This window comes from Macaca thibetana, chromosome 17, assembly GCF_024542745.1.
Source record: "Macaca thibetana thibetana isolate TM-01 chromosome 17, ASM2454274v1, whole genome shotgun sequence".
NCBI classification, from domain to species: Eukaryota; Metazoa; Chordata; class Mammalia; order Primates; family Cercopithecidae; genus Macaca; species Macaca thibetana.
The window spans coordinates 33,215,234-33,287,322 of record NC_065594.1 but is presented as its reverse complement, the minus strand read 5'-3'; the positions used below and the strand labels follow the sequence as shown (position 1 = coordinate 33,287,322).

At 35.9% G+C, this 72,089-nt stretch overlaps 1 long non-coding RNA gene across 3 annotated transcripts; it reads left to right on the top strand.

Annotated features, from left to right (window-relative positions):
• Window positions 1-16,217: 16,217 nt before the first annotated feature.
• Window positions 16,218-57,928, top strand: LOC126940191 (uncharacterized). 3 transcript variants are annotated; one of them, XR_007720656.1, is made up of 8 exons: window positions 16,218-16,350; window positions 24,709-24,867; window positions 29,931-30,042; window positions 30,945-31,063; window positions 37,343-37,523; window positions 43,898-44,008; window positions 51,452-51,544; window positions 57,634-57,928. It is a non-coding gene; the product is annotated as an uncharacterized LOC126940191 (long non-coding RNA). The 3 variants fall into 3 exon arrangements; XR_007720658.1 differs by lacking the exons at window positions 51,452-51,544; window positions 57,634-57,928 and adding an exon at window positions 44,160-44,250; XR_007720657.1 differs by lacking the exons at window positions 30,945-31,063; window positions 37,343-37,523.
• Window positions 57,929-72,089: the final 14,161 nt, after the last annotated feature.

Sequence of the window (72,089 nt, the reverse complement as noted above, 5' to 3'; positions counted from 1 at the left end):
TTCACAATATTGAAGACTATGTCTTAAAACAGAGTTTCAATACACATAATATTTGATTATGGCTTACTGTGTCAGTATTCCTGTAAATTCTTTCCCTTTCCTTTCTCTCTCTCTCTCTCTCTCTCTCACACACACACACACACATTTAATCCTCATACAAGAAATTGTAAGATAGTTATTATCATCACTATCTTCATTTTTAAATCACAAAGTTGAGTCACAGATACTTAGGAAAATTGCCTAAGCTCATAGAATATAGTATAGCATAGCATAGCTAGGATTTAAAGACAAGCAGTCTGGCTCCAAAGTAAAATGAATCCTCATGATTAATAAAACACTATTTTGCCTTCTGAATAAACATTTAAATTTTGAAGAAATTGAAAATTAATTGAGTTCCAACACGTTTGTTAACAAGGTGGTAAAAGTGAGTAAAATTATTTTAGTTTAACATCACATGTAACTCTAAGGAGACTGACTTTATTAACTCCCATTTAAATTCACACTAAATGCAAAAGACAATTGGTGTTCTTGCCCAGTGTTGCCTCTCTGGTTCTAGGCATGTGAAACAAAATTAAAGACTTGACTGCAAAGGAAAAACAACAAATTACAGATCTATTGTTGTTGTAACACTTGTTCTATCCCTAATTTTAGGGGTGAAATATAATAACATTCTTTAATAAGGTGGTATGTCTTTCAAAAATATTTGTTTTCCAAAGAGTAGCTCTCTTCGTAAGTGTTTTTCAACAGAATTTGCTTTTCACTGAAAGCTGCAAAGGAATGCATTAAAACCACATTTGATGCTCCAGTAAAATGCTATTTTTTTTTAACCCATTGTCTACATTTAGAGGTTGTTTGAAACTGAACCACATGATGAATCAAACCTTATAGTACTGAATACAGAAAGAGAGATTAATATAATATCTTCTATTTTCTCTATTCTTTTCTATTCCAGTGCTTATACTCTGTCTGGCCATATTTGTGAATACAATTGAAGGACATTCTGTATACAATTTTCACATGATTAGGTTTAAAAAGATTTCATGATATGATAGGTTTTGAAAAGTCTTCTTTCTTGATTGTCTACATTATTCCTTCTAGGCTTATTCATGACATTTTTGGTATTATTATTTTGTCTCTAATATGTATCTGCTTAAAAAATTTTAAAGCGTGAGTCTTCTCAAATTGTATATTAAATGAATGAAATCACACAGTGGGAAATACAGTCAGGTGCCAAATAAGAATGTTTTGGTCGACAATGGAATGTTTTGGTCAACAACAGACCGCATATACAAAGTGAGGTTGTTAAGATCGTAACACTATGCTTTTACTGTATCTTCTATGTTTAGATTTGTTTAGCTATACAAACACCATGTGTTATAATAGCCTACAGTATTCAGTACAGTAACATGCTCAAAGGTTTATAGTCTAGGAGCAATAAGCTATACCACGTAGTCTACCCCATGTCTATACCATATACCTAGCTATACCTTCTAGGTATGTAGAAGGCTATACCATCTAGGTTTGTTTAAGTACACACTATGATGTTTTCACAATGAAATTGCCTAACAACACATTTCTCAGAACGTATCCCTGTTGTTAATCAATGAATGACTGTAATTAAAGAAAAAACAACACTTTAGGAAAAACAAGACACATCAGAGAATACAATTAATTAACTCTTTCATGCCATTAGCTACCTTGACATTGTTGAAGTGTTTCAAATAAGATAATCATCTACTCATTTTTGCTTTAGGCACTAGAAAACCAGACAAGCCTTAGTAATTGAAAGGAAAACAAATAGAGGAAAATGAAGTATATTAGTAAAAAATAATGGAATGTGTTAAAAATTAGGGAGAAAACTTTTTTAGTACACCCCCCACCACACACACAAACAAATTTAAAGCGGCAGTTTAGAATTACATTTGGGTCAGGCGCGGTGGCTCACACCTGTAATCCCAGGACTTTGGGAGGTTGAGGCAGGCAGGTGGATCACTTGAGGTCAGGAGTTCAAGACCAGTCTGGTCAACTTGGCAAAACTCTGTCTCTACTAAAAATACAAAAATTCACCGGGCATGGTGGAGCATGCCTGTAATCCCAGCTACTCGGGAAGCTGAGGCAGGAGAATCACTTGAACCTGGGAGGCGGAGGTTGCAGTGAACTGAGATCATGTTACTGCACTCCAGCTTGGGTAACAGAGCCAGACTCCACCTTTAAAAAAAAAAAAGAGGAATTACATTTGACGTTCCTTTTATTTCAGAAGATGCTGTTATATGCTATATTGTTTAGTTGTCTATATGCAAAAATCTGTTTATATGCCTTTTTTTTTTTTGGACAGAGTTTCACTCTTGTTGCCCACTTTGGAGTGCAATGGCGCAATCTTGGCTCACTGCAACCTCCGCCTTCCAGGTTCAAGTGATTCTCCCGCCTCAGCCTCCAGAGTAGTTGAGATTACAGGCATGTGCCACCATGCCCGGCTAATTTTCTTTTCTTTTCTTTTCTTTTCTTTTTTTTCTTTTTTTTCTTTTCTTTTCTTTTTTTTTTCTGTATTTTTAGTAGAGACGGGGTTTCTCCATATTGGTCAGGCTGGTCTCGAACTCCAGACCTGAGGGCATTCACCTACCTCGGCCTCCCAAAGTGATGGGATTACGGGTGTGAATCACTGCGCCTGGCTAGATGCCTTTTAAATACATGTTTGCTATGCCCACTGTTTTGAATTTTGATGCTTTATAAATATAAGTAATGTCTCCCTCAACACTTTTAAAGCTTTCTAAGGGAAGGCAGACTATTCTGTGCCTCTACAATTGTTCCCAGTACACTACCCTATGCTTTGCATAATGAGAAACTTAATCTTTGAGTGAGGAGCAGTTGTTTATTTACTTGCTTAATCTTATCCACTGAATTTATTTGACCTTTTATAGACTCAAAATCTCATAATTGGCCTAGCCCTTTTATGTTTTATTAAATTTCAATTATTAATACACAGTTTCATAAATGGAGGGTTAAAAAACCTTCTTGTTAAACTAGCATAATGCATGAACACTTCCGTCCTCCCATTACATGTTCTCAGGCATCTAGAGAAACACTTCTCATCTAAGCTTCTCTAGCAATGCTTAAGTCCAAAACTAGGAAGATATGCTTATCCAGACTGTAACACTCTTTAACCCTCCATGGATTTATTTCAAGACAGTAGAATTTTTACTGCTGTGGACAAAAAGACACCCATCTTAGTTTAAAATAATTTCTCATTTAGCTTTCTTAAGAGAAAACCTTTAGACAAATTAAATTCAGCAGAGTATATTTGAGCAAAGAACAATTCATGAATCAAGCAGCATCCTGACCCAGGACAGCTCCACCCAGCAAGAGTGGGCAGATAGTATTAATAAGAAATAGGAAATGATATACAGAAGCAATATGATTGATTACAGCTCAGCGTTTGCCTTTTATGAGCGTAGTCTGATCAATTGGCAACTTATGATTGGCTGAAGTCTGACTCCTGTGATCAGCTGTAACTTCACTGTTTACAAACTAACTTTTAGTTAGGTTTCAGTTTGTTTATATACAAAGTTACCTTGAAGTATGCTATGTAGGAGTTCAAAGAATAAAGGCAGCAGTAGGCTGCATTTAATGTAATTTAGTAGTGTGAAGAATATGTTTATGTTACTAATTGGCAAAATAATATTTATCAAAACTTACATCATTTTACTTTTAAAACTTTTAGTTGACAAATTGTATATATTTAAAATAAAAAATTATGTTACATTTTTTATTTTTCTGAAGTTTTTAATTTTTAATTTTTATGGGGATACAGTAGAAGTTTATATTTATGAGGCACATAAGATATTTTGACACAGGCATAGAATGTGCAATAATCATATCAGGATAATTAGGGTATCCAACACCTCAAGTATTATCTTTCCTTTGTATTACAAACAATCCAGTTATACTATTAGTTATTTAAAAATGGACAATAAATTATTGTTCACTGTACTCACTCTGTTTTGCTATCAAGAACTAGATCTTATTCTTTTTTACAGTCTATTTTTGTACACATTAATCATTCCATCTCTGTCCTCCATCCCCCCACTCCTGTTGGCCACCCTTCCCAGGATCTGATAGCCATTCTTCTACTCTGTCTCAATGAGTTTGTTTCAATTTTTAGCTCCCACAAATAAGTGAGAAAAGGCAAAATTTGTCTTTCTGTGACTGACTTATTTCACGTAACATAATGACTTCCATCTCCATCCATGCTGTTGCAAATGACAGGATCTCATTCTTTATTTATGGCTAAATAGTGCTTTACTGTGCATATGTACCACATTTTCTTTATCCATTCATCTGTTGATAGACACGGGTTGCTTCCAAGTCTTAATTATTGTGAATAGTGCTGCAATAAACATGGGAGCGTATATGTATTTTCAATATATTTTCTTTCCTGTGAGTACATATCTAGCAGTGGGATTGCGGGATCATATGGTTGCTCTATTTTTAGTTTTTTAAGGAATCTTCAAACTGTTCCCCATAGTGGTTGTACTAATTTACACTCCCACCAATAGTTTCTGAGGGTTCTCCACATCTTCACTAACATTCCTTATTGCCTGTCTTTGGACAAAAGCCATTTTTGCTAGGGTGAGATGATATCTCATTATATATTTGATTTGCATTTCTCTGATGATCAGTAACATTGAGCATGTTTCTGTATACCTGGTTTCCATTTCAATATTTTTTTGAGAAATGTTCATAAAGATCTTTTACCTATTTTTAATTAGATTATTTTTTTTTTCCTGATAGAGTTGTTTGAGCTCCTTATACATTCTGTTTATAATCCCTTGTAAGATGGAGAGTTTGTAAATATTTTCTCTGATTCATAGGGTTATCTCTTCATTTGGTTGTTTCCTTTGCTGTGCATAAGTTTTTAATTTAATGTGACTCTTTTGTCCATTCTTGTTTGGTTGCCTGTGTTTGCGGGATATTACTCAAGAAACCTTTGCTTAGTTTAGTGTACTGGAGATTTTCCCCAATATTTTCTTTCCGTAGTTTTATAATTTGAGGTCCTATATTTAAGTCTTTATCCATTTTGATTTGATTTTTGTATATGGCAACAGATCGGGGTCTAGTTTCATTTTTCTGCGTATGGATATCCAGATATCCCAGCACCATCAATTGAAGACACTATCTTTTCCCTATGTATGTTCTTGACACTTTTGTCAAAAAATGTGTTCACTGTAGATGTATGGAGTTAGTTTCTGGTTCTTCTGTTCTGTTCTATTGGTCAGTGTGTCTATTTTTTTATGCCAGTATGATGCTGTTTTGGTTACTATAGCTGTGTAGTATAATTTGAAGTCAAGTAATGTGATTCTTCCAGTTTTGTTCTTTATGCTATTTATAGCTTTGACTATTGTGGGTCTATTGTGGTTTAATATAAATTTTACTATTTTTTTTCTATCACTCTGAATAATGTCATTGGTATGTTGATACAAATTGCATTGAATATGTAGATTGTACGGGCATTTTAACAATATTAATTCTTCTAAACAATGAACATGAAATATCTTTCAAATTTTTTGTGTCCTCTTCAGCTTTTTAAATCAATGTTTTATAGTTTTTATTGTAGATATCTTTCACTTATTTGAATAAATTAATCCCTAGGTATTTTATTTTATTTTCAGCTATTCAAAGGGGATTACTTTCTTGATTTCTTTTTCAGATTGTTTGCTGTTGGCATGTAGAAATGCTACTGACCTTTGAATGTTGATTTTGTATGCTGCAACTTTACTGAACTTGCTTATCAGTTTTAATAGTATTTTGGTGAAGTCTTTAGGTTTGTCCAAACATAAGAGTGCTTCGCCTACAAACAAGGGTAATTTGACTTCTTCCTTTCCTTGGATGCCCGTTATTTCTTTCTCTTTTCTGATTGATCTAGCTAGGATTTCTGGTACTATATTGAATAACAGTGGTGAAAGTGGGTACCCTTGACAAATTTCAGATATTAAAGGAAAGACTTTCAGTCTTTTTTCTTTCAGTATGACACTAACTGTGAGTCTGTCATATATTGCTTTTATTGTATTGAGATATGTTCCTTCTGTACACAGCTATTTGAGGATTTCTATAATGAAGAGATGTTGAATTTTCTCAAATATTTTTTAAGCATCAATTGAAAGGATTATATGGCTTTTATCCTGCATTCTGTTGATATGATGTATCACACTGATGGGTTTGTATATGCTGAACCATCCTTGCATCCCTGAGATAAATACCACTTGGTCATGATGAATGATCTTTTTTTTTTTTTTTTTTTTTTTTTTTTTTTTTTTTTTTTTTGAGACGGAGTCTTGCTCAGTCGCCCAGGGTGGAGTGCAGTGGCGTGATCTTGGCTCACTGCAAGCTCCGCCTCCTGGGTTCACGCCATTCTCCTGACTCAGCCTCCTGAGGAGCCGGGACTACAGGCGCCCGCCAGTACGCCCGGCTAGTTTTTTTGTATTTTTAATAGAGACGGGGTTTCACCGTGTTAGCCAGGATGGTCTCGTTCTCCTGACCTCGTGATCCGCCCGTCTCGGCCTCCCAAAGTGCTGGGAACACAGGCGTGAGCCACCGCGCCCGGCCGATGAATGACTTTTTAATGTGATATTGAATTCAGTTTGCTAATATTTTGTTGAGGATTTTTCATCCATATTCATCAGGGATATTGATTGGCCTGTAGTTTTATTTTATTTTTTTTGATGTGTCTTTGTATAGTTTTGGCATCAGGGTAATACTATCCTTGTAGAATGAGTTTGGAAGTATTCTCTCCTCCTCTATTTTTCAGAATAGTTTGAGTAAGATTGGTATTAGTTCTTTAAATCTTAGGTAAAATTCTGCAGTAAAGCCATTGTGTCCCAGACTTTTCTTTGCTGCGAGGCTTTTTATTCCAACATAAATCTTGTTACTTGTTATTGGTCTGTTCAGGTTTTGGATTTCTTCAAGGCTTAATCTGGGTAGGTTGTGCCTATAAATTTATTCGTTTCACTCAGTTTTTCCAATTTATTGGCATAGAGTTGCTCCTAGTAGCCTCTAACGATCCTTTGAATTTCTGTGGTATCAGTTGTAATGTCTCCTTTTTAATCTCAGATATTTTAAATTTTGAGTCTTCTCCCTTTTTTCTTTTAGTTAGTCTGGCTAAAGTTTTGTTGATTTTATCTTTTCAAAAAACAAACTTTTCATTTTAATAATTTTTTTGTAATTTTTCTGTATTTCAATTCCATTTATTTCTTCTCTGATCTTTATTATTTCTTTTCTTCTAATAATTTTGGATTTGATTTGCTCTTGCATTTCTAATTCTGGAAGATGCTTCTTAGGTTGTTTATTTGTTTGAAGGTTTTCCTCTTTTTTGATGTATATCCTTATAGCTATAAACTGTTGTCTTAGTATTGCTTTTGTTGTATCCCATAGGTTTTGGCATGTTGTGTTTCCGTTATCATTTATTTCAAAAACATTCCAATTTCATTCTTAATTTATTCATCGATTCACTGGTAATTCTGTAGCATATTGTTTAATTTCTATGTATTCATATAGTTTCCAAAATCCCTCTTCTTATTGATTTCTAGTTTTATTCCATTGTAGTCAGAGAAGATACTTGATATAAGTTCATTTAAAAAAAAAAAAATTTAAAGACTTGTTTTGTGGTCTAACATATATGGTTTATCCTTGGGAATGATCCATGTGCTAAGGAGATGAATGTGTATTCTGTGCCCATCAGATGAAATGTTCTGTAAATATCTATTAGGTCCATTTGATCTATAGTGTGGATTAAGTCTGATTTTTCTTTGTTGGTATTCTGTCTGATTGCCCAATGCTGAAAGCAGGGTGTTGAAGTCTCCAGCTAAACTTATTTTTCTCTTATTCTCTAATAATGTTTGCTTTCTACATCTGGGTGCCTGTTTTTTTGGTGCATATATTTTTACAATTGTTATATCCTCCTGCTGATTTGACCTCTTTATCATTATATAATGGCATTTTTTACTCTTTTTATTGTTTTTCTTTTAAAATATGTTGTTTCTGAAATAAGCATAGCAACTCCTGGACTTTTTTCCCTTTATTTTCAGTCTATGTGTTTGTTTACAGGTGAAGTGTGTTTCTTGTAGGGAACAGATTTTTTTTTTTTTTTTTTTGTAATGTAAACCATTCAGCCACTCTGTTTTTTGATTGAAGAGTTCTGTCCATTTACATTCAATGTTATTACTGATAAAAAAAAAAAAAAAAAAAAAAAAAACCCAGCTTCCTCCTGTCATTTTGTGGCTTTCCACTTATTTTGTGGTCTTTTCTTCCTTTTTTCTTTCTTTCCTATCTTATTTTTAGTGAAGGTGATTTATTCTGATGGCATGATTTATTTCCTTGCTTTTTATTTTAGGTATATCTGTTTTTTTTTTTTTTTTTTTTTTTTTTTTTTTTTCCTGATTTGAGATTACCAAGAGGATTGCAAATAATCTTTCTTTTTCTGGTACATATTTTTTTATTATTATTATACTTTAAATTCTGGGATATATGTGAAAACTGTTCAGGTTTGTTACATAGGTATACAGGTGCCATGGTGGCTTGCTGCCCCATCAATCTGTCATCTACATTAGGTATTTCTCCTAATTCTATCCCTGCCCTTTCCCCTACGCCCAACACACCCCGGTGTGTGATGTTCCCATCCCTGTGTCCATGTGTTCTCATTGTTTAACTCTCACTTATGAGCGAGAACATGCAGTGTTTGGTTTTTTGTTCCAGGGTTAGTTGGCTGAAGATGATGGTTTCCAGCTTTGATCCATGTCCCTGCAAAGGACATGAACTCATTCTTTTTATAACTGTGTAATATTCCATGGTATATATGTGCCACATTTTCTTCATGCATTCTTTCATTGATGGGGAATTGGGTTGGTTCAAAGTCTTTGCTATTGTAAATAGTGCTGCAATAAACATATATAGGCATGTGTCTTTATAACAGAATGACTTTTAACCCTTTGGGTATATACCCAGTAATGGGATTGCTGGGTCAAATGGTATTTCTGGTTCTAGATCCTTGAGGAATCACCACACTGTCTTCCACAGTGGTTGAACTAATTTATACTCCCACCGACAGAGTAAAAGTGTACCTATTTCTCCATATCCTCTCCAGCACCTGTTGTTTCCTAACTTTTTAATGATCTCCAATCATTTTTATCTGGCATGAGATGGTATCTCATTGTGGTTTTGATTTGCATTTCTGTAATGATCAATGATGATGAGCTTTTTTCATAAGTTTGTTAGCCATATAAATGTCTTCTTTTGAGAAGCCTCTGTTCATATCCTTCATCCACTTTTTGATGGGGTTGTTTGTTTTTGTCTTGTAAATTTGTTTAAGTTCCTTATAGATTCTGGATATTAGCCCTTTGTTATATGGATAGATTGCAGAAGTTTTCCTCCATTCTGTAGGTTGCCTGTACACTCTGATGATAGTTTCTTTTGCTGAGCAGAAGCTCTTTAGTTTAACTAGATCCCATTTGTCAATTTTGGTCTTTGTTGCAGTGGCTTTTCGAGTTTGAGTCATGAAGTATTTCCTCATGCCTATGTTTTGAATGCTATTGCCTAGATTTTCTTTTTTTTTTTTTTTTTTTTTTTTTTTTTTTTTTTTTTTTTTTTTTTTGAGACGGAGTCTCACGCTGTTGCCCAGGCTGGAGTGCAGTGGCGCGATCTCGACTCACTGCAAGCTCCGCCTCCTGGGTTCACGCCATTCTCCTGCCTCAGCCTCCTGAGTAGCTAGGACTACAGGCGCCCGCCACCACGCCCGGCTAATTTTTTTTTTGTATTTTTAGTAGAGACGGGGTTTCACTGTGGTCTCGATCTCCTGACCTTGTGATCCGCCCGCCTCGGCCTCCCAAAGTGCTGGGATTACAGGCTTGAGCCACCGCGCCCGGCCGATTTTCTTCTAGAGTTATTATGGTTTTATGTTTTACATTTAAGACTTTAATCCATCTTGAGTTAATTTTTGAATAAGGTGTAAGGAAGGGGTCCAGTTCCAGTTTTCTGCATATGGCTAGACAGTTTTCCCAACACTATTTATTAAATAGTGAATACTTTCCCCATTGCTTGTTTTTGTTAGGTTTGTCAAAAATGAGATTGTTGTAGATGTGTGGCCTTATTTCTGAGACTTCTCTTCTGTTCCATTGGTTTATATATCTGTTTTGGTACCAGTACCATGCTGTTTTGGTTACTGTAGCCTTGTAGTATAGTTTGAAGTCAGGTAGCATGATACCTCCAGCTTTGTTCTTTTTGCATAAGATTGTCTTGGCTATACAGGCTCTTTTTTTGTTCCATATGAAATTTAATGTAGTTTTTTCTAATTATCTGAAGAAAGTCAATGGTAGTTTGATGGGAATAGCATTGAATCTGTAAATTACTTTGGGCATTATGGCCATTATCACGATATTGTTTCTTCCTATCCATTAGTATGGAATGTTTTTTTTCATTTGTTTGTGTCCTCTCTTATTTTCTTGAGCCGTGGTTTGTAGTTCTCCTTGAAGAGTTCCTTCATGTCCCTAGTAAGTTGTATTTCTAGGTATTTTATTCTCTTTGTAGCAATTGTGAATGGGAGTTCATTCAGGATTTGGCTCTCTGTTTGTCTATTACCGGTGTATAGGAATGCTTGTGATTTCTGCACATTGATTTTGTATCCTGAGATTTTGCTGAAGTTGCTTGTCAGCTTAAGGAGTGTTTGGGCTGAGATGATGAGGTTTTCTAAGTATAAAATAATGTCATCTGCAAACAGAGACAATTTTACTCCCTCTTTTCCTATTTGAATACCCTTTATTTTTTTCTTTTTCCTGATTACCCTGAGCAGAAATTCCAATATTATGTTGAAGAGGAGTGGTAAAAGAGGGCATCCTTATCTTGTGCCAGTTTTAAAAGGGAATGCTTCCAGCTTTTGCCCATTCAGTATGATTTGGCTATGGGTTTTTCATGAAGAGCTCTTATTATTTTGAGATATGTTCCACCAGTACCTAGTTTATTGAGTGTTTTTAGCATGAAGCAGTGTTGAATTTTATCGAAGGCCTTTTCTGCATCTATTGAGATAATAATGTGTTTTTTGTCATTGGTTCTGTGTATGTGATGGATTACATTTATTGATTTGTGTATGTTGAACCAACCTTGCATCCCAGCGATGAAGTCAACTTGATTGTTGTAGCTAAGCCTTTTGATGTGCTGCTGGATTTGGCTTGCCAGTATTTTATTGAGGATTTTTACATCGATGTTGATTAAGGATATTGGCCTGAAATTTTCTTTTTTGGTTGTGTCTCTGGAAGGTTTTGGTATCAGGATGATGCTGGCCTCATAAAATGGGATAAGGAGGAGTCCCTCTTTTTCTATTGTTTGGAATAGTTTCAGAAGGAATGGTACCAGCTCCTCTTTGTGCCTCTGGTAGAATTTGGCTGTGAATCCATCTGGTGTGGGCCTTTTTTGGTTGGTAGGCTATTAATTATTGCCTCAATTTCAGAAGTTGTTATTGGTCTATTCAGGGATTCGACTTCTTCCTGGTTTAGTCTTGGGAGGGTTTATGTGTCCAGGAAATTATCCATTTCTTCTAGATTTTATAGTTTATTTGCATAGAGGTGTTTATAGTATTCTTTGATGGTAGTTTGTATTACTGTGGGACCAGTGGTGATATCTCCTTTATCATTTTTCATTGTGTCCATTTGATTCTTCTCTCTTTTCTTCTTTATTAGTTTGGCTAGCAGTCTATCTATTTTGTTAATCTTTTCAAAATATCAGTTCCTGGAGTCAGTGATTTTGTGAAGGGTTTTTCATGTCGCTATCTCCTTCACTTCTGCTCTGATCTTAGTTATTTCTTGTCTTCTGTTAGCTTTTGATTTTGTTTGTTTTTGCTTCTCTAGTTCTCTTAATTGTGATGTTAGTGTTTCTATTTTAGATCTTTTCCACTTTCTGATGTGGGCACTTAGTGCTATAAATTTCCCTCTAAACACTGCTTTAGCTGTGTCATAGAGATTTTGGTACATTGTGCCTTTGTTCTCATTAGTTTTAAACAACTTTGTTATTTCTGCCTTAATTTCATTATTTACCCCATAGTCATTTAGGAGCAGGTTGTTCAGTTTCCATGTACTTGTGTGGTTTTGAGTGAGATTCTTAATCTTGAGTTCTAATTTGATTGCACTGTAGTCTGAGAGACTGTTTGTTATGATTTCTGTTCTCTTGCATTTGCTGAAGAGTGTTTACTTCCAATTATGTAGTTGATTTTAGAATAAGTGCTATGTGGTGCTCAGAAGAATGTATATTCTGTTGATTTTGGATGGAGAGTTCTGTAGATGTCTATTAGGTCTGCTCTTCACAAAGTTCTCATGCTGTGTTTTTAGCTCCATCAGGTCATTTATGTTCTTCTCTAAGCTGGTTATTCTAGTTAGCAGTAATCTTTTAACAAGATTCTTAGCTTCCTTGCATTGGGTTGGAACATTCTCCTTTAGCCCAGAGGAGTTTCTTATTGCCTATCTTCTGAAGCCTACTTCTGTCAATTTGTCAAAGTCATTCTCTGTCCAGTTTCATTTCCTTTCTAGCAAGGAGTTGTGATTTTTTGGAGGAGAAGAGGCATTCCGGTTTTTGGAATTTTCAGCATTTTTCTGCTGGTTTTTCCTCATCTTCATGGATTTATCTACCTGTGATCTTTGATGCTGATGAGCTTTGGATGGGGTTTTTGCAAGGGTGTCCTTTTTGTTGATGTTGATGTTATTGCTTTCTGTTTGTTACTTTCCCTTTTAGCCGTTAGGGCCCTCTTCTCCAGGTCTGGAGTTTGCTGGAGATCTACTCCAGATCCTTTTTTCCTGGGTATCACCAGCGGAGGCTGCAGATCCACAAAGATTGCTGCTTGCTCCTTCCTCTGGAAGCTTTGTCCCAGAGGGGCATCCACCAACTGGAGCTCTCCTGTATGAGGTGTCTGTCGACCCCTACTGGGAGGTGTCTCCCAGTCAGGAGGCATGGGCATCAGGGACCCACTTGAGAAGGCAGTCTATCCCTTAGCAGAGCTCGAGCGCTGTGCTGGGAGATCTGCTGCTCTCTTCAGAGCCAGCAGGCAGGGACATTTAAGTCTGCTGAAACTGCTCCCACAGCTGCCTCTTTCTCCAAGTGCTCTGTCCTAGGGAGATGGAAGTTTTATCTATAAGCTCCTGACTGGGGCTGCTGCCTTTCTTTCATAGATGTACTACCCAGAGAGGAGGAATCTAGAGGTGCAGTCTGGCTACAGTGGCTTTGCCGCAGCTATGGTGGTTCCACTCAGTCTAAATTTCCTGGCAGTTTTGTTTACACTGTGAGGGTAAATCTGCCTACCCAAGCCTCAGTAATGGGTGACCCCTCCCTCCCCACACCAAGCTTGAGTGTCCCAGGTTGACTTCAGACTGCTGTGCTGGCAGCAAGAATTTCAAGTTCTGCTTCTGCTCACCCCTTGTGGGCTGCACCCACTGTCTCACCAGTCTCAATGAGATTAACTGAGTACCTCAGTTGGAAATGCAGAAATCATCCTCCTTCTGCATTGGTCTTGCTGAGAGCTGCACAACAGAGCTGTTCCTATTCAGCCATCTTGCCGGATCCACCACAAATAATCATATAACCCATTATTTTGAACTGATGACAACTTAAGATTAATTGCATAAACAAACCAACAAGCAAACAGAAAACTAATAAAAGCTTACACTTTAACTTTGTTCCCCTGTTTTTAAACTTTTTGTTGTTTGTATTTATATCTTCTTATAATGTTTATGTCTTGAAAAGTTGTTGTTGTTATTATTTTTGATCAGTTTATCCTTTTGCCTTTCCTCTTAATATATGAGTAATTCATACACCACAATTACAATGTTATAATAATCTGTGTTTTTCTGTGTCCTAAGTATTACCAGTGAGTTTTGTATTTTGGGATGATTTCTTATTGCTCATTAACGTGATTTTTCTTTCAGATTGAGGAATTAACACCCTTATGTATTTCTTGTAGGATAGGTCTGATGTTGAAGTCTCTCAGCTTTTGTTTGGCTGGGAAATTCTTTATTTCTCCTTCATGTTTGAAGGATATTTTTGTCAGATATACTATTCTACAGTGTATTAGCCCATTTTCATGCTTCTGTTAAAGACATACATGAGACTGGGCAATTTACAAAAGAACAAGATTTAATGGACTTACAGTTCCACATGGCTGGGGAAGCCTCACAATCATGGTGGAAGATCCCCTTGATTCTTTTTAAATATTTTAATCTCTTTGCTAAATTTATCCGATAAGATTTTGAATTCCTTCTCTCTGTCATGTTAAATTTTGTTGAATTTCCACAAAATAACTATTTTAAATTTTCTGTCTGAGAAGTCACATATATCAGTCTCTCTAGGATTATTCCCTAATGACTTATTTAGTTTTTTTTTTTTGTGTGTGTGTGTGTGTGATGTTTTGTTTTCCTGGATGGTGTTGATGCTTATGAATATTTGTCAATGTCTGGGTATTGAAATATTAGGTATCTATTATAATCCTTGCAGTCTTAGGTTGTTTGTACCCATCCTCTTTGGGAAAACTTCCAGCTATTCAAAGGAACTTGGGTGCTGTCAACTAAGTTTTTGGTCACTGCCACTCTGTCTGCATGAGGGGGTACCCCAAACCCTGTAACACTGGCTCTTACAAATTCATCGAGGTACTAGTTTGGCAGTCTTGGATAAGATCCAGAAGAATTCTCTCCATTATCAGACTCTTGTTCTCTTCCCTTTCTTTCTCCCAAACAAATGGAGTCTCACTCTCTGTATTCAGCTTCCTGGAGCTGGCAGAAAGGTGAAACAAGTACCTCTGTGGCCACCACTATAGGACTGTACTGAGTCAGACATGACACCAGCATGGTACTGGGTCTTGCCCAAGGCCAACGGTAAGCACTGCCCTCCTACCACCTCTGTTTACTCATGGTTCTAGGGCTCTACAATGAGCAAATAGCAAAGCCAGCTAGCAAGTTCCCGCTGTCACTGAGTGGGTTCAGACATGCTGTCCAGTAGCCTGCACCTAATGTCAGAAACCTTAAGAATCTACCTGTGCTCTATTCTGTGGCTAAGTTGGCACCCAAACAGTAAGACAAAGTCTTGCCCACTGTTTCCTCCTCTTTCCGCAGGTAGAATCTCTCTCTGAGGCCACACTACCTTAGGCCCTGGCTATGGTTAATATTCAATGCCCAAGGAGCTTTTAAATCAGCTTGTGGTGAATGCTGTGAGGCCTGGGACTCTCTCTTTAGGGCAGTGGTCTTCCCTCTGGCCCAAGGTAGGTCCAGAAATGCTGTCCAAGAGACAAGGCCTAGAATCAGGGATCCTGAGGGCCAGTTCAGTACTCTACCTCACTGTGATTGACCTGGTACCTAAGCTCCAAGACAAAATCTCCTTTACTCTTCCTTCAACTTTTCTAAAACTAAAGAAATCTGTCTTTGTAGCCACCAGCGCTGGAAATGTGCTGGATCACACCTGAAGCCACCACATCTCTGACTTTCACCCAAGACTCACAGCGAGTACTGCCTGGGTATTGCTGCTGTTTATTCAAGGCCCAAGGGCTCTTCAGTTAGCAGGAGCTAAATCCTGCCAGGACTGGGTCCTTCCCTTCAAGGCAGTGAGTTCCCTTCTGGCCCAGGATGTGTCTACAGGTGTCATCAAGGAGTTAGGGCATAGAATGGAGGATTCAGAACTTCTGTGTGGTACCCTATCCTACTGTGGCTGAACTGATATCCAAGTCACAAGACAAAATCCTCTTTTCTCTCCTCTCAAGCGAAGAGAAGGAGTCTTTACTGGAGCTGCAAGCTGTGGTTCTTGGTGTTGGGTGAGGGGTAAGGCAGGTACTCCCTTGGCTGCTCCAGCTGGTGTCTCACTAGGTCATATGCCCCCAGTTTCACTGGGGTTGGTGCCTCACTAGATCACATGCTCCCAATTTCACTTCAAGCCCAGCACAGCACCAGGATATGCCCAGGGATTGCAGTCCTTGTGGCCTAGACTGCCTTTCAAGTTTATTTAGAACCCCACAGCACTTTAGCCTGTGGTAGCAGGGCTTGCCAGAACTCAGATTCTGACTGTTGGAGTGGGTGATTCCCCTGTGGCGAGGGCTGGTGTAAATGCTCCTTCCATGCATGCAGGCTGAATTCTGCCCTCTGTTTGTTTCCACTGTGACACAGCAGCACTGAGTTCCAATGTGAACTCTTACAATCACTGCATTCTCCCTCACCAAGTACACAGATCCTCTCTCCACACCATGAGGCCACTACCAGGAGATGGGGAAAAGGTGGCATTGGTAATTTTACGCTATCTTTACTAATGTCTTCAATGCCTCTTTCTGTGATATGAAGATAAAACCAGGTATTGTGGTTGCTCACCTGATTTGTGGTTCTTGTGAAGATGCGTTTTTGTGTGGACAGTTGTTAAATCTGATGTTTCTGTTGGAAGAATGATTGGTGAATGCTTCTATTTACCCATCTTGCTCTGCCTCATGCTCCCTTACTTATAATTTTAGTTTGAAAATGTGTTTCAAAATTAAAAGAAATAACTGTTATTGAATACTTTCAGATTTAGAAAAATACAAAAAAAATTCCCTTTTCCTTTTTTATTTTTGTTTCCTTTTAAATTAGGAGTATAAACCATAACGAGAGGAGGGCAGATGGATGTTATCCTATCTTTCTAGAAGCAGACACAAAATTCTGAACCATAATATTTAAAAGAAAAGCTATATTATTAAAAGTTTCCATTGGACATACCAAAGTATCATTTAGTACCCTAAATTACAATGATAAATGTGAGAAATTTCCATTTCATTCAAGATACAAGCAAAGATGGGGCACTCAGTTACCTTTTATTCTTCCAATTTTATCCCAAGACACACTGGTACTTTATTTATATATTTATTTAGCTTGCTTTTTTCCAAAAATGAAAGGCATCAGTATGAATAAGAATAAAAACAGCAGTCAATGAGTTTTATTATGAGAGAAGAATTATTCCTATTTTCTACAGTTTTCAAAAAAGTTAATATTTACAAAGCAATAGTTTAATGAATTATAAATAGCAAGATATCAGAAAACTAAATTAAAAAGACTTTATCTGATTAGCATAAATAAGTTCAAGATGAAGCATCATCACAGATCAGATAAAGAAGCCCAACGTTAATTATTCAAGGAGATTTACAAACTTGCCTTCATCTCTTAAAAAGAAAAAAAAAAGAAGAAAAAGAAAAAAAAAAGAAGAAAAAAAAAAAAAGGTGTTTTAAGATTCCAGTTACTTTCTGGCTTATGTCCCAGCCAATCACTTCCCAGTGTAACGCCAGCAAAATTATTTCTTGCTAATCTTACTTCTATCAAATTAAATACCTTCTCTCTTTTCTTTTTTTTTTTTTTTTTTTTTTTTTTTTGAGACGGAGTCTCACGCTGTTGCCCAGGCTGGAGTGCAGTGGCGCGATCTCGGCTCACTGCAAGCTCCGCCTCCCGGGTTCCCGCCATTCTCCTGCCTCAGCCTCCTGAGTAGCTGGGACTACAGGCACCCGCCACCGCGCCCGGCTAATTTTTTTTGTATTTTTAGTAGAGACAGGGTTTCACTGTGGTCTCGATCTCCTGACCTTGTGATCCGCCCGCCTCGGCCTCCCAAAGTGCTGGGATTACAGGCTTGAGCCACCGCGCCCGGCCACCTTCTCTCTTTTCTTCCTGATTCACAGATCATTAAGACATTTGCATTATATTTTTAAATAACAGAGTTATGGTTCTTATATTGCACAAAACTCTTACTTTTGTCTTCCTGGACTTGTAAGCTCAAGTGATTTTAAGAGAAAACTTGTCACTAATAATATTTTCGCAGACTAACATTATTAAAATATGTTATTATTTTACTACTTGAACAAAAATTTCATCCTTCTCTCCTTGTTCTGTATGGCTTTGAATACATTTCTTATTTTATCTGTGCTCTTATACCTGCGCTCTAGAGTGAAACTTGAATTTCTCATTTTCTCCTTAATTTATGTCTGTTAGTCTCTTGTTCTAGTTTTTTACTTCTTCCAAGCTGCAGGAAGCCTGAGAGTGAATTATTTAGTGTTTATTTGGCTGAATCTCAAACAAGTCTCAGGGTTTTACGCAGCAGACAAGTATTAAAGTGCCAAGCGTAGATGTATAGCAATTGATGAGCAAATAGTAAGATTATAAAAATATATAATTTAAAAAGCAAAATAATATTTGAACTTAAAATGATTTGTCCTTAGTCTGTCTAAGCCATGCATTGGCATTTTCCATGTCATTTATCTAATATTTATTAGCTACTTGGCAGAATCTTCATTATTGAAATGTAGGGTATTTTTTAAATTATTAAATGTAGAGTTTTATGAAAACATATTACTTTGATTTTAGATTTCTATCTAGCTTATTTGGTACACAGTACTAATTTGTATAAGTAACACTTAAAAATATCAAAGCTAAAATATGTTTATGTGCTATAATTAATTGTTTTTTTCAACTCACTTATATTTTCATAATTGGTTACCAGGATATTACACCTTCATACTTCAGACAATCTCCTAAGACTAAATGAAATGGAGATTATATTTCATCTCTTCCTCTTACTTCAACATCCTCTACAAGCCTATTTCCCACCTGTGGAATAAGCAAGATAGGATGACAGTTCCCTCTGGAGTGTTTCCAAACATGCCAGAGCAATAAAAACTGTGATAGCAGAGATTAAAGTTTCTGACTCCAATTGCAGACTCTCAGCTTTTTAGAGAGCCGCTGGAGAATGGCCTTGAGCCTGGCCTCACTATCTCTCTTTCTGTAGTCAGTGCACATGACATTTCACAAACACTATGAAACTAAGAAATCTGTTTTTTCAGAACTGAGCTCTAGGGATGATTTAAATCTTTTAACCCAATGGCAAATTTCTCCAACCTGTGGGGTTAATCAACCATTCAGTCAATAAACTTGAAGACCTGAAGGAAAATGTTACAGAAGTCTGCCTGAGACACATCGGGGGTCATATTAAAGGGATAAAAATGTGTTGTCACTTAAAAGATGTTATAACTGAATCATAGAAATAAATGATACATGTAATCAGAATAGATATGGCCAAATTAAGAATAAACTGTTGACATAGTCCTTTATTTTCTACTGTGTTTAAGACACTATGTTAGACATAAAGATAAATTAGGCACAGATAATTCCCACACAGATCCTTGCACTAGAAATAAGAAATGGTTAATGCATACATAGAGTAGAACAGAATATAGTATATAAGTGCTGTAAGAAAGATATGAATCAACATCAATAGAAGATCACAAGAGAAAGTGATTCTTTTCATAAAGTAAAATCAAGAAAGACTTTCAAGAGAGAGTAAGATTTGAACAAGTCTTGAATAACTGATATAATTTAGTTATGGAAACTGAGTTTAAAAAAAGACCATTCACAAAGAGAAAAAATGTGGCATGAATAAATTTTTAAAATGTGACTTGCACACTAGAGAATTTTATATCAATTCTGTAGAATATAATTTTCAAAACTATTTTCTGGAACATCAATTATCTGTTGAGATGTAAATGGATATTCCATTAGAAATAAAGATTCTTTAGAAGAAAAAAATTTATGAAAGAATGAGTATTCTATAAATCGAGAGAACCATAGGGTTACTACTCATGAAGAGACTGTTATTACTTTGATGAATACTACTACTACAACTACTACCACCACCACCGTTGCTACTTCTAAATAGAAACTAAAGCCTTTGGGGATGTGAGGATGAGACACTATGGGCTTACAAGCGAGCAAGTAGTCAGATTGATGCTCTGCCTTGAAAACATAATCAGCTGTGTTTTGAATGAGAACAGAAGAGACACGGTGACTTTGCTAAAACAGAGGCCAGATCACGTCACTTTTCTAATTATTACTTTGTACTAGTTTCTTGTCTCACTTAGAGAAAAAGCCGTAATTCTCATTCTGGTCTTTAAGGCCTTCTGTCTAGTCTCTACTATCTCTCCATCATTATCACCTGTCTCTCTCTCTAAAATAGTGCTTTGGTCACACTGCTCTATTACTACCAAACTTTAGTGTAACTACACAACCCGTTATAACTCTTTTATAACTTTCAATCCCCTTAACCTGTTAAATTCTTATTTATCAAACTTATCACCCTCTCATATCCAAATATTTGTCCCTATCTGTCACTGATAGTCAAATGACTCCTCTATTATAAGACTGCAGGAACAAATTAATTTATGTATTTCCAGTGCCTATGGTAGTGCCAGGCATTTAATAGTTACTCAAATAGGTGCAGAAAGAACTGAATAAAGAGAAAATTAAAGATGTGGAATCATTTAAAAGTGTTTTGCTATAGCAAATGTAAAAGGAAATAGAACTTTAACTTAGGTGAGAATAGAGAAGACATTAAAGAGTAATATTTCAACAAAATCATTATTTTAGTCATGCATTATAATGGAAAGGAGTGGGCTGTGAAGGCAGATGGTCTCTGTTCAAATCCTAGACTCCCAGCATAGTTGTGTGGCCTTATGCACAATGCTTTATCGCTCTGAATTTCAATTTTCTCCCCTGTAGAATGGAGGAAATGCTCCCTTTTCAGATTGCTACAGTTAATAGAGAAAAATCAATGTATAAGATATGGTCTATGTGCAAGTAGGAACCATTACGACGTCACTTATTGGCACATATTTTTAATTGGGGTTGGATGTTTTATTTGTGTTGTCTTTACAGTAGACTTTAAGTGTAAAATAATGCACAAAGTTCATGACTTTTATATTTTCCATAGTTCTTAGTAGGTCCCATTATTATTATTACTAACAATACCGAAAACAAAATAATAATAAAGCTTCCCCCATTTCTTGAATATACGTGACCTCATAGTAATATTAACTATGCAATATACTGAATATGTTTTATATATTAGAAAGCAAGCTCATAGTATTAACCTAAGTTGTACATAGTAACACCTCATATAAATGAAAGTCCTGGGATTAAAATTGAAACCTTTTTGGAATTTAGGTATTATCTCATGCTGTTTTCATACACCTGCTATGATATTTATAGCTCTTTAATTGATAGATTTTTTTTTTTTTTGCTAGTTGAGGGTTATTGTTGTCTCTGTCTTTTAAGTTTTCAAAGGTTCAGCTTCCCTTTGCTTATCATATTTTACAACCATATTTAAATTGGTGATTCAAGTTACCTCTTTCTTCACAGACTTCCAGTGACTTCTTACTACATGCTAATCCAAAAATAAATGTTAGATTGTGACCTTTAAATGTTTACTCCAAATTGTCATTTCTACCTATTATTTACCATCTAAGTTTATGACCCTTTGAGCATGGCTCCACAAATACATGTGCAATGCAGAAACCGTGGCTCTAAAAGTGTGGAACAGTCTTAAATAAATGAGTGTACATGAACATAATTTGGATTATTTTTTCAAATTCCAACCTCATTAGCTTAACAGGCTTTTATAAGCAGGGAACTCCAAGCATAAGAATTTTTAAAGCTCAAAATAAAAATTAAAAAAATTTTAATAGACTTTCTTAAGGCTCCTTCAGTGATTTGAATATATTCCTCACTTTATACCTCATGTTTGGAGGTGTAAAAAAGTAAAGTTTTTCAAAATATTCTACTCTGTACCCTCAGTGCCTAGCTTAATGCCTATGTGACAGCAGCATGATTATAAATCCTATCCTTTTATACTTGGTAAGGGAAAAAGACATGGAGAAAGAGAATAAACAAAGCACTCATCTCTGAGAGTTAAAAGCTAAAAAATGAGATAGAGTCTAGAAAATATATTATATATGCATCTTCAAAAAGAAGTGGCAATTGTTTACTAGGTAGATATTGGAAAGGAACAGCAAGAGGGAAATGAGTATAAGATTGAGCTGGCTATTTCATAGAGGACAGAAAATAAGTTAATGTGAGTGGAGAGTAATAACACATATAGATTTGATTAATTTAAATATTTCAGTTGGTGATAGGTATAACTTTTCTGCTATTCTTTTCCTTAGTTCGAATGTAGCATTATGGGATTTGAGGCTCAATGAGTCCCCATTTTAAGTATTTTCAAGCTTATTGATTTTAAGTAAATGTACTAGTACAATGTATTAATTCCTATCACAATGAAAGGGACAGCTATCTACTAACTACCCTGTTGCACAAATGTGCTCTAATCTTACTGGCCTTTACATCTTTTACATGTTTTGTTAGTCCGGATGGCCCTCATTTCCTGGCCTCTTACTACAAAATGTAGTGAAGGCCTCACATCTTTAGTAACCTTCCCCTGACTTTTACTAACCTTGTGTTAAAAATATATCCCTTATGCACTCATAGCATCATATTATCTATTCCCACCACCCCAATCATACTTTTCAATCACAGTCACATCACAATCACCAGTTTACTTACTTGTCTTAGTCATTTTTCTTCAAAATAACTTACTTAAGGCAAAGACATTATTTATTATTAAATTCTAATCACTTATTGAACTGCTGGATAAATATTAATTTCAATTGCAGATGACAGTTTTGAGAAGGAGAATTCAGTATTCCTAATTGAAAAAGCAAACTTTTTGCTATAAGTTAAAGGTGACAGGAACCTTGCAAAAGGCAAATTGGAGGAAATTAGTCCCACTAAGTTTAATGGAAATGTGAGATAGGCAATTAACACCTTCTGTCTGATGTTGCCGTCTGCTCTGAAAAATGAGTATGAAATATGTATAGATGGTGTCAGCACACAAGGTAATCTCCTGGTCTGTGGATTGCAAAAACCATGGGAGAAGCATAGTATCTGGACTGGATAGCACAGTCCCTCATGATTTCCCTTGGCTGGGGGAGGGAGGTCCCTGGAATGGTACTGGTACCAAAACAGATATGTAGACCAACAGAACAGAGGCCTCAGAAATAACACCACACATCTACAACCATCTGATATTCGACAAGCCTGACAAAAACAAGCAATGGGGAAAGGATTCCATATTTAATCAATGGTGCTGGAAAAACTGGCTGGCTATGTGCAGAAAACAGAAACTGGACCCCTTCCTTATACCTTATACAAAATTAACTCAAGATGGATTAAAGACTTAAACATAAAACCTAAAACCATAAAAACTGTAGAAGAAAACCTAGGCAACAACATTCAGGACATAGGCATGGACAAAGACTTCATAACTAAAACACCAAAAGCAATCGCAACAAAGACCAAAATTGACAAATGGGATCAAATTAAACTAAAGAGCTTCTCAGCAAAAGAAACTATCATCAGAGTGAACAGGCAACCTACAGAATGGGAGAAAAGTTTTGCAATCTCTCCATCTGACAAAGGTCTAATATCCAGAATCTACAAGGAACTTAAACAAATTTACAAGAAAAAAACAAACAACCCCATCAAAAAGTGGGCAAGGGATATGAACAGGCACTTCTCAAAAGAAGACATTTATGTGGCCAAAAAAGTTGAAAAAAAGCTCATCGTTACTGTCATTAGAGAAATGCAAATCAAAACCACAATGAGATACTATCTCATGCCAGTTAGAACAGTGATCATTAAAAAGTCTGGAAACAACAGATGCTGGCAAGAATGTGAAGAAATATGAACATTTTTACACTGTTGGTGGGAGTGTAAATTAGTTCAACCATTGTGGAAGAGAGAGTGGCAATTCCTCCAGGATCTAGAACCAGAAACACCATTTGACCCAGGAATCCCATTACTGGGTATATACCCAAAGGATTATAAATAATTCTAATATAAAGACACATGCACATGTATGTTTGTTGCAGCATTATTCACAATAGCAAAGACTTGGAACCAACCCAAATGCCCATCAGTGATAGGCTGGATAAAAAAAACTGTGGCATATATACACCATGGAATACTATGCAACAATAAAAAAAGAATGAGTTCATGTCCTTTGCAAGGACATGGATGAAGCTGGAAACCATCATCTTCAGTCAACTAACACAGGAACAGAAAACCAAGTACTGCATATTCTCACTCATAAGTGGGAGTTAAACAATAAGAACACATAGACACAGGGAGGGGAACATCACACACTGGGGCCTGTCGTGGGGCTGGGGGCAAAGGGAGGGAGAACATTAAGACAAATAATGCTTGCAAGGCTTAAAACCTAGATGACGGGTTAACGGGTGCAGCAAACCATCATGGCACATGTATACTTATGTAGTAAACCTGCACCTTCAGTACATGTATCCTAGAACTTAAAGTGAAAAAAAAAAGTCTTTTTTTAGTTTTATAAGAAATAAAATGCTCAAACAACAATAATGTTGTAATTTGAATTTCTTGATTTACACCTAAGTTTACTTAACACTTTTCAAGTAGGTATATATGCTTCTTTGCTTATAACATAAAGTATATATTTGTTTCAATTTATTCAATGTTCATTGGGAAAATATTATATGGATTGATTCTGAGAACATTTGTCTTCAGGTGAATGATTCTTCTATATTACAAAATGAGCCAGATCTTCTTGATTAAAAACTCTATGAAAATAAGATATTCAGATTATTTGAGATATGTACAAGGTATTGTTGTCATTGACTTAGTGTCTATTTCTTAATGTTTTCTCTCTGATCAGCTTTAGTTCCCTCTTTAGTGGAATTGTCATAGCATGTTACAATTTATTGATGGTGAATTAACTTTGTCTCATTATGGCATTTAATTTGATATCCATAATTTAAATAAGCTTTTATTTATCTTATAGGTTTATCAAAGACAAAAAGCTACAATAAAGAGCCTCTCTGTTGCCAAGCTCACCTTCAAGGAAATATCGTGGATTATTACTGCCTTGGTTACAGTCAATTACAGGAGCAGCAGTGTTATATGCAAGAAAGTGCCAAGCTCTAATAAAGGCAGTTTCTAAGTATGATAATTATAAAATTACATGAAAACATTTATTGGGTTCACAGCAAATCCTTTATGAAATTGAAGATGCTGGAGCTGAAATACAGCCAGAATTGATAACAGCACGCAAACAACTTTCAGAGTCAAAAAATCATTCAAAAATGTCTAATCCCATAACTGTATCAAAGCTGGCAGGTGCTCACTACACAGAACATTAATTTGGGAGATTTAGAGGGGATTTTAAAGATAACCTTCTGTGACCAGTATGCTAAGAACAGAATGTCTCAGGATAAAAATACTCAATATTTTATAATCAATAGCAAAGATGAAGATGCAAAATTGAACAAGAGAGTATTTTTAACCCCACGTGATTATACAGTTTCATTACATGTCTGTGTTTATATGGATAGAGTGGAATCTGGGCAAGAACATGAAAATAAGACCAGAATTGCTTTCATTCTTATACAATAATAATTGCAATAGTCAGAATGATGGGCCATAGTCTGAAGGTGTTTGATGTATAACAGCAGGAGCATGGTCCTGAGGAATACTTATGATCACCTAGATAAGGACTTTGAAGGGCAATATTGGTGAAATCCTCTGCTCTTGCTTCCCAAGTTTGCCAGCAGTGCAATGACCTGCATTCTCTTTTAACAAACTTTGCAGTGTTATGCAAGCCAACTTAACAATTTTTTTGTAAAGTCTCCAACACTTACCTGTGTCTTCTAGTGAGTTCTTAATCACTATATTAATAAACTAAAATTCAACAAGGGAAGGGCTTTAGAAAAAAGCAGAAAATGTATTGGATCAGAATAAATGACCAAAATGTGATGCATATATTTGATCTCACTAAGAAATGTAAACAGTGACATTCATCTGATTTAAACTTATAAGAGTTTGTGGATCAAAGGGGTAAATGATTTTCTAAAAAGATATATTATCCCTTAATGTTTATCCTTAGTTACATGAGCTTGAAAACACCATATTAAAAATGTCACATAAGAAACCTGTGAAAGAAAGACCTCGGGAAACAATATCACATTAATTAGTGATCCAAGGGAAAAGAAGCTAAGAGTTTAGAAACTGTCTCTTGATGCTTTTTCTAAATGTGGACAAAATACTCTTCCATCAGAATGACTTTAGAAAGAGCATGATAAGAACATCACACAAATAGACAGGAAAGTTATATCTGTATCTTTAGTACTTCCTAATCTTCTAGTGCTTCCTTGAAGTACATAAAGATGGCTAAGTGCATGCAAAAAGTTTGCGTTTTATTTCATCAGGCTAATTTGGATTCACTCCTGTGATATACAATCAACTATATGTAAGGTCTTCTTTCTACCTAAGCTTCACTCTCTTCCTCTTGAGCCTACAAAGCTTCTCAATTTTTTCAACTAAGTCTTTGCGAAAATTTTCAATTCAATTATCTACTTCTTTGAACCCAGCTAGCAAACCCTAAGCTAGAGCAATCCAACTGACTGATGTCTTTGTTCTTAAACCTAGGCAGTTGAATCTGACTGGAGAAAAATCACAAAACCCTCAGAAAATTGCCTCCACCATGTAATGTTCTCTGACCACAATGGAGTCATTTACACTGCTCATCAATTCTTCTCAGTTCTGATAAGATTTTTCTCAGTTTTCCATAATACCTAATCAAACCATTTCTTATCTCAACCATCCTACTCTATTACCTTCCCACTCATTCTTAGCTGAAAATCTTGTCTCCTACCTCACAGAAATATAAAAGTACTCAGATAAGAACTCCTTTAAATTCCTGACATCCCATCTACAAAAGTGACAGTGTATTATAACTAATTTCTTTCTCTCATTATGATAACAAATATATCATCCTGATTGGGGCTAATTCCTCTACCTGTTCTCTGAATCCTATAAATGCTACTTCAGGAATTTCATTTCAATTATTAGACCATGTTTTATTTTTTCTAGTCTTTCTCTCTTTTTCTACTTGCACTTTTGAAAAATCCTCAGGCTTCTCCCATTTGTTCTTAAACTTCAAGCCTTTCCGGTTTCCTCTCTCTCTCTATTCCCTGGTATTACCGAGCTTGCAAAAAAAAAAATCCAAAATCCCTGCATCTGCTTCCTCTTTTTCCATTTGCTGCTTAGATCACTGTATTACAAATTCTATTCCTTATTCATCCACTGAGCGAGCTCTTAGCAAAATTTTTACTGATTTTTTTTTTATTTTTGCTATGTCAAAAGAATATTTCTATTCTTCAGGGAGTATTTGATGTTGTAAACTATAACCTCCTTGAAATAAAAATTTCCTTAACTTCCTCAATGTTAGGCTTTTTTGACTCGCCTCTTTTGTCTCTCTTTGGATGTTTCTTCTCAGCCTCCTTACAAATTTACATTGGTGAACTGATCCATTCATAGGACATCATAATCTTTGTGCTAATGACTCCATTGACTGATTTTGCAGAGTGTGTCACTAACTCAGGTCACTTGACTCAACACTTTGTAGCATGGCATTCTGTATATTAAGCTGTGAAAAAATGAAAGTAAAATATCTATATTCACTTCCAATCAGAAATCTTCAATTTTACCTCCTACAAATCAAATTAGTAGGGAAGCCTTGAAATCCTAAGATTTCTCTGTTGACTAAGAATAAGATATTTTGTAGTGTCTATCCTGCCTTTGTGATCTTCCAGCAATAAGCAAAGATTAAATTTTAAAGGCAGAAGTTTAAAATACAAGGAAATGACTTTATGATCCTTTATTAGGGAAGAGAATAAAAAGATAGTTTCAGATTAATAACATGTATTTAAAACGCTTGTAACTGATAAAATATTAGTATCCAGAATTTATAAATAATTTTTGAATAAATAAGAAAAGTATGTACAATAGGCAAAATCCATAAACAGATATTTCAAAGGAAATAAAAACTGCAGAAGCAAGAAGCATTCAGTGTACCATATCATTATATAAAAATAACTATAAATTAAAATCCCAGTGCAGATTAATATCCAGAACATTTCAGAAGTTAAGATGTCTGACAAAACCAAATGTTGAAAAGGATGCTAAGCAATGTCATATTTCCATTAACCAATTCTAATACGAGACATCTTCTCTGAGGAATATTCACTCATGAATACCAGGAGATGTTCATAAGCTTGACATGATATTGTAGATCATAACAAGGGAATAAAACAAATGCTCATCAATATTAGAAAAGATAAATTACAATGTATTCCAACAAAAATATTATGCTACCATTAAATAAAATACAGCTATATTGTATCAATATAGATGAATGTTGAAAATCATATTACTCAAAAACAAATTTATATAAGCTCAAAGATAGGAAAAAACAAAATATATCTTTTATATATTTTTGTGTGTGTGTATACTAGAAAAAATAAAAATAATGTTTATATTGATAAATTTGGCATGCTAATTGCTTCTAGGTGTGAGTAACAAAGCAAAATTGGATTAGTTAGGACTACACAGTAAGCTTTAAATATACTTATAATGTGTTTCTTAATCAGAGTGGTAGATGTTTTCATTTTGTTATAATTCTTTAAATTATATGTGCCAGTTATTTACATATTTTTAATTTACGAAGTTCATTAGTGAAGAGAGCTAACTTATTAACCAGAAGAGAGTATAAGGTCTATTTTGAAAGATGGATGTCTCTTGAGCTAGGCAGAATTATCCTTCAACAATGCCCATGTCTTAATTCCCAAAACCCGTGAATATGTCACAAAGCAAAGTGAATTTTCAGATGTGACTAAGTTACAGATCCTGAGATCAGAAGATTCTCCTGGATCATTGAGGGTGTCTTCAGTGAAATCACAAGAGCCCTTAAAAGTGGTAGAGGTAAGCAGAAGGGAGTGTCACAGGAAGATATGACTATAAAGTAAAGCACAGAGAGTTACAAGTCTGTTGGCCTTGAAGATGGAGGAAGGCGACAGGAGCCAGGGAATGTAGGCAGCCTTGAGAAGCTGGAAAAGGCAAAGAAGCAGATTCCCTGCGTAGGCATCCTAAAAAGGAACACAATCCCGGCAACACCTTGATTTGAGTCCAGTCAGATTCATTTTGGATTGCTAACACCCAGAGATCTAAGATGCTAAAGTGTTGTGGTTTCAAGCCACTAAGTTTGTGGTGATTTTTTTAGAACAGCAGTAAGAAAAATATTTCAGAACATTCAGCATACTTATTTTACTGTAGGCCTCCTTCATGTCTAAATGACACTTGGGAACAGCTGAAAAGGCAAAAAGAACAAATTAAACAAAAGCTACTCCTGCCACCACCATCATGACTACTGCCATTTGGTTTGCGGTTACTATGTGTAAGGAATTTTGCATAAATTGACTACATATATCATGTATTAGTTTGGTGCAAAAGCAATTGTGGTTTTTGACATTACTTTTAAGGACAAAAACTGCAATTTATTTTGCACCAATCTAATATTTAAATATAATCATAAACCCATACAATCAGAATCATTATTCCCTTTTGATAAATAAGAGAAGTAAGGCTCTATTGAGTTCAGATAATTAACAGCTGTTAAAATTCACACTCCTGGTAACCACCACACTATGATTACCATATTGCATGTGGTTAATATTATTAAAAATTAAACAAAATTTTATCTGTGAAATCACAAGAGATAAAATCATGTGTGTGATTGACAACTCATTTATATAAAATGAACACATTATTATGCATACATGATGTTATGATTAATATATCTACAATATAATTGTATACATCAATATATAATTTTATTGAAGGATTCCTATATGATGTGTCAACATTTACAAAAGTATCAATCAGGTGAAAATTCCTCCAAATGTCAGCATGAATCCTAAGAAAAATTAACAATTAATGCTACAGTACTAGCCCTCAAACTCAAACCGTTGTGATAGAAAGAAATGTTTATTAATAGTTCTTAGTCAACTCGCCTCATGCATGTATTGAATTTTAATGAATATTGGTTTACTCATTTGCTCTAAATTTAACTGGAACACTACCAAGAGGGGATTAATCTCGGTAATAAGTATGTTTCTCATTTTTCCGTAAGACTCAATCATGATGACATTTTTACTTTGTTCCCCATAGAAGTCAAATTTTACTGAAGTGATGGAGTGAGAACAAGAGTGACTAAGATAGAGAAAGAAACAGAGAGAGATGGGGAGAGAGAGAGAGAGAGTGAGAGATGTTACGAACAAGGGTGAGTTTGGATTATTGAAGGGGGCACAATATGGCAACATTGAAGAAAAAAAAGTTTCTGGCAATTATTTCTCTATTGTAGCAGTTTTTTTTAGGTTTTATGAAAGTGTCAAATCAAGCACCAAGGAAAATGGTTTACAAATGCAGAACTCTAAAAAAATAAGATAAAAAAGAGATCAAAGACAGCATAAAAAACGTTATGTTTAAAAAGATGGATTGAGATCAACTTTCCATTTCAGTGTTATTTGTAGTCAATTCAAAGGCCACTTTCAACCTTACACAGAAACATGAATTGATTTTAATGGTATCTATGAAAAAAAAACTTTGCCTCAAACACTCTAACGAAAAGATTCCAATGAAGTTGTTATGCCTATAATGTTGTTATCATCACTCTATGCCTCAAAGCTGGACTTGTATATTAAAGGATAGAAAATATTTGAAGAAAGAAAAATCAGGCTAGGACTTAGAACTCTGGTGCAAAAATCCTATATCATCAAGCCGTAACTTTCAGCCAGTCAGCTGTCAGCTTAAAAAGCATACATTTGTGTCATGTTTCTATAGATCACACGTTTAGAGACAAAACTTATAAGTTCACCTGAAAGATACAGGTGTAGAGTTTAATAAATGTGGAAAACAAAGGTTTACTTATATTTGTTTTAAAGACACTGACAAATAGTTATAAACTTTTACAAAAATAGAATTGATCCGGATTCAACCTATATCTGCAGCTTCATAAAAAGTTTATATTCGCTGTTTTTATTCACTGATTCTAAATTTGTTTTTCCTTGTGTATACTTGACCAAATTCTTACGAATTCCAAACTGTTCAGATCAAATAAACATTGAAAAGTAAATAAAAGCATTTCTAGGACTAAAAAGGTGATATGATGGTTTTGCACACCAGCAGAGAATCCACGAAGAAAATGTATTCTCATCAGACAAAACCCTCTTGCCATTCCACTCTCCATGAGAAACTTACATTCTAAAATTGAAGGCTGCAACCTTCCTTTTGTTGATTTTATGGTATGTATAATAGAAGCTAGCCTAGCTATTCATAGTCCTGGATATTAATATACTGAAATACATTTAAGTATAGTACATGACATTCGAATGTGGCCACTTTGGCACAGACACAGTTGATGTTGGGATCCTTTTGTTCCGACCTTGAAAAATTAAGTTTTTACTTTTTTAAAATTGTCATGTCATATACCTAAGAAATATTGTCACTCCATTCCTGAGCTAAAAATTCATCACATCCGTGACTCCAGCAGCACTGGGCTCAACGGTGTGGAGAGAATCTTTAAGTATAGTGTGGAGAAATGCTGGCCAAGGGTTAGAGAGGGAAGCAAGGGGACAGAAATAGGACGTGATTTGGAGACATCATGACGTTCAGAGATGTGTAGTGCTCATGTGATGTAATTCATAAGAACAGCTTCTTGAATTTTTAAAAATTATTTAGCAAACAATTTTGTTACAGCTGCATCAGAACAGCTGTATCTGTTAGAGATGATCAGAAAACAGATGGTACTCTCAAAAGGTTATTAAAGAAAGTTAAAGGAAGAGGCTTTTCCACATATGTAGGCAGGGTTAAGAGAAGTGACATGGGATGCTGAAACATTCAGGAAGTAGCAGCCATGCAAATCTGTTACCACTCCAGCTCTGAACCCAGAGAATGCAGCTATTGCTGAGCTCTGAACCCATTCAGTGACTAAAAGCTAAGGAAACTGATTTGAAGCTTTAAATAGAGGATGACTTTTAGGAGGAAAGAAGTAGTGGGAAACACTGGGGACTGGATCTGAGATACAAAATAAAAATATCTAGCACAGCTCATCCCTCTTGTTTCTCACTGTTCTTCCTGTCCATCAGTTATCAAATTATAATTAGCTGATGTCAGTGTAATTACAGTCCTACCCAAAACCTACACTGAAGCACTAGCCAACATTATTATTCTTATAAGATAAAAAGGGAAAAACACACACAAACAGGCAAGATGAAGGGAAATAGAAATACTTAATAGAAAACATAGATTATCCTTTAGAGGGAACATGTTGGTGCTCTCTTAGTCTGTTTTTGTTTGTTTGCTTAAATGTGTGTTGTTAGATTTGCAGTATCAGATAATGCCAGACTCATGATGGGCAGTTTGGATCTCACAGTCCCTTAATGCTCATCATCAAGATTCGGTTTTTGTTAGGGCCCAACAGCAAGCATGGAGATGTTTTTCAAACATAGAATAGTTATCTCCTGAAAAACACATGCCTTATTCCAAAGCCCTAGGGGTCCACACTATGATTACCATATTGATATTTGTCAGAGGTTCTCAGAATATCCATATCTCCCAGAAACTTCCAGTCCCATAAAACTCAATAGCAAGCCAGTTTGCCTGCAGCTTGGACTTGCTATCAAAAGATCTTATACAGATACGTTCTATGCTCTCTCAACAACAGTATAAAAAGTGTATTCTCTTGGCAACTGCAACAGCTTCCATATTCAAGGAAATACATTATCATCAGAAAGAATGTTCTGATTTTTAAAGGAGATTTTCCTGAGCAAGCCCCAAATATGGCTTTTTTCTTTGCTTCCACCCCTATTCCTCTCTGCCCCAACCCTCACTTGCCCTTTTCTTATTATTTTCCCAGCTCCTTCCCACAAGGAAGCACTTAGCTCATTTTTGCTCAGAACGTAGGCAAGCTAAGGTCACCAATATCACTCCTGAAATAGAAGTCTGCTCACTCATTCAAGATAATTACTTCTTTTCCTCTCCTTTTTCAAAGAAGGATGATACATCAAATGAGGCTGAAAGCCTACTTCTCCAGGAAGTGACTTTATTTTAGTATTTTATTTTATATTGTGAAGTTCTATACCACAGAAGCTTCATAAAATACTTTGAGAAACTCTTTGTAGAGTGACAGTTTTAGCTGAGGTTCAATTCACATTAGATTTTCCTATATTAATTAGAGTAATGTGATTGGCAGGGCTAGGATAATACAATGTGTATTTTACGTACTGCAGCTTGGACAAAAATGGTTGGATATGCAATAAGGAGAAGTAGGGGTTATGTTGTGAAAATTTACTTTACCAATTTGAATATTTATTTTATCGTAGGACTCCTGGGAGATTCCAAGTTTAACTCAACATATGTTCTGTAAATTTAAAATTAAATTTGTTTGTATAAATTTGACACAATAGGAGTTAAGCTCAAATGAAGGAAATAAGCATATGGTGGATTTACCACTAATTGAGAGCCTAACGCTATAAGAGACAAGAAGAAGGGTTTGGTGGTTTTAGTTTTGTATTCATGACTATATATATTTGGGCATATTGCTTATGTTTATTGTTGGTTGTTATTCTAAAACATAGGTGAATTTTATTTTTTACTACAGTGCATTCAGAGAAGTAACTTCCATCTTAACATTTTAAATCGATTCGTAATACATATGTTTTTCATATATAATTATATGTATAAATGTATTTATTCACATACATACACATACATATTACCACCAACAGATATGTCCTTTTTTCGCTGATAATTTAACCTCACACTTCTGTCTGGTAGGAATCTCTACTCTCAGGGAAGCTATGCCTCTTCTGTTTTTCTGGGGCAGTTGTCCATAACTCATTCTTTTCTGCCAGTGACTTCTCTACATTAAGTTGCATGACATCACTCAAACCAATGAAATGTCAAGGAAGAATGATGGGGCTTTTTAAAAAAATTCCATTAGAAACATAAATACCTGTGAGCAGAAAGCATTATTGTTTATTCTCCTTCTTTCCTTAAACTTGAACATGATGCTTGGTTCCTTACATTCATCATATGTAGATGAATGAATGTTCAATGTTTATTAGAAAATAAAGGAGGATTTGATCGACTCTGTTTTAGATGTTGCATTCTTCACTTCACCTGGTTATATGTGCACCTGAAGAGGGTTTAAGCATTGGAAGCAGCTCTACTTCCACAGTGCAAGACGAAAGAAGGCATCTCTTATTAAAAGCCAATCCTCCCTATAAATAGTATCCCTTTATGCCTTCTCAATAATTGTATACTATTGGTTACATGTTTTGTGTCTATATTATCAACAAGACCCTCTCAAACCAATACATGATTACTCACAATCAAGCCTAACCTATTAAAATATAAAACCTATTCATTAAACAGATATCACTCTCTTGCTTCAATGTCATATTTTTCAGTGCAATAATTTATACTCTTTTTTTTCCACCTTGGCTTAGTTTTCTATTGCTGTTGTAACAAATTACCACAATATAATTAATGGCTTAAAACTACACAAGTTTATTACTTACAGTTCTGGTGGTCAGAATTTCAAAATGGGTTTCACTGGGCTATGACTGAGGTCTTGGCAGGATTGCACACTTTCTGAACATTCCAGGGGAGAGTCTGTTTCTCTGCCTCTGCAGCTTCTAGAGGGTGCCCACATTCCTTGTCTTCTGTTCCCGTCAGGATCTTCAAAATCAGGAACAAAGTATCTTTATTACATCTCCTTGTTTGCTTCATTACATCTCCTTCTCTGACTCTGACCCCTATAAACCTTACTTTTATAAAAACCATATGATTACATTGGGCCAACACACCAGGATCATCCAGGATAATCCTACTGTCTCACGATCACCAACTCAATCACATCTTCTAAGTATTTGCATTGTGTAAAATAACACATTCACCGATTCCTGAGATTAGGGCTTGGACATCTTCGGTGAGAGACATTATTCAGGACACTACATACCCCCACCAGCTCTTTAGCCTTCTTAGTTTTTGCCACCATCATTTCACTAAAATCATCCTGAATAAATTCACTGTGGGTCTAAATCTCTTAAGTCCAAAAGATAAAAAAGTTTAGTTCTCATATTCTTCCGAGCATTTCAATGGGTTGACAGCTTATTTTAAAAAGAGTTTTACTCTTGAAATACTTCTTTTTTAAGTTTCCTTGACAATATACTCTCATGAGTTTACTGGTCCCACTTCCCTTAGCTTATCTGTACTTACTCATATTTTTAAAAAATCACACATTTACATATGTGATTATAACTCCTAAATATGGTGAGTGCATTTTCTGCTGTTCCTCGCTTTTTCTACCTGTTTGCTCTCAGAAATACAGACACAGACTTTAAGCTACATGATTCATTTGTTGTAAATTAATCATTGAGTAGAATCACTTAGGACTGCGAGCTTTCCAAACTGGGGGAAAAATACATCTTTTTTTTTCTGCTGGATGAAGTGAAAGAGCCCAGAGACAGATATTCTACCATATTTTGTGCTCACCTCTTCAATTATGACTATCCTCAGGCTTCTTCCTGATTTTATTCTCTAAGACAGCAAGGTTCCACTACATCTGGACAACCTCTGCCAGCCTCACATACAATATAGTCACCACGCAAAGCCTAGTCTCCAAAATAGCTCTTCTTGCATACTAGGATTCTGAGAGATCTGTCTCCATCCCATCATTTCCCTGGGTTTTACCTTCCAAATCAGGAATGTGTAGAATTCTACTAAGATAAGTGATAATAGTAGAGTTATACAAAAATTTACTCTTTTCTTTGCTCATTTCCCATGATTCCTCAGTGAGACTTGGGAAGGAAGATGTGAGCCCTCTCTCAGAGCTTTCTTGTAACCTGCTATCATTTCCATTTCTACTCTACAAATTTAGGGATATGAGGTGACACTTTTCTTCTATTTCTATGGCAAATGGGAATGTTCTTGCTTGCTGTGGAAATTGCTTTTGATATTTCAGTGACGATCTAGAAACAGAGAACTGGATATCTCTGTTTAAGCTGCTGCTATTTAAGAAATAACATCACACATTAGGATTTTTTTATATATATGACTTTTGCCACTTAAACAAAATCTGCATATAGAAGGAAATGAGGGGAGTCTCTACAACCAAAAAAATATATCTCTTTATCTTCAGTTTTTAAATGTGACTTACATGTTCTCTTATACCCTGGCATAAGCCACGGTTAAACATTTCCCCTCAAATGTTTCATAAAATGGAATCCAGAGGAGAAGGAAATCTTAGGTCTCACAAATAAACAAATTTGTAATATTTATGTGGGAAGCTAAATATAAGTATGCAATTTGAAAACAAAAGGGAAAGAATAAAATATATATTCAAAAAGAGATTCAAGATAAATATACATATATACACATATATTTGAAAAGAAAGTCATAGTATTTTTACAGCAATCTTATATTTTAGAATGAGTGAAGTGAAATTATTTTTACATAGGTGCTTATTTCCCTCACTTCTGTTTGACCTGGAAGTTACAGAAAAATATGATTTGATTACTTGTGTCTTCCATTCCTTTTCCTCAATGCACACCGTGGCTTTGAACACAGAAGGATAATGGATATCAAAGAAAAAGAAGAAATAGCACACCTTTGCTATTTAAAATAAAGTTGCTTCGTGCTGGAAACTGGAATTTCCATTCTAAGAAAGTTTAATCCAACTATGAATAGCTCAGTATGTGAAATAATTGAGTCCAAGAGTCAATAGACACTTTTCTCCTATAGCAAAGGTCACAAGCCTCCGGTTGTCCACACTGGAGCTGTTTTGGCTTTCAGGGTACATGTGCCTCATTTGAAAAGCCTTTCTGTGATTGCTGCTGTGTCTCCATCTGTTAGAGCACAGCATATTTCAAAGGAGAGGGTGGCACATTCAAATGCTGAATTTGGACAAGAATCTTAAGAAACATTATTTTATGGGCAATTACAAAATGGCATTTGGTCATTTCAAGTAACATCTCAGTAGGGTTCCACTTCAGGGGCATTGTCATTTTAAACATCAGTTGAATGCAATTTATTTTTTCCAGAAATACCAGATGATTAATTAAATTATACATTTAAATGGCCATTAAACTAGGCAAGAATATTATATTTTTCAGGCTAGCCAAATAGCACAAATAGACGAAAACATTAAATATCACTATGGTGCAGCATAAGGTGGACTAAATAGGGTCTCCTGCTTACAGTTTTGCCCCTGCCAACCCTCTGCCTCCATCACTACTATTGCCTTGCACATCATCTTAAATTTAACAATTTGAGATCTGTCTCTTTGGGTCTACGGGTACATCTCTAATACGACTGTTAAAATATAAATGTAGCAGATAGGTGATGTATTCTCTTATTATTTATCATCCAGGGAGTTATTGGAAAAAGCAGCAATCTCAGAGCTACTTAGAGTTTTGGGAACAGAGGGATATGATAAAAATGCTGAGTGTTTAGAGGAGAAACACTGTTTCTATATCAATTTTACTGGATAACTGATTGTAGTTGTTATAACCCTTCAGGAGCAGGCTCACAAAATGGTGAAGATTATGAGTTCTAGAACCAAACTCAAATCTAGATACCAAGGTTTGAATCGGGGCTACAGCCATTACAAGTTATGTGAGTTTGGTTGTTCTGTTTAACTGCTTTCTGCCATGGATTACTCTGTCGTAAATAAGGGTGATGATAATACATACCCTATAGGTAAGTATTATATTAATAAGAAAAAATCAGTTAGGACAAGGATGGCCTATTTTAAGTGATGAATAAATATTAGCAAATGTCAAAAATATGAATGTTTCGTAATACACAGATAGCTTTCAAACTACATATTCCTTAGACTGAAATTGCCAACAGTGTAAAGCATTCTCTTAATATTAATAGTTTTATTGTAAACAAATTTCTAGTAATATTCTCTCTAATTAGTTTTACCTGTGTTTATAGATGAATTTGAAACTCCCATGTACATTTTTGAAAAATCAACAAATACTTACCAAGTTTTTTAAGTGTGTGCCATTTTAAGGTATAAGCATATGAATTCCACTGACTAGCATAAATGTGGGCATCTGTTCCTGTCTTCTTATAACATATTAAGCATTTTTAATTTAAATCTAGCAGTTTGCAATTAATTTAACTCTTATATTTTCATGAAGCTTTTATCTATTTAGAGTTAAAACATGTACTCTACAAGTGGTTACATATTTTCAAATTCCAAAAACCACATTTTAAAACACCATAAAATGTACTGTTTATTTTTGGTTACTTAATTACATTGTTCTATATAACTGGAAAAAAATAGTAAGAATAAACTAATTTTTATCACTTCCCAATGATTAAATCATAGACTCTTTAATTTTTCCTCATTCTTCATTTAAATGTCATATAATAATTTTGTTTATTTTGAAAAATATTCCAAAAGAGTGAAAATAATTTTAAGGCATTTCTAAAATTGGTGGTGGTATTTAGAATGCAATGTTACTAATTATTAATGTTTTCATTCAGTGTTGGTTTTCGAGGTTTATGGATACTTCTGTGTTTGTGATAAATGTTTTATTCAATAAAATATGATATGATAAATAATTGTAATGGATACTGCTTAACATTCATTTAATATTGGTTTACTAAAATTACTGTGCTGTACTTTATGCTTTCATACCAATTTTTAAGTTTTGTATTTATATGTGCATTCAATATTTACCCTGGTTACTTTCGTTACTGAACAGAATGTGCATAAAGTTTAATCTCAGGAATAAAAAGTAATTATTATTATTATTATTTAGCATCTCTATATCTAATATGCAAGCCTATGTTAACCACAGTATTAGCCTAAGTTTTAAAATGTAGTTAGAGAGCAGAGCCATGTGGGTGTAAAAACCAAATGACTTGAGGCCCAGTGACCCATTTAATCCTCACAAGTAAGCTAGGCAGAAAACAAGCCACGCATTCATTTTACTATTTAGAATTTGGGAAAACTGAGGCACAGAGAAGTTTAGTGAATTTTAAATTTTAACCCAGTAGATAAAGTTCAATTGAATAGTAAGAGATATTTTTTTTAAAAAAAGTTTTAAGCAGAAAATATCCAACTAGAAAGCAAAACTTAATACTAGTACAAGAGTAGTTACAATATAAGTCCATGAGGTGTATTAGTTTCTTAGGACTGCCGTAACAAATTGCCACAACCTTAGCAAAACAACAGAAATTTATTCCCTCACAATTCTGGAAGCTCAAAGTCTGAAATCAAGGTGTCAACAGGGTGGTGCTCCCTCCAAAGGGTGTAGGAGAGAATTCCTTTCTCTCCTTTCCTAGATTCCTGTGGATTAGGGCATTCCTTGGCTCATGGTCACATCACTCCAATTGGTACCTCCAGGCTCACATTGGTTCTTTTATATATGTCTTCTCGTCTATGTATCTGTCTCTGGAGTTTCTGAGGCTTTCTCTTACAAGGGTACATATGGTTGCATTTGGGGCCCACCCGGATAATTCAGTATAAGCTCTTCCTTTCAAGAGCTTTAGTTTAATCACATCTTTGGCCACACAAAATAATATTCAATATTTTACCATGTAAGGTACACAGGTTCTGGGGATTAGGAAAATAGCATGTCTTTTTGGGAGCCAGTCTTTACAATATGGAGTAATTACATCAATCAGAAAAGATAAGAATTCAAGAATAATCCAAGCATATCTTAATAATCCAAGAATATCTTGTCTGTAAGAAATTCACTGAACTAAAAAGCATATAAAACTCTGAAACTGAATTGTTAAAGCCAGATATTACAGGCAATATGAACCTGAAAATAATTCAATGTAAAAATTTGAATGTAAAATAATATATTATGTAAGCTGAAATTATCATGAGTAGTAATAATTTAAATACTTATAAATAGAAAATAGATTAAAAAGTTATAAAAATTTAAACTCCCCAATTTTATATAGCCCTTAATTTTATAAAGAACAACTAAAAAATAAGACAGGGAAAGAGAGCAAATAAACTATTGTAGTTGGACATTTTAAATGTACCTCTCCCAAAGACATGCCAAACACATAATACAAAAGAAATATGTGTGTGTGTGTGTGTGTATATACACATATATATAATTAGAATAATGTGATTAATATGCTTAAAACCAAAAAATAAGTAAAGGAAAGAAATTTTCTTATTTTGACCTACTTGTACATTAAAAATTAATACCTAACATGATTCTCAGTGGAAAACTGTTAAAAATACTTTCTTTAGAATATGAAACATGGTAAGCATCTTCACTATTGTAATTACTGATAAGCACAGGATAGAAATTCATAGCCAACAAGATTACTAAAAGACAAGATATATTAGTTATGAGGATTGGTAAGGAAAATGCAAAGTACTGTTATTTGAAGATGATATGATTATCTGCATAAAGAAACAATAAATCAAGAGACATTTATAGAATTATGGAAAAATTTAGTAGATTTATTATATGCAAGATTAACCTACAAAGCCATCTGTGTTTTCTATACTATCAATGGTCACTAGAAAGTATAATAGAAAATGAAATATTATCATTCATAGCAGCACAAAAATAGATAGTAAAGATGAGTGGTTTTTCTTACCAAATACTAAAGCAAACTGCAATGCCGTGCTTCAAACAGAACAGAGTGATGTTGAGTAGTGCAGAATCTTATGAGTTTAGTGGACTGAATGGTGACCCGCCCCCAAATATATATTATGTCCAAATCCCTGGACCTGTAAATATTACCTCATATGGTAAAATAGTTAATATCATCTTACATGGCAAAAGATGTGTTTTAGATGCTAGATTATCAAGGTAGGCACTCCATGCCATCACAAGTGAGAGCAAGGCAGAGGGAAATTTTATGCACAGACTCACAGAGGACAAAACAATATGAAAAAGGAGGAGCAAGACATGTGGCCAAGAGTGAAGGAAATCAGCAACAGGAAGCTGTAAAAGGAGAGAAATGTAGAATCTCCTAGAGCTTCCAGAGGGAGAGTGCCTCTGCCAGCACCTTGGTTTCCGATCTCTGACCCTCCAGAACTGTGAGCTAATAAGTGTCTCTTAAGTGACCTTTTTTGTGTTAATTTGTTACAACTGCTACAGGAAAAGAGTAAATATTTCAACACCAAACATTGTTCTAGAGGAATACAATATTAAATAAGTTTTCTTATTTTGTACTGGGTTTTCTGGAATTTGGTCTTAAAACTGACTAAATGTAGAGGCACAAATGTCCCTATTTCCAGTGATAAAGAGGACACTAGTAGCCCATGGTGAGATATTACAATAGAAATATACAGAATATCACCATTAAATTATTCTAACCAAATACATATATATATACACACACACACTATATATATAGTATGTGTGTGTGTGTGTGTATGCCTATGTAAAATTTTGGATTACCATTTTTTTTCTACCTTAGAATATTTTTAGTTAAAGTAATGAGCACAATGCGATTAGCTGGTTGCTCTAGGGCAGAAATTGGGGGTAAAAAAGACAGCACATTAGAATCTCAGCACAAGCTCTGAATAAATGACCTAAAAACTTCTGTATCTTCCCTGAAAGAAACCCTCTTTCCTGTAACTGCAGGATGGAGATTCTGAAATATAAACACAGAGTCTCATCCTGAGAGTGGATGGATCACAAAACAAATTGAATTTTCAACCATCTCAACAGGATGCCTTCTGTTAAACTGAGGCCACTGATAGGAAAGGAATGGGATCCTGAAAATTGCACGGAGGAAATATAGTCAGATTCTGGTAAAGCTGGAGGCATCAACTCCCTAGATTCTGCTGAATTTTCCTTTTCAGTAGTAGAAGCCTTTCCATCACTCCTGCCTGAGAAGGTTAACCCTGCTTTGCCTGGAGAAATTGTAGTAGCCTCCCTTGAGGTTGTTGCCTTTCAAGGCACTGCTGATTATTCTCAGCATCTCTCTTTGGGTGAAGCAAAAAGTGAACATACTGTACACTAAAAGAACTGCATGATTTTATTTTTCCAGTGTATAGAGACAGAAATCTGGGGAATATGTGTGAGAATACAAATTAAGAGTGAAGGATAATGGTGAAACATAAAGTTGGATCAAGATGAATTTACTGCTATGGGTCAGCTGAGCAAGAGGATTCTGTTTTGTAGATTGAAGGGTTAAAAAAGCTCTAACAATTTGATTGGCTGAAACATGGAACACATAGTGTTAAGTCTGCAGGCACCCAAAATACAAGAGTGGTGAAGGCTTAGGGGCTTTTACCTAGATTTCAGAGGATGGATGGGAAAGCCTGGGTACCCCGGCAGAAGCCTGCCTCAGGGGAAGAGCTCTTGCAGAAAGAGTCTCCTAAGGCAACGCCAAGCAGAAATGTGTAGTTGGAGCCCCTGCATAGGGTCCCTACTAGGGCACTGCCTGGTGGAACTGTGGAAACAGGGCCAAAGCCCTCCTGACCCTAGAATTATAGAGCCACCAGCAGCTTGAAACCTGGACGAGCTACAGGCATTGGACTTCAACCCATGAGAGAAGTAAAGACATGGGAATGGGACTGCCTGAGGCCCTGAGATTCCACCCCTTGCACCAGTGTCCCCAGGAGGCAGAATATGGAGTCAGTGATCATTTTGGAGCTTTAAGATTTAATGTCTGCCCTGCTGGGTTTCAGATTTGTGTGGGGCCTGCTGCCCCTTTTGTTTGGCAAATTTCTTCCTTTTGGAGCGGGAATGTTTACCCAATGCCTGTACCACCATTGTATCTTGGAAATAAATAACTGGTTTTGCAATTTACAGGCTTATAACTGGAGGGAACGTGCCAGGAGTCTCAGGTGAAACATTTAATTTCAAAGTAGTAAATTGGTGCCTGAACAAGTTAAGACTCTTAGGGACTATTAAGATAGAATCATTGTATTCTGTATGTGAGAAGGACATGAGATTTGGGTGAAGGAGGTGGCTGGGGCAAAATGCTGTAGTTTGGTTTGTTTGGACGCTCTCAACCTCATGTTGAAATTTGATCCCTAATGCTGGAGGAGGGACCTAGTGGGAGGTGTTTGTGGTCGAGAGCAGATTCCTCATGAATGACTTGATACCATCCTTGCGGTAATAAGTGAGTTCTCATTATATTAGTTTCTGCAAGGCCTGATTGTTAAAAAGAACCAGGCACCTTCCTCCACTCTGTTTCTTCTTCTCATCATGTGATCACTACACGCTGCTCCCCTTCACCTTCTGCTATAAGTGGAAGTAGCTGGAAGTCCTCACCAGAAACAGATGTTTATGTCATGCTTCTTGTACAGTCTGCAGAAACATGAGCCATATAAACCTATTTTTGTTATAAATTATCCAGTCTCAGGTATTCCTTTATAGTAAAATAAATGGACTAAGACTTTGGACATTGACATTAATTTCAGGAGATCCAAATGACACTGTGGTCCATTATTCAGAAAAGAGGCTTATGCAGGTCAGATGATTACTGGAGTTTTAGCTCACATCCATCCCATAGTGGTCTAGTGGATCCCCAAACCTACTATATGGTTATTTTTCCAGTTCTAGAATGTATAGTTGGACTATGTATACTCAGCAACTGGCAGCCTCCATACATTGGTTCTGTGGAGTGAGGGTATTATGGTAGGAAAAGTCATGAGGCAAGAGACATACTCATAACTACTGTTGGAAATTTAAAAACTTGATAGCATATTTAAATATTTAGCAATTAAACATTTTAAATTATCCAACAGTATATTTAGAGCTATTTATTATAAGAAAACAAGGGTGTAGTCAGAGCTTGTGTTACATGACATTCATTAATACACTATTCAAAAACTGTAATGGTTAAAAATAAAACTAAACCAATATGGGACAGGTTAAACATGGGAGTAGTTAAATAATATATGAGAGCTATTGAAAGAAAAGCTTATAATTATTTGTAGAGATACTAACAAGAAAAAAAGCCTATATATTTCATTTTTATTCTATAAAACAGATTATAAACTATAATATGTAGAGTATATATGTATGTGTAACATACATTGAAAATTATTGAATGTATAGAGTAAAATTCTGATAGTTTTCTCATACATACATTTAATAAGAACCTGTTTTCTTTTGTAACAGTTGGAAGAACTGGTTATTTTCCCAGGGCTTTGACTGGAATAGCCTTGTGAGAGGTTCATCAAGTCCAACTTAGGAGAGCTTTTGTGGACAATGATTCTTCCTGCACTTTATGTGAGTAATCAGGCAAAGTATATGGGACTGAAGCTTATTTTGCAGGGAATTTGGTGATGGTGTGATTTGTCTTTGGTGGAAATGGGAGACCATAGGGAGAAATGCTGTTTCAGAAGAAAACTTTATATTAGATTAACCTTTGATTCTTCAGTGGCCACCTGATCATTCATGGTATGGAGCTGCCAACAATACCCCTCCTCAGTGTGAAGCAGCCAGAAAGAGCCACAGTTGGATTCCTAATGATTGAGGAACTGATCAATAGAAAGGAGGGACTGAAATTGGCACAATAATCCCATAGGCTGTTCTGTTTTATAAACATATAAAATGACCCTTCTACTGTTAAAGCTTGAAACTTGCATTTGTTTTATCTGTGTTCCTTCCTCAGAAAAGGACCTTCAGGCCTCTCAAAAAAAGTATCAAAGAACTGAAACTCACCAGGTCACTGCAGGAGATGCCTCTTTGCTCCTCCCTAGTTGTTGTTTTCTTAAACATGGTTACATTATTTCCCTGCTGTATAAGCTCTTAGTTTTAGTCAGTTAGGGAGATGGATTTGAGACTGAGTGGCCGTCTCCTCCGCTGCAGCACCTGATTAAAGAAAGTCTTCTTCCTTGGCAATGCGTGTTGTCTCAGTGATTGGCTTTCTGTGTGGTGAGCAGCAGGACCTACACCACATCCCTGGTGTTTTGTTAACATGTTCTTGCCAAAAAAAATAAGGCCAAGAGAAGGTACAGCTTACACTTATAAATAATTCACATCTCCACGAAAAATGTCTAATAAAAGAAGAAAAATTGTATTACTTTGAGCTTAAAGATTTTGTAATAATTTATTCATGGATACATGGATTTGTCACAGGAAATGTGGGAAAAGAGAATTTGTAAAAGAAAGGGAAGCAAATTAAAGGATAAAAATACAACAAGAAGGTAAAGAAGAATGCCAAGTGGAAAACAATGGAAACAACAAATTAGTATTGAATTTAAAAGATGCTCCATTGAAATAGAAGAGAGTAAAAAAAAAAAAAAAGCTCTAATTATTTACATAAAGTATAGAACATGGACAAATAAAGATGCTAGTTTTTGAATACGTTACAATAAAATAACTTGATTAATATGTTGGTTTGGGGAATAGCTGTCAGCAGTTGCTCAGTAATCTCAGTAATTTCTAAATTCTAGTGGGTGAATGTTTCGCAATCCAGTAAACCCCCTGATATCAATGGGGTCTTCCAATCATAAGTTGATGAGATGGCAGGTTATAGTAAATGAAGATAATTGGCAATCTATTTTGAGTTACAATTAATCCCTATGCTGACTGAAGAGGTTGTGAGCAAACCAGGAACTGGAGATGTTTAGCATTGTAATAACAACTTCAACCAAGTCTCTGGCATAAATTCAAGTTAAGGGAAACAAATAACATTCACGCTTGAGGTAACTAAGCTTATGCCAAAGTGCCAACATCTCTTCAGCAAAACCAAAGTGAGAATGTAAATAAATAATTAACAATAAAATTTTAATTATAGAAATTCACTAATTTGGGGTCAAGTAAGAAAGAGCTTATGAATTCACCCAATACAGAATGATAGACCAATGTAATTTATTTTGCCATTAATAAAAGAGACCTTTAATCAGAAAATGTGTGCTTCCTTAAAAGCATCTCCTTGAAAATAGAACAATTACAAATATAAGCTTAATAGAAAAATAAAAAAATTTTCAGAGTTGTGCTATTTCTACAATGTTCTATCTGATTTTTAAATGAAGAATAAAAATAAGTACTAACATGTATTTCCAAGAAGAAAAATCCAAAAATATATCTACTAAAAGTTGTTAATTTGATCCAGGGGAAACCAGTATTATATATTTTTAAAATATGTTTACATGTCTTAATATTATATGAGGAATTTCTATGGACTAGAAAAGAAGGCCTAGGCCAACATTAATGATGATTAAGCTTGATAGCATACTAAAGAAAGCCCATGATTTGTGTTAAGACAGAGCTGATTACAATTACTCGCTAATAAAGTTTGTAGAGTTACCTCCTTTCTTCAAAACATGGTTTCCTGTTTCTAAAATGTTGATAAGATGCCTAACAATGGGGTGTTTTGAAGACTGCATTAAATTATATAGCAAATATAACAATCTAGTTGTTGAGCAGACCACTATGCACTCAGTTGTCAATTCCAGGGAGGGACTCTTGGTATCAGAAAACACTACATGATTAATCACTGGTTGGACCAAGACTTTACTTACATACAGAGGCATAACAATATTTGCTCCAATAGTCTGCACTGGTCCATCAGGGCTATTGGGTTCCCTGGGAGCCCAGGCAGGGTGATCTGCTTACATGTGCTCCTCTAGTGCTGCAGTGGAAGAAAGCTCTCCTACTCTGTGGAATATAAAATACTGAAAGCTGGGGGTAAGTCAGAAGCCCTGAGGTACATGCTTAAGCAGAACAAGAGAGTGCACATTGAGCTTGAAACAGGGAAAGATATTCCTGCTCAAGGTGGTAAGTTCATCACAGACTATGTATCAGTTGGTAATGGAATGTACCAGGACCAAGACCCATTCTTCTATGACCCTTTCTTTGGGGATGAAAAGATACATAAGACTGCCTTTCCCTATATGGAGTTCTGCCTATATGGAGTAATTATTCAAAATGCAAATTATAATCATTATCATTTTCTGAAAGCAAAACACCAACTTCACTTCAATATAATCATAAAGCTTCTTCAGTCCCTCTTCTATATATCCCAAAAAGGTGCAATTTTTTTTTTTTCCTAATGAGCTCAACTTCCATGCCTGCAGCCAAGCCCCACCAAAATCCCTTGATATCTGTTTTATGAAGTCTATCTTTAGTCTTAGACAAACTTCTTATTGCAACTTTTTGCAACTTTTCTTTCAAAGTTTAAAAACCTGTATTTTGTCTGTCTCTTCACTCTGGTTTTATCACTTATCTTTTCTGAAATACTGTTGTTTAACATGAGGAAACCTATACAACAAAAAGTCTGTGAAACAAAAATTGGAAGGATAGAAATAAAAATTCTCATCCAGGAGTCATCTTAGTCACTCTTCTGTTATTATCTTTTTGAAGTAGTTGGCTCTTCCTAGCCATGTTATGGTTTAGTTCATGAAAATCTTAGTTGCTCAATACTTTTTATGTGTGTTTGAAAAATCTGAATTGAAAAATTGAGCGTTTATACTGAACTAGCTTTGCAAGTTATAGATTAGCGGAAGAAAGGGTGAAGGGTTCACGATGGCGTTATAAAATTTGAGTGAAATGAATGCAAATGTTTTGGACAAACTGGGCTGTCATGTACATGATTTGCTTTATAATGTGTCTATATAAGAATGTGGCTAGGCACGGTGGCTCATGCCTGTAATCCCAGCACTTTGGGATGCTGAGGCGGGTGGATCGCCTGAGCTCAGGAGTTTGAGACCAGCCTGGGAAACATGGAAAAACCCTGACTATACCAAAAAATACTAAAAATTAGCCAGGCATGGTGGTGCATGCCTGTGGTCTCAGCTGCTCAGGAGGCTGAGATGGGAGGATTTCTTCAGCTGGGAGGCAGAGGTTGCAGTGAGCCAAGATCATGCCTGCACTCCAAACTGGGTGACAGAGTAAGATCCTGTCTAACCACCACCACCACAACAACAAAAGAATGTGTACTCTCTTATGCTGTTCTGTTCTGGTGCATTCCGCTCGGTTTTACATTGTTTAACCATGTGGGAAAGACTGTGTCTTATGAAGTCCTGGTGAAATTGTGGAAGTAGACATGTTAAAATGAGAATAACTGAAGTATCAACATTTTGAGACATCATTTAGTTTGTGGTGCCTTTTCAATGATGCCAGCCAGCAATGTGAGAATCCAACTTGTAGCACAGGCAATATGAATTAAATTCCAAAGACAGATACATTATGAAAGGGAAAAGTCTTTCAGAATTATTAAGCACACTAATTCTACAAGAGTATCCCTGGAAAGGGTGAGAAGTATTTGTTATTGTAAAATTTCTGCTTTTAAAATTATTTTCTAATGCCTGAATAGGCAGTTACCTTGCTCTTTCCTTTTCAAAAGCATTCCTATGTGTACAATGTCATTAGTTGTTAATAATATACTTTCTTGTGATAGCACTTTATTCTTGTCTCATAGTGTTAATTAGCTTTACAAGTCACTTTTCTTAAGGCAAGAGCAGTGAATAATACCAATTCATTCAATAAATACTTTTGATGAAGGAATGAATACATGGATAGTGAATATGCAAACAATGCTGAGGTAAATACACAAAAATAGAAAAGTTAACAAAAAGCCCAAAGTCCAATTAATACTGTTTTTCCAACATTTGCCTTATTGAGGTATTATATTAAAGAACATGAGGTGCAGGGAACAGTGGAAAACGCATGAATAATGAAAGTTACCATACCTCACTCCAAACACTGACTCTACCACTTGCTGATTTTGTGATATTAGGGTAGTTATTAATTCTTTGGTATTGTAAATTATCTCATTGGTATGATGTGTAGACTAGCATAGAACTCATTTTTCTCCAACGGGAATTTGATAACATTAAGGTACTTTAAATTTCTCTCTCAAAAACTATTGATTATGTATGAGCATATAGTAGATGTTAAATAAGGTAAGTCTTTTTACTACTAATTTATCAATTGATCTATAACTCCTCATTATGGGGATGGCGTGATAGATGGACATGATGGTTATACAGAGCTTTAGGACATACTAAAAATGTAAGTTTATTAATTTGTTCAATTACAAAATAGACGATTAACTAAATATATTTACTATATTCATCTTAATTCATATTTTCCTTATCAAGAATATGTTTAATTATATTTTAAGTAATACAATATTTTTGAATTGTTTATTGTCAGAAACATTTCTACTTTCTACATTTTTAAATCAACTATTATTATTTTTTCAACTTTTCTTGATAGAGATGGAGTCTCACTACATTGGCCAGGGTGATCTTAAATTCCTGGCCTCAAGCGGTCCTCCCAATGTGCTGGGATTACAAGTGTGAGCCACCATACCTCGCCATATTATTTTTAAGAGAAATGACATTTTCATGAAGTTATGAAGTTGCATGTGACAGTTTAGAAAATGAGGTGATTTTGACAAGCTAAATTCATTAAAATTGTTAATTTGTAGTTTCACAACCTGTGGACATTGTAGATTATTTACTGTTGCTTACATTGTAGATTTATGCTTAATGACTGAAGCACCATCACCTAGAAACACACTAAGAAAACTGTCACCACCAGAAAGTGTTCTTGACATCCTATCATGAGTCATTCAAAGTTGTTCTTCCAATAATCAGATTAAGAGATTAAACAGATTAAACCATGAATCATTGAGAATTTTATTAACCAGATAAACTTATTCTTCAATTGCTGCTGGCAATACGTAAGAGATAGAAAGCTGATTTAATTTTAAGCATGAAGATAAGTGAAAATGGGAAACAATAGAAAGTATCCTTATTTTACCCAATTTTCTAATTATGCATTATGAAAACGATAGTTATGATAGTTCTCATTTTTTCTGTCTTCAGTGCTACAGTTCTATTAGGTGCCTCCAAAATATTTAGCCTAGATTACATCATTACCTTCTAACATCTCTTATCTTTGTTAATGACTTTTTCCACCTGACCCCAATGCACTTCAGCTCAGAGGAATGCCCCATTTCCCATAATAACTATTAAAGCGCCTTCACATTAATTTTAAGGCACTGAGTGTCTGACCTCTGCTTACCTCTCTTCGTGCTTCTCACCTAACATTATAACTGAATCCCAGTTCCCATAAGCCATATACTAAACACTTTATTTCTTTGTATGCACTGTGCTCTCTCTCTCCCTCAAGTCTTCCCATGCTTATGCTGTGACATTCTTCCCTTGTCAAATTAACCTGGCTAACTCCTATTCATCATTCAATGTCATCTTAGACATCATTTTTCTGCACTAGGTGCTAACCCTTGCTTGACCCCGTAATTCTGAAGCAGATGTTGTTCTTACAAGCTCCCATAAAGCACTGTTTACACTAGTGTGTAACTGTCTGTTTAATTATCTGCACCTCTTACCACACAGTAAAAAACTTTATTCACCCTTGAGTCTCAAGTCAACAGCATAATGCCTGGCACATTAGTAAAAAAGTAGACATCGACTGAACGAACTTATGAAGGGGTTTTTGGTTTACTTATTTTGGAGGGACAATAACACTCTTAAATGGAATGTAATTGTTATTTTTATTTTTAGTTCTACAAAACAATGTAAGAGCAGATAAATATTGATAGCAATAGGAGGCAGATAAATTCCTAGGCAGACAAGGATGGGTCCCCAGAAAAACTTGACCTTCAGGCCAAAGACAGTCTGAAGTCTGAACACCAAACTACCAGTTCTGGATAGAGTCTGCAAACCGGAGTGAGAACTTCCATTCCCGTTTGGTGTGCTCAGCCCCTGATTGGTCCTGGGAGATGGTCCTGGGTCAAAACTTCACTTCAGCCCTTGATTGGTTCTTTACACTGTTGTACCTCTTTCTGAATGGTGTTTGTTCCCCAAACCTACCCATCAGCACACAATTCCCCATTCTAAGTTCATAAAAACCTCGGACTCAGCCTTGCAGCCGGCAACCTCTTTTGAGTACGCTCTTGATGCTATGGGCTTTCTTTATGTTGCTCAGTAAAATTCAGTTCTGACTTGCTCACTCTCCAGTGTCTGTGTACCTCATTTCTCTTGGTCATGAGAAAAGAACTCGGAACTCAGCAAACTGCAAGAGTGGTAATGCTCTCTCCCACTTGCCAAATACAGGAGTGAAGAAGCCACAAAAATAACACTTTATTGATTATACTTAAAAAAAAAAAAAACTCAACTGTCCTTGTTGATATTAAATAATTCCTGGGCTGCAAAATCATTTACAAGTAATAAAGCAAGTCAGAAACAGTATAATAGCATAATGCTCAAATTCAACAAACCTGGAGCATATTTGTAACCTTGATGGAAGTGAAGAACAAAAGTGGTTAAATGAAGCTGCCCACGATCACACAAAGAATATAATTTTTTCACAGTACAAAAATTAAGAAAATCTCAGAAATTAGAGGTAAAACTTCTGTGGAATACACGGTTGTGATGGAGAGAGGTTCTGAAAAGAAAGGGATTGTTTCTGAATGACTTTTAATGGATTACAACTGGGGCCAGATCCCCGACAACACCTGTCCCTTCACCACCAACCTTCCTAGACAATTGTGTTTAAGAAGATGAACCTTGGAGGTTTCAAAGAGGAGTAGAGATAAAGGATGGGACAATATATAATAAGAATGAATAAAACTCAACAGAATACATTATGTGGCAACAGTCAGGTTCCCTCACTAAATATCCCCAAGGTGGGTGAGATTATTTCCTGCTGTTCTTACTCCCAAGTTTTTCCACTCTTTGTGCCTTCTCACAACAGAAGAGGGGATTTCCTGTTGTGGAAATAGAATGGATTTAGAGAATAACTGCCAGAAACTATCAATTTGTGAAGAAGAGCACCAACCACAAAACAGTAAGTACAAATTATCTTGCCACTTGACAAACCAGGTCCATCCACCCTTAAGAAATGTTTCTCTTTTTAAAAAATATGTTTAGTAATTAAAAAATATATATATTTTTATTGTCTTTTAAACTTTTATTTTAGGTTCAGGGAAACGTGCAGTTTGTTATATAGATAAATTTATGTCACAGTTTGTTGTACAGATTATTTCATCACCCACGTACTAATCCCAATACCCAATAATTATTTTTTCTGATTCTCTCCCTTCTCACACCCTTCTCCCTCAAGTAGGCCCCAGTGTCTACCATTTCCCTCTTTGTGTCCATGACTTCGTCATTTAGCTCCCACTTGTAGGTGAGAATATATGGCATTTGATTTGCTGTTCCTGCATTCGTTTCCTAAGTTTGATGGCCTCCATCCATGTTCTTGCAAAGAACAAGAAGAGCTCATTCTTTTTTATGGCTGCATAGTATTCCATGGTGTGTATGTAACATGTTTTCTTTATCCAATCTGCCTTTGATGGGCATTTAGGTTGATTCCATGTCTTTGCTATTGTGAATAATGTTGCAATGAACATTTGCCTGCTTGTGTCTTTGTGGTAAAACAATTTATATTCCTTTGGGTATATACTCATTAATGGGATTACTGGGTCAAATGGTAGTTCTGTTTTTAGCTCTTTGAGAAATCGTTGCACTACTTTCCACAATGGTTGAACTACTTTATACCTCCACCAACAGATATAAATATTGTCTTTTCTCCACTTCCTTGTTTTGCTAGGATTAGTTATTATTTGACTTTTAATTTAATTAATTAATTAATTAATTGATTTATTTTGAGATGGAGTCTTGCTCTGTCACCGCGGCTGGAGTGCAGTGGCACGATCACAGCTCACTGCAAGCTCTGCCTCCCGGGTTCACACCATTCTCTTGCCTCAGCCTCCTGAGGGGTGGGAGCTGGGACTATATGTGCCTGCCACCATGCCCGGCTAATTATTTTCTTTTTTTTGTATTTTTAGTAGAGACGTGGTTTCACCATGTTAGCCATGATGATCTCGATCTCCTGACCTCAAGATCTGCCAGCCTCAGCCTCCCAAAGTGCTGGGATTACAGGCTTGAGCCACCACACTCAACCCTTATTTGATTTTTTAATAATAACCATTCTGACTGGTGTGAGATGGTGTCTCACTGTGGTTTTGATTTGCATTTCTCTAATGATTAGTGATGTTGAACTTTTTTCCATATGCTTGCTGGCTCCATGTATGTCTTCTTTTGAAAAGTATTCATATCCTTTGCCCAATTGTAATGAGGTTTTTTTTTTTTCTTATAAATGTGTTAATTTCTATAGATGCTGGATATTAGACCTTTTGTCAGACGCATAGTTTGCAAATATTTTCTCCCATTCTGTGTGGTTGTCTGTTTACTCTGTTGAACTTTCTTTTGCTGTGCAGTAGCTCTTTAGTTTAATTAGATCCCATTAGTCAATTTTGCTTTTCTTATGATTAATTTTGGCATCTTCATCATGAAATCTTTTCCAGTTCCTATGTCCAGAATGGTATTGCTTAGGTTGTCTTTCAGCATATTTACAGTTTTGGGTTTTACATTTGAGTCTTTAATTCATCTTGAGTTGGTTTTTGTGTATGGTATAAGGAAGGAGTCCATTTTCAATCTTCTGCCTATGGCTAGCCAGTTACTTCAGCACTTATTGAATAGGTAGTTCTTTTGTATTGTTCGTTTTTGTCAACTTTGTCAAAAATCGGATGGTTGTAGGTGTGCAGCCTTATTTCTGGGCTCTCTATTCTGTTCCCTTGGTTTATCTGTCTGGTTATGTACCACTGCCATGCTATTTTGGTTGCTGTAGCCCTGTAGTAAAGTTGGGTAACATGCTGCCTCCAGCTTTGTTCTTTTTGCTTAAGATTTCCTTAAATATTCAGGCTCTTTTTTTGTTCTATACAAATTTTAAAATAGATACTTTTTTTAGTTCTGTGAAGAATGTCATGGGTAGTTTGATAGGAATGACATTGAATCTGTAAACTGTTTTGGGCTATATTAACATTTTAATGACACTGATTCTTCTAATCTATGAACATGGAATGTTTTTCCATTTGTTTATGTCATCTCTGATTTCTTAGACCAATGTTTTGTAATTATTGTAGTGATAGTTTACCTCCCTGGTTAGCTGTATTCCTAGGTATTTTATTCTTTTTGCAGCAATTGTGAATGGAATTGTACTCCTGATTTGGCCCTTGGCTTGACAGTTGTTGGTGTATAGGAAGCTGGTGATTTTTTTTTTTTTCTACATTGATTTTGTATCCTGAAATTGTTTATTAGCAACTCAAGTTGTTTATTAGCAGAAGGATATTTTGGGCTGAAACTATGGGGTCTTTTTGATATAGAATCATGTCATCTACCAACAGGGATATTTTGACTTCCTCTTTTCCTATTTGGACTTTGAGGATTTCTAATATCATGTTGAATAGGAGTGATGAGAGAAGGCATTCTCATCTCATGCCAGTTTTCAAGGGGAATGCTTCTAGCTTTTGCTTATTCAGTATGATGTTGGCTGTAGGTTTGGCATAATAAGATGACTCTTATTATTTTTAGTCATATTTGTTCAATACCTATTTTTTTTGAGAGTTTTTGACATGAGGGGATGTTGAATATTATCAAAAGCCTTTTCAGCATCTATTGAAATAATCGTGGTTTTTGTCTTTATGTCTGTTTATGTGATAAATCATATTTATTGATTTGCATATGTTGAACCAACCTTGCATCCCAATTATCACGGTAGATAGCTTTTTGATGTGCTGCTGTATTCAGTTTGCCAGTATTTTGCTGAAGATTTTTTGCATCAGTGTTCGTCAAAGTGATTGGCCTGAAGTTTTCTTTTTCTGTTGTGTCTCTGCCAGATTTTGGTATACAAATGATTTTGGCCTCATAGAATGAGTTGGGGATGAATCCCTCCACCTGAATGTTTTGAAATGGTTTCAGTAGGAATGGCACCAGCTCTTCTTTGTACATCTGGTAGATTTCAGCTGTAAATCCTTCTGCTCCCAGGCTTTTTTTGGTTGGTAGGCTATTTTTTACTGATTCAATTTTGAAACTCATTATTGGTCTGTTCAGGGAATCAATTTTTTCCTGGCTCAGTCTTGGGAAGGTATATGTGTCCAAGAATGTATTCATCTCTTTTCGGTTTTCTAATTTGTGTGCACAGAGGTATTTGTAGTAGTCTTTGATGATTATTTGTATTTCTGTAGGGTCAGTGGTAACATATCCTTTGTCATTTCTAAGTTTTTATTTCAATATTTTTTCTTCTTTATTAGTGTAAGTAGTAGCCTATCTTACTTATTTTTCCAAAAATCCAACTCCTGGATTCCTTGATGTTTTGGTGGTTTTTTGAGTCTTTTTTTTTTTTTTTTTTTAATTTTGGCTCTGATTTTGGTTATTTCTTGTCTTCTGCTGCCTTCGGGGCTGGTTTGCTCACCCTTGAGAAATTGTCAACTTTCTAGATATTTAATTTTAGAAAGTCATCAGACTTTTTAAAATGAAAGACTCTAAATAAAGGGAGAAGATACTGCAAACTGTGAGAAACATTAAGCAGAGAAAATTTCAAAGAAAGTTTAATTATCAGAGGGATAACATAATATATTGCATTGTGAAAAAGAATAAGCTTCTATAAAAAATAAATGTTAGAAAATAAGAAATATCAATTGGTACTTAAAATCATGAAAGCTGAAATTTTATAAAATTAGAGACAGCTTGCAAGTTGAAGTTTATCTCCCAAAGAATATAATAAAGAGAAGAGTTGAGAAGATATAAATTTTAGAAAATTAAGGAAGCATTCACAATGTTAGAGGAAATTTCCAATAAAATATTACAAAAACATTTACTGGAACCCAATGACATAAAACTCAAGATAGAAAAAGGATTCCAAGTTCAAATATTACAAAATAAAAACAAGTGCAGCATTTAATATAATTTTTAAAGTTTAGATGTCCAAGAATAAGCAGCCAGTTCTAGAATTTTCCAGGGTAAAAACAAGGTCATGATAAAATAATCAAGTATACTGTTAAATTCCTCAACAACATTGGAATCAAATTTGATCCCTCCCTCCCTCCCTTCCTTCCTTTCCTTTCCTTTTCCTTCCTTCCTTCCTTCCTTCCTTCCTTCCTTCCTTCCTTCCTTCCTTCCTTCCTTCCTTCCTTCCTTCCCTACTCCTTCTTCCTTTCCCTCACTCTGAAACTGCAGTATGAGAATCAGGCTGGACTGAAGCACTGCCTTCAAAAGTCTGAGATGAAATTATTTTAACCTTAAAACTTTAAAACTACAGAAACCATAAACTTAGGAAAAGAGATAAATAAAGCTAATTTCAGAAAAATGAATTATCAAAAATTTATTCCCCAGTACCCTTCTTGAAAAACTCTGAAAAGATGACAAAAAGTAAGTGATTAAATGAATAGAAATAAATCTAGGGGTTCTCGAAAATAATATGTGGAAGTATACAACTGTAATAACAACAAAGCAACAGATAATATCAAAATAATATTAATGAATAACGATGGGGACATTGAAATTATAAATAAATAGAAAAGTAAAAGCCAGCCCATCTCTGAACAATTTTTTAAAAAGGGTTGAAAGCAGAGGACTGAAAGAGCAGAATACAATTTTCTTGTGTGGAAGAGGGGAATGGAAAGCTGAAATAATGCTCTGTTATAAACCTTTAAATAAAAGCTTGCATTTAAAATATGTATGCATTCATATAAAACATAAAAATTAATTACAAATAAAATAATCCTTGTCATTTTTCATTTAGTATTCAAAGGAGTCAGAAATAATATAAAGACAGAATTCTTTCTAAAGAAAACCTCAAAATCTATGCAAGTAACCACAGACCCGGTACTCTTTATCTTTAAAATGCAGCAAGTAGCCAGGCACAGTGGCTCATGCTTGTAGTCCCAGCACTTTGGAAGGTCGAGACAGGAGTATTGCTTCATTCCAGGAGTTCAAGACAAGTCTGGCCAAATAGAGCAAGACCCCATTTCTAAAAAAAAGAAAAAAATGCAGCATGTTAACGAATAGTAAAAGTTAAAATTTCCAGGATATTGTTTTCTGCGATGTAGTTGTTGATTAATAAACCTTACACGACTTCTTTTGTTGAATATATTTATAAAATTCCTTTGACTCGGGTATTTTACTTTTGATATAAGAATTCTGTTAACTCCTGAAAAAACTGTAAATTCAATTAGTATTTAACACTACATATTGAATGGATTTTGAATATAGCAAAAGTAATCTTGAATTTTACCTGTTAATTGTGCATAAAAACCTAACATTTTCAACATTAACTTCAATGACTTTGATGCAGCAGTGGACTGTCTGGAGCGGCTGCTGCAAAGATGCCAGCTGCAGTGGGGGAGCCGTGGCCGTGGCTGCACGTTTTGTGGAGCCCATGGAAGCTGGGAACAGGCGGGAGCCCCGCCCCATTCTGAGTTGGCAGGGTAGGAGCCCTGTGCTTCCACTCACAGTTGCAGCCACCCAGCCCTGGCTGTGGATCCAGGCATCCCTGTGCTCTTGGGGGCCTGGGAAGCCCCTCTGCCCTGCAGGCTTGAAAGTACCTGCTCCCACTGCCTGGCCTCTCCCTGCTCCCAGCCCCCACTTCGATTCTGGAGCAAAGTTGTGGCCAAGCTTGGGTGCTGTCACGACCTGGCCAGGTGTGCACACACTTGGGGTGGTGCTGGCACACCGCCCTCCTGCCACCTCTTCTGCCTCCTGCCACCTCTGCTGACTCTGGATTTGGGGCAGCAATGAGCATGGGAGAGACGCTGACATGGCCTGAGGGCAGCTCAGCATAGGCCTGCAGGTGCCCTTTCACATGAATGGCCTGGGCACTGGGGATGGCAGGTTGATGGTGGTGGGAGGCAGACAGGTTCCCGGACAGAAAAGCACAGGTCCCTGGTGAAGCCCTAACTTCAGGCTTGAGAAGACCTGGAGTCTGGGAGCTAGGCTTCCAGTTCCATGGACCAAAGTGAGAACATATGCCGCTTTTTCAGGGCCTACCCATAGCCTCCCATAGACAAATCAGCATGTACTTCCTCCCATTTGAAGCCCATAGTAACCCTGGACTCAACCAGACTTGGCCAAATTATGGAACATCCTGCCCGTGAAGAGGAGCTACCTACTGTTGGCATCCTGTCTGCTGAGAGCTGAACACTCATCAGGAGGACCTGTCTGCAGAAAGGAGCTACCCACTCTCAAACTACTCTCCAGGGAGGGCTGCACACTTGATGGGATCTCCTCTCTGCTGAGGGCTGCACTCATCAGGATAATCTTCCTGAAAGAGCTACCTATTTTGGGTCTCCTGAGAGCTGTGCTGTTGCTTAATAAAGCACCTCTTTGCCTTGCTCACCCTCCAGTTGTTCATGTACCTCATTCTTCCTAGATGTGGGACAAGAACTTGGGACCTGCCAGACTGAAAGAGCTGTAATACAAACAAGGCTGAAACACACCCCACACCTCCCTGCCTCATCACATCACAAGCAATGAGAAAAAGAAGAGAGAAGGAGAGAAGAGCTGCAGCCCTTCAGGGAGCCCAGACTTAGGAGCTCCCTAAGCCAGGGCTGTGACACTCTCTTTGGGGCTCTGCAGTTCCTTGTATCTCCAAGCTTCTGGATACCACTGCATTCCCTGGTGCTGGCACCAGTGCCGGTGCCTGTAGCTGCCTGCCCCACCACAACCAGAGTGCCTGGCTGTGCACAGTGGCCAGACCCCACACTTGCTTGCTCACATATCCCCTCATTCTGTGCCTGGCTTATCTTTGGCATGCATGGGATCTAGGTTGACAGTGAAAGCCAAGCACAGTCTGCCAGCCCGTGTGGGCAGAACAAGCCCAGCAGGGCCAAGCAAAACTTGGGCAAAGGGACCAGAGGCCACAGACATTTGCAGCTGATAAAGCAACACCCTAAGGATCCTGTGACAACTTGAGACAGGCTTATATTTAAAAAATCTCATTTCTACATAATTCAACATAGTTAAAATTCCAGACTTGTCATTGTATGTATTTATTTATATATACACACATATATACGTATGTATGTATATAAATTATATATACACACATGTAAAGGAGAGTATAATGGAGAGAATTTAATAATTTAAACATTTAAACAGTAGTGTAAATCAGGAACACCAGAAATGTATGTTTTCTAAACCAAGGTAAATTTTAAGCCACATGCTCTTCTGCTCCTAGAGGGACATTTCTAATATTCTTAATAACAAGGCAGAATGATCCCTCCTTTCACAGCAAAGAGCCATTCTATAAAAGAACTGTGCCACATATATTTCAGGGTTCATTGCCTGAAATTGGAATGTAACAAATGCAATATCTTGAGGCAAATTTATTCAAACCAAAGGAAATTTATACTTTCTCCATTGCATTACGTCTTTTATCAAAGAACAAGTTGAATCAACTGTCTCCTACTTCAGCCCTCCAACTGGTGATTTTCAGTTCCACACAGGGTGAAATATTTTGATTACAGTGAGGGCTGCTTATATCACAATACTACCATAAATAATAATGACTTATTTCCTTATGTATGTGACAGAAACAAAGACAAATTTTGGGTGGTGAATTGCTTTAATAAATGGCTCCTAGAAACAGATGTCATAGAAGTCACCCTACCTAAGGCAACTTTTCCCCTCCACCATTACTTCTACAAACTAAGCTGGAGAAATATCCATTTAATTATCCATTGAAACCCATCAAGACACTTTGTACTAAGAAATTGTTAACTTAAGATGTTGTTGTTGTTGTTGCCTTTTGATTGTTATATCGGAAGGAAAATACAAATTAATGATTTGATACAATAACACATATGACAAACAATTTCACCCTTTTAGCATTATTATTTAAAAAATAATGACTATGGAGATGTTGTTTAGTATTTTATTTTGTGGAGATGTAGTTTGTATTTTATCCTGTTATTTTTGTCAGCAGTTAATAGAATAGAAAGGACTAGGATTTGAGTTCACATATCACTAATTTTCTCTGAAATATCTATTCCCTCTTTTCCCCTTCAGTAACAGAAAACCCCTGCCCACACCCGAGACTTTTAAAGTGGGTTATAGGATGAAAAGTCAGAAGACTACTTTCTTACCTCTCTTTACCAGGATATAGTTATGAAATTAGATTTGTGACAATGGGATATGAGCAAAAATTGGCATGTATAAGTTTGAAGTGATGGCCTTAAAAAGCAGTTGCTCACCTCCACACCCTTTCTCCCTTCCTAATGACTGTAATGTTATGCTGGTCATAGTCAATCAACTATAATTATGTGTATGAATCCCATTCCTGAGAAGAACGCAGAGCAAGAAGACAAGGAATTTATGTCCCTTGGTTAATTCTGGGACAGAGAAGCCTGAATTTTTCTGGACTATTCACCAACTCCCAAATTGTTGTGTAAAAAAGATATTAATATCTACTTTCTTAAACCTCTATATTTGGAGGGGTAGGCTATTGGTTACGGAAACTTAGTGTATACCCTGTGCATAAAAAAATAATAACTAGCAATAAGATGCATTGGGAATAAAATCCTAACCTATGTGACACTGGCTTCATAACCAGGGACTGGGCAGCAATAAAGGAAACAGCACAGCATGGAAATCTTCTGATTCTGGTCATGTTGTGGGGAGCATTAAGTAAAATAACTTCCTATGACAATTGGAATGCAGGTCACATTTCTACAGAATCTGTAGCTCTAGAAATATCTAGAAATATATTAGACTATCATCCCCATCTTTCCACAGCCTCACCAGCATCTATTGTTTCCTGACTTTTTAATAATTCCCATTCTGGCTGGCATGAGATGGTATCTCATTGTGGTTTTGATTTGCATTTCTCTAATGACCAGTAATGATTATCTTTATTTCATATGTTCATTGGCCACATAAATGTCTTCTTTTGAGAAGTGTCTGTTCATATCCTTTGCCTGCTTTTTGATAGGGTTGTTTTTTTCCTGTAAATTTGTTTAAGTTCCTTGTAGATTCTGGATATTAGACCTCTGTCATATGGGTAGATTGAAAAACTTTTCTCCCATTCTGTAGGTTACTTGTTAACTCTGATGATAGTTTCTTTCACTGCGCAGAAGCTCTTACACTGTTGGTAAGAGTGTAAATTAGTTCAACCATTGTGGAAGACAGTGTGGTGATTCCTCAAGGATCTAGAACCAGAAATAACATTTGACCCAACTATCCCATTACTGGGTGTATACCCAAAGGATTATAAATCATTCTACTATAGAGACACATGCACATGCATGTTTATTGCAGCACTATTTACAATAGCATAGACTTGAAACCAACCCAAATGCACATCAATGGTAGATTGGATAAAGAAAATGTGGCACATCTACACCATGGAATATTATGCAGCCATAAAACAGAATGAGAGCATGTCCTTTCCAGGGACATGGATGAAGCTGGAAGCCATCATCTAAGCAATCTAACACAGGAGCAGAAAACCAAATACCACATGTTCTCACTCATAAGTGGGAGTTAACAATGAGAACACATGGACACAGGGACGGGAAACACACACACGCACACGCACACACACACACGCGCACACACACACACACCGGGGTCTGCCAGGGAGTGGAGAGCAAGGGGAGGGAGAGCATTAGGATAAATACCAAATGCATGCAGAGCTTAAAACCTAGAAGACAGGTTGACAGGTGCAGTAAACCACCAAGGGACACATATACCTATGTAACAAACCTGCATATTCTGCACATGTATCCTGAAACTTAAAGGGAAAAATTATTTATTAGAATATCTCTGTTTGTTGCTTTTTAATTCTGTAGCTCTTAACAAGGTAGCATGATAAATATGAGCTCAGAAAGAATTAATTTAAAGCAGAAATGGAAAGGAAGATAGTCCTACTATAAAGACTTCTTTCTGCTCGTATCAATATAAACTGATCAAGGATTAAATTATTTGGGGTTTTGCAATGTTGGAATGACCACTACTTCTTAACTTCCAACAGCATGACAATTGAGAGCTCAAGCTTGTTTCAGAACTTGCCCCTTGTTACCCAATGGTAATGGAAATTAGCCTAGTAGCAAGTATCAGATTCAGGTTGTTCCATTTTTAAGAACATACTGGTAGAGATCACATCAAGGTAACCACAAATAGCCTGAAGGAGAAAAAGGGCATTCTGGAACACAGAGATGCAAACCATGTAAAAACCATGTCTAGAAGTATTTGTCTATAGGTACTGGTACAAGAAACTAACTGGAAGGATACACACACACACACACACACACACACACACACAAACCCAAAAAACAAAAACAAAAAAAACTTACAAAGTTGAAACGTGTGGTCAAAGAAATCACATCCTGGCTAGAAAATGTCTATGTCCTTTCAAGCCCCAGAGAAAAATTGGGACCATGAATTCTGTGCCAGCACAAAGCTGGGCAGGCCTTAGTAGGGCATACCTTCCAATCCCAACATTAGTAATGGCCATAGAAAATAATAAATGAGGAGATCCTTCCAGAGGGCAGAGTCCAGCACTGTGAATCCAAAGCAGAGAAAGTTATGTCCAGCATGCAAAAACTAAAGTGGCAGATGGACTTAGGAATTGCCAAAGAATGATTCTTCACAATTTTTGCCAAGTACAATTTGATAACTACTATAGAAGGATTATTATCTATTCTTCATTCATCTTTTTCTGAATGAATAATGTCATTATTCTGCTCCTACTCTACTGTTATAAATTGAGCATATAGGAGAGGAAATAAATCCATGTGTTGACATATAAGTTGTTGTAACACAAGGAGCCACATTTGATGTACTGGAAAGACGCTCATTCAGAGATCCTGGACAGACTTTAAGCTGGGTACAGAACCTGAATAGGATTTTGAGATATTTTCCTAGAGCGTGTCAGTATTTTGGGGGATATGTTTTATGCATGAGAAAAAGGATACTCATCTTTTAATGATTTTTTTCTTATGAAAATGGAATGGCCCTCAGCTAGAGACTATATTCCTTAACTTTGCTGGCATTTGCGTTTTGCCATATGATTAAGTTCTGACCAAAAGCAAAGAGAAGATGTGTGTGCAAATTATAGGTCAGGTCTTAATAGGGAGCTTCCAAATCTCCATTCTCTTTTTCTCTCTTCCAGATGTCAGGAACAAAGCCATGGTGATATGAATGAAGAGGCACCCTAATAAAGAGTGAACACCAAAGTACATAGGACCAAAGTTGCTGGATTGCCTCGGAGCAGAAAAATCTACCTTCCCTATTGCTGGAAAAAGAAATGAATTTTTATCTTATATCTTCTTACTAATATATGAGGAATAAATATGAGCAGATTTACAATTTAGAATTACACTCTTATTTTCCAGAATGTTATCTGTGGCCTGCATGACAGACTAGAAAGAGATAGAGAGTCCAATTAGATGTGTAGAAATAGCCCTTGTGAGAAAAGATGGCATAAAAATATAACACAATGACAATAGCAATGAAGATGGTGAATCTACTTTGACAGATGTTTGAGAAGGAAAAGTGACCATACTCCTTAAACTAATTAAATACGAAAACAGAGAAATGGAGTAAGTTTTAGTTTTTCGGTTAATGCCTGTGATATGCTAGGAACTTGGTTATTTGCTGTGAGTAAAGAAATGAAAAAGCCCCATTAAAGAAATCTATATTTTTGTTTAGAGGATAAGAACATTTTATTTTTTGTATATGTTTCTATGTGTGTATACATGTGTATGTGTATATACAGGTAATATTTGTTTATAAGTGAAGAACAGTCTATAAAGGCTATCAGCTTTCAGGAGAGACAGCCATCTTATTACAGGAGGGGACTTCATAAATAATATTCTCCTTAGCCAGTCATAAAATGATGAGTCAAATTTAGATAAAGAATAGACAGAAAAGATAAGCTAGTCATATGATTAGTGGTTAATACTAGCCATTTAGAAAGCCCAGTTCTGTTCAGTTCAGACTTAAAGAAGAAAAGAACCCCCACAAAAGCCCCAGCTTGAAAACTTGCATTTGTCAAAGAGATTGACCATTTTTTAATCCATGAGTTATTTATTTTAAATAGTTTGATACAGATAAAATATTATTTTTTGTTAACATACCTGAGCACACATACATATGTATTAACTAGAATAATATGTATATATTTCCATTCTATTATGTATTTTATATAATATATCCTATTACATAATACATAATTCATCTCCGAATATTTAAATTCTTAAATTTCATAACCACATAGGTTAAAAAAGTAAATTTCTGCAGGTGACTGGTTTAGGTTTATTTTAACATTTGGCACGATGCTTACCATGGTGTGGACCATTACCAAAGATCTTTAAAGATCAAACTGTTGACATGTTTCCTTTTTCTGCTTCCAGTGGGATAGTGAAATATTCTTTATATTGTATTTTAAAGACTTAATAATGTAATGATGTATGCAATGTATTGAATGCTTATTATATGTCAGATTCTGTTCTAATAACCTTATGTTCATTCATTTAAGAAAGAAAAACAAAGAAGAGAAGGAAGAAGGAAGGAATGAAGGAGGGAGGGAGGGAAGGAGAGAGGGAGAGAGGGAGAGAAGGAGGGATGGAGGGATGGAGGTAGGGAGGGAGGTAAGGAATAAGGAGGGAGAGTGGGAGAAAATGAAGTAAGGGAAGGGAAGGGAAGGAAGGAAGGAAGGAAGATAAGTAGGTAAAGGTGTATTTCATAAGATTATCTCATAGATTCTAAGACTTTGGGATGACTCTGCATTCTTCAACGTTTGCAATAATCACACAATTGACATTGCTGATATGTGTATTCTGAAATCGCCAAGAGAAACACATTCATTGTTCTATTATTTTTATCCTCTTTCCTATAAATTCACTGTAAGTCTTTAGAGTATGTGTAGATAACTCAAAGCCTCTTAGTAATTCCCCTCCCAAACTCAGCAACTCCATCTGTATTCTATCTGTATTCACCCTCTATTTCTCTCTATTTCTACCACTCTCCCTATTTTCTTTATTATTTTTCTCTCTCCTACCAGATATGTTCTGCCCCTAAAAACATAAAATCCTTCTGTATCTCCACTTCTCTAGCACAACCTTGTCCCCAACCCCTTTCCCATAAGTTATCATTTCGCTAAACCAGGATAAGGATTCTAAGGTAAATCAGACAATATCAGCATATTCTACAGAGAAAGAGACCAACGAAAGTTTATGAGTTAAATTTTGTGTTATGCCTAACACAATTATAAGCGTGCTATGCAAAAACTTCTGGAAATAAAACTCTTTTTATACCTTGAGGATTTAGTGTCCAGGGCATTCATAACATTAAAATCGTCTGACTGTAGAAAGTTGTTAATAAATCCCTGAAGGTACATCCCATATTCTGGGAAACCGAGCACATATAATAGCAAGCAGTGTAATTCGATCTGGTTCCAGTAATTGCACCAATTTGTTTGAAAGATAGAAACATGCCCTTTACTCTAAGAAAAACAAAATTGAACATCTATACTCAGTGCCTGTTGCTGATTGACTTTGTTTTGGGGAAGATCTTTGCAAAATCTAATATTGCCCAAAGCTATCAACACTGTCCACTTAGCTTCTGTCAATGCTCAGTCATTTGCTAAGGTTTTTTGTTTGGTAGAATTCCTTCATCATTTGCGAATGTAACAAACATTTATTGCACCTTGACTCTCAAGTGTTTTAGTCCATTCTCATGCTGCTATGAAGAAACACTCGAGACTGGATGATTTATAAAGAAAAGTAGTTTAATTGACTCACAGTTTTGCATGGATGGCAACCCTCAGGAAACTTACAATCATGGCAGAAGGCACCTCTTCACAAGGTAGCAGGAGAAAGAATGAGTGCCAAGCAAAGTGGGAAGGCCTTTATAAAATCATCAGCTCTTATGAGAACTCAGTCACTATCACGAGAACAGCATGGGGTAACCATCCCCATAATTCAGTTATCGCCACCTGGTCTCACCCTTGACACCTGGGGATTACTACAATTAAAGGTGAGATTTGAGTGAGGACACAGAGTCAAACCATATCAAGGATGTTCTAGACATTATACCTGCTTCTAAGAATATTAATGTATATTAGATAACATGGCTTTGTTTCCTGTAAATTTATGATCTTTACATGTGTAAATATATATGGATCACAGCATGAAACAGGAGGCTCAATAGAAGTATATTCAGGGTAGGAACAAGAAGCAAAAAGGAAACACTGGGGCCAGGCGAGGTGGCTCACACCTGTAATCCCAGCACTTTGAGAGGCCGAGGCGGGTGGATCATGAGGTCAGGAGATTGAGACCATCCTGGCTAACATGGTGAAACTGCATCTCTACTAAAAATACAAAAACAAAATTAGCTGGGTGTGGTAGCAGGCTCCTGTAGTCCCAGCTACTTGGGAGGCTGAGGCAGGAAAATGGCCTGAACCCGGAGGCGGAGCTTGCAGTGAGCCAAGCCTGGGTGACAGAGACAAACAACAAACAAACAAACACTAAACAACATTAAACAAAGAAAGAAAGAAACAAACAAAAAACAAAGGAACACTGAGTTCAATCCATGAAGTGGAAGAAGACTACAGAATGCTGAATTTTGAAGTTTAGAAGATAACTGACAAGTGAAAATCATAGGAGGGCATTCTCAGTAGAGAGAATATCATCAGAGAGTGTGCATGTAAATCAGCATAATATGTAGGGAGACTGCAAGTCTAAGTAGAGCACATAGTCTCAGCTGTTAGAGGATATCAGAGAGTTTTATAAGAAATCTTTACTTTGATTTAATTTTGGTTAAGGCATTTTGCATTACTCCCAACACTTTGAATTTTGAATTCATCTTACTTTCTAGGTGCCATGTATTAATATTAATAATTTTCTCATTATGGATCCAAAAGAATATGAACCATGGAAATTCCTTAGAGAATTCTATGTTTTTGTCATTCTTTTTCTTTTATGTTTTAAGCAAATATATATTTATTGTTTACCACAATCCAGTCATTATATGTATTTATTCACATCTCGTATTGGAGCCATTAACATCTGAAAATATCATAGTGCAATCGTTAAAAATTTTTTATTTTCTACTGAGCTAACAAAAGCAAAACAATACAACTGAAATCTCAAATTTCAATGTTAACAGATTACAATAGATATTGGACAATGTTTCATTAAGATGTGATCTCACCTTACATATGAACTTATGCATATTTTCAAAGTATTTCAATGGAATTAGACATGGATTGCATATCTCTGAAAAATAGGAATATCTAAAAAATTTTAAGGATATTAATAAAAATGTTTCAAACTTATAATAAATGTGTACACAATCCCTCATGTTTAGATAGACAGGTTGTAGATAGATGATAGATAAATAGATGGCTCACTGGATAGATAGATGCAGATAAAAATATACAGATATCCAGATAGTAGAGACTGTTAGTTATCTGTCTATACAGTTTATTTTTATTTTTGTTTGTTTTATTTATTTTCTTTGGGACAGGGTGTCACTCTGTTGCCCAGGCTAGAGTGAAGTAGAGTGATCATGGCTCACTGCAGCTTCAACCTCCTGGGCTTAGCCTTCTGAGTAACTGGGTCTACAGACACACGCCACCAAGAATCAGCTGATTTTTTTTTTTCTTTTTGTAAAGATGGTGTCTTGCTATGTCCCAGAGTCTGGTCTCGTACTCCTGGTCTTAAAGAGTCTGCCGGCCGTGGCCTCACAAAGTGCTGAGATTACTATACTTCTAGTAATAAAACCTCCTGAAATTTAGATGGATGCCATCCAGCTAGAAATATACTGCAATTTCCAGTCTTATTCCAGCTGTGTACAACCACATGCCCCAGTTCCGGCCAGTGTGAAGTTAGCAGCCCTGCCCTTTAAAAAGCCCACATACCCTCCACTTCTGCTTTCCACCCTTTTCATATCCAAGATGTGGGAAAGAATGTGATTAGCCAGTGTTAGCCAAGCAGAGAAGAACAGCGCACATAGGGAGGGTGAAACAACACAATACAGGGGACTTGTGACCTAGGGGATGACCAGGAAAAGCTGTGCTCATCATCTCTAGAGTAGCTCAGCATTTTAATTTTTACAGCTTTATTGAAATATAATTTATGGAAATGAAATTCACCCTTTTCATTGTACAGTTTGATACACTTTGATAAATGCCCACAGTTGCGCAACCGCCATCAACATCAAGTTTTGGAACACTTCCATCACCCCAAAAAGTTTCCTTATGTCCCTTTGTAGTAAATCCCTTCCCTCAGCCCAGTCTCAGGCAACTGCTGCTACATCCCTAGTTTTTTCTTTCATAAAATCTCATATGAATAGTATCATACTTTATGAAACATGATGTTTTTAAGATCTATCCATATTGTTTCATCTATAACTATTTTATTCCTTTTTACTGTTGAGTAGATTCCATTGTATGAATATATTCACTGCCCTTTTCTAAATCCATTCACCAGATGATGTGCATTTGGGTTGTGTCCATTTGCAGGTTATTAATAATGATTCTATGGAGATTTGTGAGCAAGTCTTTGTAGAAAAACATGCTTTTTTTTTTTTTTTTTTTTTCCATAGGTAACTAAGAGAAATATCTGGGTCACATTGTAAATATATGTCTACATTTTCACCATCTGACACACAGTTTTCCAAAGTGGTTGCAGCATGTCACATTCCCTATAGCAATATATGAAAACTTCAGTTTTTCTAGTTTGCCAGCATTTGGTATTATAATGTTTTTTATTTTTTTGTGTGTGTGTGGCTGTTCTTAGGTGTTTGTAGTGCTATTTCATCGTGGTTTTAATTTATACCTCCCTAATGACTACTGATTTTCAGCCATTTTTATATACTCATGACTCTTCAAATCTTTTGTTGCTGGCTCTGGTGGCTTGTGCCACCATACTCCCAGCCACTAGGGAGGCCAAGGTGAGATGATCAATTTGAGTTCAGGAGTTAGAGTCTGCAGTGAGGGTAACAGAGTGACTCTTCCATCTCTAAAACATAAAAATAAAAGGGAATTTTTAAAATTCTTTGATCAATTTTAAAATTGGGTTGTCTTCTTTTTTTTTTCTTTTTTTGAGATGGAGTCTCGCTCTGTCACCCAGGCTGGAGTGCAGTGGTGAGATCTCGGCTCACTGCAAGCTCCTCCTCCCAGGTTCACACCCTTCTCCTGCCTCAGCCTCCCGAGTAGCTGGGACTACAGGTGCCTGCCACCAAGCCTGGCTAATTTTGTTTTTGTATTTTTGGTAGAGACGGGGTTTCACCGTGTTAGCCAGGATGGTCTCGATCTCCTGACCTCGTGATCTACCCGTCTGGGCCTCCCAAAGTGCTGGGATTACAGGCGTGAGCCACCTCACCTGGCCAAAATTGGGTTGTCTTCTTATTAAACTGTAAGTATTTTTCACATAAAAAATATTTTGCCATATATATAGATATATAGTCAGAGATATATGTCTGTTATATGACACAGATAGATACATACATACATGTAGATATAGAAACATCTATATACTACTACAATGGAATTGTCAGATACTTTCTCCCAATATAAAGCTTGTCTCTTCATATACTTGCACCTTTAAATGAGCAAGGGTTTTAAGTTTTGAGAAAGTTGTCTTTATCTGATCATCTCTACCTTTTATTTTAGGAAGAAATAAAATCCCTCTTTTATTAAAACCTCATTTATTTTAGTCTCATTGGATGTCTTTTCTTCACTCTCCATTGTTGATATCTTAAAATCATGACATCAGTAACTTTTCTCCTCAGAAAAAGACTGTATTTATGAATATTTTATGAACATCTCCAGCAAGATGTTCATTAGATTTATCCCTACTAATCTGCTAAAAACTTAAAGCTTCTCCCCTTTGCTTTCATATGTTTTTGTAAATGATTTATTTAATGAATTTTGTTTGAAAACAACCAAATTAATTTTCTTCCTCATTGCAATATATTGGGAACATTAGTTTTACATAGATCTGAAATATATCCTGTTTTTAATTCCTGCTGACACCAGCATCGCATCATCTAACATTGCCCTACCTCAAATGTGCATCCTTGTCTAAGTCTGTTATCTTGTCCTGATACATGACTACTTCTCAGGGCATCCCAGATAGCATCATTTGCTTGGTCTTGTGAAACCACAATTAAATCACATGACTCATGTTAATAAGGATTTAAACACTACCCATCGCCTGTAAAATTAAATTTGAATTACTTCTATAAGCATTGTGTTTAAGCATCTGTTCCACGTCTCATATTGAAACACTTCTTTTTGAGTCGTGTGGTACCACATATTCTTGTTTTCTTTGTTCTATTACATGAATGGCAACTCCTTTTCAATCTTCTTTCATTTTACACACTCTGTCTAAATAATATACTTTATTCTCATCACATTTAATTTATCAACTTATTCAAAAGTTTCAAATAAATATGTCTAGCCTGATCCTCTAGAAGGGCACACATTTGATTGCCTACTTGTCATTCCTATGTCAATTTCCTATCAATATCTAAGAACTAAGTTGACCAAAAAGAGCATTTTTCTTTCCCTTTGATATGTTTGTTTCCCTCTCCAGGTGATTCTCATTGCAGTAAATAATACCACCAACTTACCATTTGCTGAAACTAGAAACCATATTTATTGCTGGTTTTATTCTTCTGTCTCAGCCTCCAAAGCCCATTTATCAGTACATTTATTTTCATATATGCTGCCACCAGTCTGCTTTAGATAATCACCTCTTCTTGCTTAAACTATGACAGCATCTATTTAACTATTATATATTTTTTCATTCTTCTCATCCTTCAAACCATTCTTTACTGGGAAACTACAGGGATAAAACTGTATTTGGATCATGTCAATTCCTATTTGTAATTTGTCAATGGCTTCATTATACATGCAATAAAATTAAAAATCTCCAACATAGTTTTAAAAGCCCTGAATGATCTTGGTCCTGCTATCCTCTTCTTCCTCATTTTTTTTTTTTTTTTTTTTGAGATGGAGTCTCACCCTGTTGCCCAGGTTGGAGTGGAGTGGCATGATCTCAGCTCACTGCAACCTCTGCCTCCCAGGTTCAAGAGATTCTCCTGCCTCTGTCTCCCGAGTAGCTGGGACTACAGACATGTGCCACCAAGTACGGCTAATTTTTTGTACTTTTAGTAGAGATGGGGTTTCACTGTGTTATCCAGGATGGTTTCCATCTCCTGACCTTGTGATCTGCCCGCTTCGGCCTCCCAAAGTACTGTGATTACAGGCATAAGCCACCGCACTTGGACTTCTTCCTCATCTTATGCTGCTCTTGCAGGCAACTCTAATTCCCTCTGATATACCATGCTTTGACCTGATCCAGGACCTTCACACTTGCATTTACTTCTACAAATAGTCCCATTTTATCCATAATCCCATAAGAAGTCCTTCAACACTCACCATAAATAATTCATTATCAGAGAAATATTCCATGAAAGCATAAGATAGTCAACCCTTTCTTATTTTTTAATTCTTATTTTAAGCCCCTAAATGATTCCTTTTTCAGTCATTGTTATAATGTACAATTATTTAATATATTTGGTAATATGTATTTACGTGCTAACTTTATTATCCTTGCTAAATATAAACTCTCTGAGCACATGGATTTTGCCAGTAGCCTTCTTGTTTCCACAGTATGGGCCTGGAAGTCAATACAGTACATGAAAAATAGTAGGTATTTGGATACAGCTAATAAATGGATAAAACTCTTATTCATCTATCTGGTCTACTTGATATTCATCAGCATATTTAAAGATATTTTATTTCTAATGTTTGGTTTTACTCTTCTTATTTTCTTTGAAATCCTATTATACTTTCTTTTAATTTTAATTTAATTTTATTCTTAGAGAAAAGTTCTCATTCTGTCACCTAGGTTGAAGTACTGTGATATGATCACGTAGCTCAGTGCAGTCTCAAGCTCCTGAGCTCAAGCAATCCTCCCACCTCAGCCTCCCAAATAGGTAGGACTACAGGCATCATCACCAACCACACGCAGTTGGTAGAGATGGAGTTTTACTATATAGCCCAGGGTGGTCTTGAACTCCGGCCTCAAGTGATCCTCCCACAAAGTGTTGGGATTACAGGCAAGAACAACACCATTCCTGGATCCTATTATATTTTCAGAGCTCTACAGTAACCTTGTTCATAATGTCTTTCTTGAAATACTGCTGTCCCTTTCCCCAAAAGCCAATTAACCAATTAGTTAAAAAGCAATCAATTCAATAAACTGATCATAATGTGTTTCTCTGTGAAATTTCACAGCATTCTGATAAGGCACCTTTTCCTAAGGAACTCATATAATACATTTCTCTGGGTATTAGGTTTGTGTCTTCTAAATTTTATATTTTAAAATTCTATATCAGAGTGGTATGCTGTTCAACATTTGTTAAGAGTAATTCCTAACTTGGAATATTTGTATTTAAAAAATCCTCCTAAATGTTAACTACTAACACATTAATAGGCTATGTTGGCTGTGAGTCAGGCATACAATACATTGCAATGA